The sequence below is a fragment of the Coffea arabica genome, chromosome 7e (genome assembly GCF_036785885.1).
Source record: "Coffea arabica cultivar ET-39 chromosome 7e, Coffea Arabica ET-39 HiFi, whole genome shotgun sequence".
In the NCBI taxonomy this organism is placed as follows: domain Eukaryota; kingdom Viridiplantae; phylum Streptophyta; class Magnoliopsida; order Gentianales; family Rubiaceae; genus Coffea; species Coffea arabica.
The window spans coordinates 43,794,903-43,866,991 of NC_092323.1; the positions used below are offsets into that span (position 1 = coordinate 43,794,903).

The 72,089-nt window shown below is 35.0% G+C and overlaps 4 protein-coding genes and 1 long non-coding RNA gene across 5 annotated transcripts; 3 read left to right on the top strand and 2 right to left on the bottom strand.

Moving 5' to 3' along the window:
• Nucleotides 1-12,624: 12,624 nt before the first annotated feature.
• LOC113702276 (large ribosomal subunit protein eL39x) lies at nt 12,625-13,100 on the bottom strand. Its single transcript, XM_027223399.2, has one exon. It carries the CDS (start codon nt 13,010-13,012, stop codon nt 12,857-12,859), a length of 156 nt encoding a protein of 51 aa, XP_027079200.1. The 5' UTR covers nt 13,013-13,100; the 3' UTR covers nt 12,625-12,856.
• Nucleotides 13,101-19,986: 6,886 nt separating this feature from the next.
• Nucleotides 19,987-29,341, top strand: LOC140011385 (uncharacterized). Its single transcript, XM_072060174.1, has 10 exons — nt 19,987-21,551; nt 21,832-25,620; nt 27,352-27,423; nt 27,698-27,769; nt 27,869-27,940; nt 28,401-28,472; nt 28,763-28,834; nt 28,910-28,981; nt 29,092-29,166; nt 29,266-29,341. Exons 1-10 carry the CDS (start codon nt 19,987-19,989, stop codon nt 29,339-29,341), a joined length of 5,937 nt encoding a protein of 1,978 aa, XP_071916275.1.
• A 4,750-nt stretch (nt 29,342-34,091) lies between these two features.
• On the top strand, nt 34,092-34,896 carry LOC113701105 (uncharacterized). The gene is made up of 3 exons (XR_003450816.2): nt 34,092-34,205; nt 34,289-34,341; nt 34,830-34,896. It is a non-coding gene; the product is annotated as an uncharacterized lncRNA (long non-coding RNA).
• Nucleotides 34,897-35,069: 173 nt separating this feature from the next.
• On the top strand, nt 35,070-36,388 carry LOC113701104 (probable LRR receptor-like serine/threonine-protein kinase At1g53440). Its single transcript, XM_027221605.2, has 6 exons — nt 35,070-35,200; nt 35,282-35,471; nt 35,590-35,724; nt 35,837-35,958; nt 36,059-36,289; nt 36,362-36,388. Exons 1-6 carry the CDS (start codon nt 35,111-35,113, stop codon nt 36,386-36,388), a joined length of 795 nt encoding a protein of 264 aa, XP_027077406.2. The 5' UTR covers nt 35,070-35,110.
• Nucleotides 36,389-64,671: 28,283 nt separating this feature from the next.
• Nucleotides 64,672-65,253, bottom strand: LOC140011386 (uncharacterized). Its single transcript, XM_072060175.1, has 2 exons — nt 64,964-65,253; nt 64,672-64,885 (listed from the first exon to the last, which is right to left on the bottom strand). The coding sequence occupies exons 1-2, from the start codon at nt 65,251-65,253 to the stop codon at nt 64,672-64,674; spliced, it is 504 nt and encodes a 167-aa protein (XP_071916276.1).
• Nucleotides 65,254-72,089: the final 6,836 nt, after the last annotated feature.

Here is a 72,089-nt window from a genome sequence, read left to right on the forward strand (position 1 = left end):
TACTAAAACTATCAATTCAAAGAAGTAAGTGTAATTCATCAAACTTGAGGGGAGATCAATGAAATTGTCAGAAACCTTTCTGAAATTATCCCTTTGCTTAATGGATAGCGTAGAATATGTGGAACATTCAAGAAATAAGTTGAATTGGACAACTTTTCAACGATTAAAGAAAAAGCAACATCAATGATTAAGTATAGTGCATGTCATCGTCATAGCCCTTTCCTTTTGGAAAGAGAGTTGGTTAAGTTTGGATGTGATCTTTTGATGCAAATTCTTCATCACAATAAGAGCTTTGGATTTTGATGACAAAGCAATTTGGCACCACGCCATCAGTATTAATTTTCTACGTTAATTAGGTAAAAGATAGTGTGTCACTTTAAATGTGTTAAACGTGATGCTGTTGATGGTTCAAATATATTTAATTTGAATTTGTATCAACGAGATTATTTGTGAGACAGAACTTTGAATGATTTATATAATATTTTTAATGCTTTAATACGTTAGTACTTTAGAGTTTATGTTTGTTGTGTTAATATGTACACTATATGCTACAATTGAAATTGACAATTGCAAAAGCTTCAGATTTGCAACTGTGAATGTAAAGTAGCTTTTTGTTCATTTTTTCTTGAACTAACTCGAGATCGTGTATGCAGCTATAAATTTGAGGTGAAAATACTCCAATTATGGTTTTATTTTGTTTCCTCATAAATTCGGTGTGATCAATGCCCAAAGCAATAATTTTTTTGGTGATTTAATCTCCAGTCACTACCAAATATCAAGATGTATCTTGCGATCGTAAGTTACTTATGATCATACTTTTTCAAAATACCTATCAACATTGCTATCGTATCGACAATAGAATTTGAACATGCTACATTTTGTAAGAAAGTGATTGGTTCTTGCTAGTTGAGTCAGCATGTGTTCCCATACCCCTAACAACTCTATATATAAGACTGCGAGGGTAGAAATAAACCCCGAAGAACACTTTAGAGCCAAGCCATATGAATGCCCATTGAAGAAGTGCTAGAAGAAACATGTTCAAGGTTTTAGCTTCTTTACTGCTGTTCCTGGTGTTCTACTGCAGAACAACCTTGGGAGAATTGAGCAGTAATTGTCCTCAGAGATCGTGTAATGGATCAATCGCAGCTGGCCCTTCTCCAACTCCTTCATCGGGGTCACCACAACTCCCCCAAGAAGAGGGTAATGATTGGAAGAGTACTACACAAAGTTCTCGGAATTTGTTAATTGACAAATGTTCTTTTTTACTTTTTCAAAGTCAATTAATTAATTATAATGCATGTGTAAGAATTCAAAATTAAGTAAACTTAAGTAGAATGTCCTTCACCTGAAAAGAAAAATAGTTGAATGCTCTTTTCCTAAAAAATTAAGCAAATTTTAAGTTTAATACTAAAGATAACAGCTTTTTGTTGTATAAATGAGCGTTAACTGAATTAAGCATGCGCCTTGCAAGAAGAGTTAACTTCATTTTGGCCCTAAAAATTAACAAAAAAAATTTCAGTTCAGTCCCTCATAATGAAAATTTAAAATTTGACTCCAAACAAGAAATTTGTTCACGTCAATCCAAGAATGAAAATTTGTTTAAATTTCATCATTTTATCGAAAATATGATAAGTGAAATTACTAATTTGAGTTCCCTACAAATTTTATTTTCCCAGCTAAATTTGGAGGGCAAAATTGAAATTATTTTCACTTTTAAGTGATGTATTGAAATCTGTTAGTAATTTTGTTACTTTTTTATACACGCTAAATATATGGCATATGGAAATTTGCTTCCTGCTGGTGCGCATAGCATTCAATATATAATAAAAAGCGCTTTTCCCTTTGATTATAATTATTTCAATTCTGGTATCATCTTTTCTTTTATGCTTATTATAAGAAACAATTGCTTATTCCACTCTTTCTTAAAAACGTTACAAAGTGTCCATTTGATTAGTTCACTCTTTTGCCAGTGGATGCTGTAAACGCTCTGCTTGACCTTGCGCCTACAAGTCAGAGGTTAGTGAATCACATTTCGGCCACTGACTGCAATTCAACAACGTTTAGGTCCTTTATAGAATGCAGCTGCAACAACAGTACGAATACGTGCTGGGTGACTACAATGTATGTTTTCTCTTACTTGTATCTATTTTACTCTTTCATCTGAGCTTTGACATTTCATAACAAATATTATAGGGTTTTCGGAAAATTTTCTTTTAGCAAGGCAACGCTGTAGTTTTTTTCTTTCTTTTTTTTTTTTCATTCATAGACATTTGACTAAAATAAAATAAAAGTTACAGGAAAATTACCACCGCCCACAGTCCCCGCCCTATCAACCCTGTCCAACCCCGCAAAAAATCCCTAAAGCTCTCCCATGAGATCTTTCTCCCTTATTCACGACCAGATCGACCAGATACCTCGATCTGGTCTTGACTAGATCGAGGAGGGTAGGGGAGGGCCAGGGGGTGGGGGGAAGGGGAGGGGAGGAGGAAGAGGGAAGGAGAAGAGGGGAGGAAGAAGAGGGAGGGAGCGGTGGTGGTTGTGAGTGGCAGTATTAATTTTTCAAAACTATTCTAAAAATATTTTAATTTTAAAAGGTATATCAAAATATATTCCAAAAACATCATATAAAACATGTATAGTAAAAGTTTTTCGTATACACTGCTATAGTAAAATATTTCAAAAATATCTCAAAAGTAGTTAATCCAAACGGAATTGTGCTTCACAACATGAGTACCTTTACTATAATATTGCTGAGGCTAGTTACGTAATGTCAACACTAAAGATTTGGGTAAAAATATATTTTTTCCTTCAAAAAAATTTCTGTAATTTTCTTGAGGAATGAAATTTGGGTTGGAAGGAAACTATTAGAGAAGAGTGTTAAAGTTTATTTTTGTATCTAAGATAGGGACTTTTAAAAAAAGTCCTCTTCTCTTAGTGGTTATAAATACGATAGGCTTAAATAAATTCAAAGATGCTAAGGTGCCATTGACGAGCACGGAGTATACATATAATAATTAACTCATTTCACAGTCAAGTTTTACCGTTATAACATCCTAAACTAAAGGAAGATTGTCAATTACTGGCACTACTAAGCACCTCTATTATTTAGACGACCAACAAATTAAAGCAAATAAAAATATGTTAAACTTGTGCAAGAAAATAGAAAATGAAAGTTTCTTAGGTTATGATATCCCTAACTACTCATGCAAGTGCTATTTTTGGGTCATTGAGTACTACTATCTTGGTTAGTTACGGTGTAATTTTCTAATATATGTGAAACCTACTCTAATAGTGGATCAACTATACTTGTAATTAAGACATACCTACTCTCGTGATTATGAAATTAGCTACAAGTTTATTTTATGTAATTACTAAAACCACAAAGGTGCATCTCTACTCTTGTGAGTATACTCCCTAGGTTTAGCACTTCTTAAACTAGTGTTAAATCTCAATTTTCATTGAAGAAACAATACCTTTAGATAATCACAAATAATGTTACCAAGTTAATCATGATTTAAGGAACAAAAGTGCCAAATAACTTGCTCAAAATAAAGGCATCAAATAGCCAAAAAAATAAGCACTAAACAATCATAGAAAGTTTAATTAAAACCCAAGGCATAAACTTTAGAAAAACATAATAAACATAAAATCCAAACTTGTATAATAACTAAACAATAAAATCAAATACAAAAGATAAAGAGTTTGGAAAGAAATGTAACCTTTGTCACATGAGTTCATCTCCTTCGTCTTCGTCTCCTTTTTCATCTTTGCCTAGCTAATAAACAAGAAGCATAAACTAACTAGTTAAATTATCCTATATTATACTAAGGTAACACTCAAAAATGTAAGAGCTACATTTTAGTTGTATTTCTTACCCTCTCCAAACTCTTTTGATTCTTGCAACTCCATGGCTATTTATAGATGAATTTAGTCAAGAAATGAGGCTTCAAACATCACTTTTACAGTTGTAAAATAGTTGTCACACATCCATTTATACCAATGAATTATTGGAGGAAAAAACAAGTTGTGCAAGTGAAGAGCCATAATTTCTGACCAGAATCTGGCCAAATATCCGTTCAGAAACTGGCCGGATTGTTTGGCTGAATTTCTCCCCTGCTTTGCTTCTCAATTTATGTTCAGTCTTCCATGTTGTTCTAATTTTGCATCAATTTCAACTAAACCTTTCTTGATGATAGAAGCTGAATTAACTCTTGACCAAAACATAACACTTGTATCCCTTTGAGTTAGCTTTCCAATGCATCAAAAATCACCTCATTTGAATTTGTGTAGGCTACAAAATGACTGAAATACCCTTAACTGCTCAATGCCATGTTGCAGTTTTGACCATAGAAGTTGGCTACTGTAATTCGGCTTTTCGATCTAGAAAACCTTTAAACTGGATTTAGATATCTTCATAGGAATTGTAGATCTATCTCTTATCTTTAAAATGGTTCAAGAATCATCTCAATCTGATCATTGTATCTCTAGTTATAGCCAAAATACAAAAATATGTCAAAGCTGTCAACTTTCCTTTTTCATCCAAATAATGTCTATTTCCAAGTCCTCTAAAAATTATGAATAAAATACAAGTAAAAAGGGACATAAACCTCATTTAAACACTTAAGAGCATTTTAAACTAATTATAGCCAAAATAATTAATTTCCTTCTTATAGCATTGCAAAAGTGACTGAAAATAATATAAAATGTAATTTTCATGTAGCTCAAAATAGTCACTTATCAGCCATCAAGAAAGACGTTTGGAGAAGCCCTAGGCCCTAATTTGAAAACGGCTTTAGGTTAAGCACCAAATTATGAGAATTAGTTTTAGTATGCTATTTTGAATCTTTGGGTCGTTGAGCCTTTTCTAATATTTTGGCTTCTCTTGTGATCTTGAGTATAGATAAATCTTATATATACTGATAGTGTATAAAACTATCACCATTCGATCCATTACATATGCGTAAAAATTTCAAATTTTGCATAGTTGCTATTAATCTAATCTAACAATATATCTACTATTAGTATAGGAAAGATTAATCCTTTAATTATTTGTGCTTTTGGCCTTATGAACACTTTCTCCTAAATTAATTGATTGTTACTATCTCGACTAGTTATTGCTTAATTTCTTAATGGGAAAATTTACCCCTGTTTATATATATATAAAATGGGAAAAGTTAGTCATTGGCATGTTATAACCATGAGTGCAAGATAAAAAATTATAACTTGTATCATTAGTGTTGATAGCCTATATTAGAACTTGTACAAGATATGGAATTAAGATAGAAAAGTGTTAATATTACCTCTCGCAAACTTCTTTTTGACTTGTCAATCTTCATAAAGTAATTTATTGACAATTATTTCATAAAGTAACATGTAACGTACTCCCACACTAGTTCGACCAAAGAAAGACATAATCACGATAACAACACATGATAAGGTTGCAAGATAGTATCCTTCTTATTAGTTGTAGTTATTTCATTTTGATCTTTGTAATCAGTGAGATTCTAATAAATAATGTATCAACTACTGATTTGCAGTGATCTCCATAATTTCAAGTTAAGGGGTCGAATACCTGAGAAAATTGGAAATCTTGCTTATTTGGAATCACTGTAAGCAAGTCTAAATCACTTTCAATCTAGCATTATTTGTTGGTTAATTTATGATTGATTCAATTTTTATTCACCTACTACTTGGTATGCAATTGATAATTGCTATGGCTAATTTACATAGAATTGAAATACTCCTCCATGAACCTATACTAAGTAGTAGACATTTATTTGTTAGTATCAATATTGTGAACCTCTTGTAAGTCGCAACTCTGGATTTTTATGAATTCTTGTTGGTTTTTTTCTTCTTTTTTGCAGAACTAGTATGAGATATTTAGTCATAGAGGAAATCGCATAACAAAGAAATTAACTATCGACAGCTGACCACTAAGCTTGTGCTGACTCATGCATTCGCGTACTATTTAGTGCTAACTAGCTTTAGGCCCAGCGCATTGCACGGGATCACAATTTTTTAAATCAATCTAAAACTTAGGTTATGTTATTAGAGATTACATTCGTAGAAAATCTTTTGGAATCCTTACAATGAAATGTCATTTAAGGAGGCGCAGTTTGAGATCTTAGTATGAATGTATAACTATTAATTTTTGCCTTATGGTTCTAATCTTCTTGAAGCACAAGATGTAGATTCGATTGCAGGTCAAGGTTTCAAACATCTGCACCTACAGTAACCCCATTGGTTCAGTTGAGCCCTCCTCTAGATTGATTAAGATAGATGTATGAATAGTGTAAGAGTTGATGATTAAAAGAATAAAAGTTTTAATCTTCTAAATATTTCTTTTCGAACTAATTAATCTTTAAAATGTATTGCAATACAATGAAGATGAAGGTCTTAAATTGAAAATCACAAAACTACAAATTTTGCAACTTACTTAAACCAATGTTTGATCAAATTGAAAATGTTTAACATTCGATCAATTATTTGTATCTAAGAAGAAAATTAAATTACACAAATTTTTATAAGTTAGTTTAACTAAACTATTTTCTCTACCTAAAATGTCGGCGTTTAGACATTTGAATGAAACTAAGAAGTAACCAATTAGGCAACATCATCAAATCTATTTTGGCATAAAAGCAATTAAAAAACTGAGAAAATAACATATGAATTGCTCATTGGAAGGCTAATAGAGGAAATAGATTGGAGAATAATATAGTAGTTGAGTAAAACCACGTAATGTGCTTTCCACTAGAAGGCTTAAAGAAGAAATGAATTGGAGAACTTCTATTAGCTAACAAAACGAATACGTGTATTAACAAAAAGCACGTTTTTCTACCAGTTTTACCAAAAAACTTCGAAATGAGCAGAAAAATGGAAGGGGGCACACTACTGCATGTTGCATTCTTGAAACTATATTTTTGGTGTCACCTAGCTAAATTTATGTTTCACCTTTGCACTGATGTGAGGGATGGTTTGAATTTTGACTTAAAATCTTGTCGTGCAGTCTATGTTTTGGTAGCTTGTGAGTTATATTTCCATCTCTTGGCCAGTTGGCCTTCTTGAAAGGAATACTTAGAAATCACACAAATATTGGAAGACTGTTCTTAGTATTCAAATGGTATCTAATTTTGGTTGACACGTTTATGGTGCAGTAACTATTGTGTTTGCCTTTTATCCTACAAAGATTGTAATTTTTTTAAAAAAGAAAAGTAAATATTGTGAATGGATGCTATCTTTCCTAAATCTTTTTGCCATTTTAACTGTCATTCTCTTGATGTATTTTTTTTTTTTTTTTGGGTTCTCTTTCATGGAGGAATATTTAAAATTGCTCCAAAATTTTTTTCCGTACTTCTTTAAGGTGTGCAGATGCATATTCACTTTAGATTTGGAGGTTAATATGTATATCTTGATGTGATTTTTCAGAGACCTTTCCGGAAACCTTCTTAACGGACAAATTCCTGAATCTTTTCGAAATTTGTCGAGGATATCTGAAATGTGAGTAGGAGATATCTGACTCATGTGATATTTCAATTTTAGAGATGAGTTTGCAGGTCTAATTTTGATGTTTCAGAGACCTCTCCTCCAATCATCTCAGTGGAACAATTCCTAATTTTTTTCAAAATTTGTCGCAGATATCTGAAATGTAAGTAACTCATTTAAACTTACTGGCTTTTCTTATTTCTTTTTCTCTTTCAACAGTTGCTACTTTGTTAACTGCTCACGAAATGCAATTCTGTTGTCTTGTTTTGTTATGAATGACAGTCGTCTCTACGCCAATTACTTGGGAGGTGCTGTTCCAATTTTCTTTTCTGAGATGAAGAACTTGGCATTCTTGTAAGTCAGCATAGCAGTATTTCGTGTCTATTTCCATAACCGGCTTGTTAGAATTTTACTGCTCTGCATAAAACGAAAGAAATTTCTGAATCAGGATAAAGAAAATCAGATTTATCCACAACCCATGAGTTTCTTTTTTAGGTGGTTCTTCCATTTTATATTTGCTCATGAGCTCATAATCAAGAAGCAGAAATATTGGACAAAATGTCACAAACCGAGAATAGTTGAGATATCAATAAAGCAATTTGATAACAACTCCATTTAAAAATTAAATGACCAACTCGAACTCATATGTAAACTACATAGATAAAGTGCTTTTAGATATTAATTGTTGTAATTAAGAAGAGATATTATATACATGTAAACACTAATAGAAAATTTTATTTTATTTTGTTGTACTATTACAAAAATATATTATGTTGTCAAAGACAAAACTAAATTATTTCATTTAGTTTAAAGCAAGAGCATCGTTTTTTATTATTTTATTTTTGTCCAAAAGAATCCAACAATTGTCATATGGTGATAACCTTTTTTTTTTTAGCAAAAGAATAGCCATTTTGTTGATGTATTAGTAAGCCTTACAAGGGAGCATCACCTCCAATTACATCAGAAAGCGTCACTAGTGAGAACTCACTATACTACTCGATGCAAATATAAATTTACTGAGAACTGCACAGACAGAGCTACTCCTACAACTAACTTTGTAAACATTCAAAGGATAGACCCCATGCAGTGAAACAGCTGAGTGTTGAAATAACTTCCTATTCCTTTCATGCCACAAATGCCAAACTGTTAGAGCCAATGCTAATCTTCTAAGTTTTACAGCAAACAAATCAGATCCAGCATGTTGAAACCACCAATCAATCTCCTGTCTCCAAGGCAAAGAACTTCAATATAACAGACATAGGCTCTGTATCTTGTCCCAAACGCCACTAGAGAAATTGTGTTCAAAGAAAATGTGTTCTGAGGATTCATTTTGTTGATCACAAAGTATACATTCTGGAGGCACCTTAGATATAACCCATTTAATAAGTCGATCCTTAGTCAGCAGCTCTGTTGTATCATCGTCCATTAAGATAAAAGCATATTTAGTTTAGGTACAAAACCTTTTTCCATACTGATGAGTACCCTGCTACTTCTTCCCTTGCTGATATAGTGTTAGCTTTAACAGAAAACTCTCCTGATGCAGAATCATTCCATCTCTCATTATCTTCCCTATGCATCTGCTGCAGTAAGAAGACTGGATTTGCACTTTTAGAATCCTGCACCCGCGAGTTAAAATCTCCTCCCCTTTGGCGAAAGCCAGTACCATTCTCACAAAATCCTTGACCCTGGCCATAGTAGATAGTCTCAAATCTTTAAGGAGTGTAAATATAAAGAAGGGTATGCCAGTTATCAAACCAAAAGGATGAATGATCACCATTACCTACATCAATACTAATCAGAGATTGAGCTATAGATCTAAGCTGCAACAGTTTCCTCCAACACCATGAGCAATCTCCAGAATCTTTATCTCCACAAGATACAACCTTTCAGAATGACAGAGTGAATCTATTGTACCCAGAGAAATTCTTTCCTTTTGCAAATATTCCAAATTAACTTCAAAATGAAATGCTTTTTCCAGTGAGTAATGTTTTGTATCCCCAGTCCACCTTGCTTCTTTGGTATACATGCATCTGACATTTCACCTTGGCAGCATAATCAGTTTTAACTTCTCCAGTCCAAAGAAAAGAGGCTTATAGACCATCAAATTTCTTAATCATGGTTTTCGGGAAAATGAAAACACTCATCGAGTATAGATAAATGGCACTCAGAACAGACTGAATAAGCTGGATCCCGGCCTCATAAGAAAGCTTAATTGCTGCCGTACTGTGGATTTTCTGTTTAATAAACATTGGTTGACAATCCTTGTAGCTGAGTTTAGTAAATTTAGTGGAAAGCCCAAGTATTTGACTAGTAAATCAGCCCTTAGCATTCCAAGTAAATCACAGAATTTAAAAGGATCAATTGGACTCTATATATTATTGCATTTTAATATGGCACTAATTAAAAGAAATAAAATGCTCCAATTGATTACATTTTAATAGTATTGGTAATTAGAATTAAAAATTGCTCATTAAAAACTATTTACCTACCCTTGGACTCCATCTCAAATTATTATACGTATCAAAATTTTTTGATTGAAGTATGAAAATTTTCTCATTAGTCATTAGTTGAGATTGTTAAAAAAAAAAATCAATTTCAAAAAATAAATACTCTCTAGAAAATGGAGAAATAAGGACAAGAAAACTCATATTCATCTGTATATCTTCATACAAATATCGCGAGTAAAATTTACAATTATGTACTTTTTACCAATATCAAGAATTTTTCATGTTACACCCAATGGAAATTCAATATACAAAAAATGATGACACCTTTATAACTGAAATAGCAGTATTAAACTAGAAAAAAGAAATCTAAAATAGCACCATACGTATCACTGTTATCATTAATAGCAACCGATCGAAACAAGAAAAACTGAAAAAAAAATTTTGAAACCTATTTATAAAATGACATAAAATCAATAGCAAATGAATTAAAAAGCTAGAATACAATTCAAATAATACCAAAGACAACATCCATATCACTAATATCCAAGAGAAGACAAACATTGTTATTTACAATAATATGGTAATGCTTCATTTGTATTGGTTTGAGCAAACCAAATCCATCCATCAAGTCAGAAACTATTTCCAATAAAATAAGAATTATAATAACAGTAAATTTGAAATGGAGAATGATAAATTCAAAATGATATCCAAATTTGCTTTTGGTGATGTCCAAAATACCCTTATTTTTCTAATGATTAGATATATTTATTGTATTGCAATATTAGTGAATAATAGAAGCAGTTAAGAAATGAAAAACTTTAAAATTAATTAAATTTCATTTATGGTGACAATTGTAATTAGATAGATTTAGTGCATTCCAATAATTGATAATAATGATAGCGGTTATGGATTAAAAGTTGGCAATTAAAAACTAAAACATATATAAAGTATGAATGTTGGTTTTAGGGAGTTATGGATTAAAAGTATGATAGCGGTTATGGATTAAAAGTTGGCAATTAAAAACTAAAAAATAATGATATCCAAATTTGTTTTTGGTGATGTCCAAAATACCGTTATTTTTCTAATGATTAGACATATTTATTGTATTGCAATATTAGTGAATAATGGAAGCAGTTATGAAATGAAAAATTTTTAAATTAATTAAATTTCATTTATGGTGACAATTGTAATTAGATAGATTTAGTGCATTCCAATAATTGATAATAATGATAACGGTTATGGATTAAAAGTTGGCAATTAAAAACTAAAACATATAAAAAGTATGAATGTTGGTTTTAGGAAGTGCAAGTGTAAGCACTTTTTTATCTTCATTTTTGTTATCCCTAAATTACCCTCATGTCTTTTAATTAGAATTATTACATTTTAATATGGCACTAATTAAAAGAAATAAAACACTCCAATTGATTACATTTTAATAGTGTTGGTAATTAGAATTAAAAATTGCTTATTAAAAACTATTTACCTACCCTTGGACTCCATCTCAAATTATTATACGTATCAAAATTTTTTGATTGAAGTATGAAAAATTTCTCATTAGTCATTAGTTGAGATTGTTAAAAAAGAATCAATTTCAAAAAATAAATACTCTCTAGAAAATGGAGAAACAAAGACAAGAAAACCCTTATTCATCTATATATCTTTATACAAATATCGCGAGTAAATTTTACAATTATGTACTTTTTACCAATATCAAGAATTTTTCATGTTACACCCAATGGAAATTCAATACACAAAAAATGATGACACCTTTATAACTAAAATAGCAGTATTAAATTAGAAAAAAGAAATCTGAAATAGTACCATACGAATCACTGTTATCATTAATAGCAACCGATTGAAACAAGAAAAATTGAAAAAAATTTTGAAACTATTTATAAAATGATGTAAAGTAAATAGCAAATGAATTAAAAATCTAGAATACAATTCAAATAATACCAAAGACAACATCCATATCACTGATATCCAAGAGAAGGCAAACATTATGGATAGTTAATTATCCAAAACAATATTTCGCTTGCATCATAAACACATTTCCCAATCCACATTTTTATATTTCCAACCACCTTTTTATCTCACATACATCACATCACAAAAAATGTTACAGTACTTATTTCAAATAATACTCTATCCAAACAAACCCATTGTTATTTACAATAATATGGTAATGCTTCATTTGTATTGGTTTGAGCAAACCAAATCCATTCATCAAGTCAGAAACTATTTCCAATAATAAAATAAGAATTATAATAAGAGTAAATTTAAAATGGAGAATGATAAATTCGAAATGATATCCAAATTTTTTTTTGGTGATGTCCAAAACACCCTTATTTTTTTTTTTTTTTTTTTTTTAGAACGGTTAAACCCCAATTTAATCCACAAACATGTCATGAACACATCTAATCATTATCTTCTACCTATCAAAGTCCCACCCTGCTGAATGTTGAGCTTCAGAGATCTCAGAAAGAGCACAAACAAATGCCAATTGTAACTGAAAGTCATAGAACACCTTCAGCACATATTACACACCTAATCAACTTAAAAATAGGCCTAGCAGACCAGAAACAATAAAAAAGCCAAAGAAAGCTTAGGATATGCTTTGAACAAAGAAACTCAAAGCATTTGTAGAAACTATAAACCACAAATGAAGGAAACAACAGAACATTTACCGAAAAGGTTCTTCAATCAAATTAAAGTTTCAATTTTGTGACTTCGAATCAAATGAAATTCGTTCGAGACCTACAACGAAACAGTCATAAGGATAATAACAATACCAAAATTGATTAAAACACCACCATCTTTAATTAAGCTACTAATTAAACCAAAAGTTGTTTTTTTTTTTGAGGGGGGAGGGTAAAAAGCTCGAGACAAATACAGGTAACATGATGGTGACGGCGGACGCAGAAAATTTAAAAGCCGAGCTTGGTACGGCGCCAGTGGCGGCGCTTGGCATTGTAGCGGATGGTGTTGTCAGTGCGCATGCGGATCCAATAAGGGATGGGCCTGTTCTGCCTCTGCTTCTTCGCCAGCTTCTTCTTTATCATGAAGGTCTTGTGGGACGGCATCTTCGGTTGCTGGAAGTTGAAGGAGAGCTCCGGCGGGAGGATGGTTTGGCTTCGGAATAGCTGCAGAGAGGCCGAAAGCGAGGCGGCCGAAAAAAACACCCTTATTTTTCTAATGATTAGATATATTTATTGTATTGCAATATTAGTGAATAATGGAAGCGGTTATGAAATGAAAAACTTTAAAATTAATTAAATTTCATTTACGGTGACAATTGTAATTAGATAGATTTAGTGTATTCCAATAATTGATAATAATGATAGCGGTTATGGATTAAAAGTTGGCAATTAAAAACTAAAACACTGCAATATACAAAAACTTAATATTAAAATTATTAATTGGCCACAATTCTCATTCCAATTACATGATCATCAAAAAAATAATACTAAAATAAAAAATATTGTGCTCATATGAAACAAGTAGATTTGTTGCTTTTGTTTCGCATTGTATTGTGCTAAAAACATGAATAAAAGACAAGGAATAAAGAAAATTCCAACTATCTCTATCTATAAATTTTCAATTGTTAGAATATATAAGCCAAAAAAACTTGACATGGTGGATCATCTATACTCCATTATTGATAGAAATAGAATTGACATAATACAAAGAATTCAAATTACATGTATGTTTATTTTCCTAACTTAATTATATTCTTCGTTTATAAAAATTGTGATGATTGTGGTTTATATGCAATAGAATCATGAATATACAATAATTTTGGTAAAACATGATAATTAAATTTGATATGTTAGAGTTCAAGCTATAAATCAAAAAGTGTTTGGTTCATGATTTCAAATTTAATCCTATGGGATACGTCAACTACATTGGAATGTTTTCTGTCTCTTTTCATTTAATAAAATTTTTAAAAGTAACTAGCTTAAAAAATAAATAATATAAAAGTACTATATTATGATGTTAGTGATCAAAATTTCAAAAAAAAATTTAGTATCTAAAGAATAATATATTTTAAGATATTATAATCACGTGCAAAGCACGTGAACTATTACTAGTATATATAAACACACACACTTAAATAAAGACTCAAATAAAAGGACTCAAATATAAAAGGACACAAATAAAGACTTAACTTAGTGGTAAAACTTAGTGGTAAAGTCGTCCAAGGTTTAAATCTCGTCAAAATCATTTGTATACAAAATACAAAGACTCGTATCCTTGAGAAAAAAACTGGCTAAGTTCCCGATTGAACCAATGGGTCAGATGAATTTGATTGGATCAATTCTTTATTCAGTTAAATTAAGGACCCGGCCTGACTACAGTTTACCACGTCTGAGTATTTCAACCGTCGGGCCAAACCAAATTTGATTTTTTTTTTTTAAGAAACGTTAGATAATTTCATTGATATGTTGTAAACTATATAATTGTTGAGCAAAGGCCCAAATTGACTTTACAAGTGCATCTTGGCACTAAGAATGTAGCCACTCTTCATCAAAAGAAATGCTTAATGCATGCATAATGACTAAATCAACCCTTTCCTCCGTTAAGTTGGTGGACAAAATGAATGAGCATTCCGTAAATATTGAGCACAAATTTCTCATGTTCACCAAGTGAGAGTACATTGCCATGTCTTTGGAATTACTGGTTTGGATCATTTTCAGCAACTGTTTTGGTTTAATCTTGATCTGAATCTTCCTCCATTCCTTATCTCTTGCCTTACATAATAATGCTAATTTAACAGCCACTGCTTGGTGCCTGAGTTTGTTACCATCAGTAGCTTCTTTGAGTGCCCACTGATCAATAATTTGTTTGTTATCATCCTCTACTACTATTCCAATCCCCATGTCCCAGCCTCCCATCCTCTAGTGTACTGCAATCATTAGATGAATGGTGTTGGCACCCTCCTTCCTCTGTACCTGTAGTTCAATTGCTTTTGGTGTTTCCAGCATGTTCATTCTTTTCTCTTGATCCTTAGTTTCTTTGTATTCCATCCATTCATTCTATGTCTTCTATACTATCTTCAATGGATGTTGCTGTACATTGTTGAAAATTCTATCGTTTCTTGCTTTCCAAATCTGCCATAGGATATTAGCTGTTAAGGCTATGTGTTCCATACCCTCACTTCTGCACCTGGCTTCTGTCAGTGAGCTCCACCACTTCTTAAAGTCTCCTCTCTGGTCTTCAATTCCATCCCAATGTAATGGAGCTAGATGCCATGTTTCTCCTCTCTAGCCAAACCAAATTTGATAACTATGCTCAAAATTGTAGTATTCCAGTCAAAAAGAACTTTTGAAAGAGGACTCATTAGAAACGTAAATTCTTTGCTATTTCTTTTCATGCCGCTTATAGACTTTTCCCTCAATCTAAGTATAACAATTATTGTTAGGAAATTGGTTTAATTTCTTTTAGGCAGGTTTCTTGTTTTGTATGAAAATAAAATGTTTCTTAATTGATTTTAGTTACTTGAAGTAGTAGCCAAGGAATTTCCTATTTTGTTTAGAATTAGAAGTTATTTCTTATTCTATACAAGTCTAGAAATAAGAATTGATTTCCTATTATTATTGGGACTTTTGACCAAATAATATTCCCTATAAATAAATAGGTTAGCATACTATACAAGGGACACACAGAGACACACAAAAGATGACATGTAACCTTATACGTGGGTGGTGAGAGAGGGTTCTTAGGAAATGAGATATGGTATACAAGGGTTGGATTTGGGTTCAAGTTATATTCTTATATAGGGTTTTGCTCTCATAATAAAAAATGAGTTTCTCTCTGTGAACGTAGACTCAATGGTGGAGTCGAACCACGTTAAATATTATGTGTCATTTATCTTTCATGCCTGTAGCCTGTTTATCATTAAATTGTTGTATATTTGATATCTCAATAATTGTGTGTTCCACGTTTGAATCCTAACAATTATGATACAAAATACTCGAGAAAAATAACAGTAACAGTTCTTGGATATAAAACTCACGTTGTGTCAATGTTTGCAAAACCGATAATGCCACGAATCTTTTCTTATAAAAGTCATAGACAAAAAAAATGAGGAAATATTTTTTTTGCATTTTTCAATCAGTTACAATGATATAATTGTTATACATATAGCTAGGGTTACAACGAGCTAAGATACATTAATCTAAACAAAATTGAAATAGTCACTAATCTAATTTAATCCCCAGTTCATATCTAATTTGAAATTCAAAGATATTTACATACATATCTTTAACCCACTCTAACATTTCTCCTCATGTTGTTGCATATATGTCACATATGCTCAACTTGTTAAGTGAATTTTAGATGTTCATGATTGATACATCCATAGCAAGTATAGTGGCAAACTAATATTCAATTTTCACAAACGAAATCCGTATCGCTTTATCTTCAAAGTTTTGTTTAATAAAGTGTTGATCAACTTCGATGTATTTGGCCCGATCACATTGAACTAAATCCATCCCCTATCAAAAGATCAAGCACATACTTTGGTTAAGATAAAAAGATGCCTTGCCTTGATCTTTTCACCTCAATGCCGAACACATATTTTAAGTTCCCCATACTTTTTAACTTGAATTCAACTGATAATTAGTTCTGGAGTTCAAAATTCTCTTATGCATCATTGCCTATGGTATTCATGTCAACGAACAGACTATTAGAATTATCAGTTTCCCAACCCATGCTTCAAGATTAAGGTAGTTATCTATGTTGCTTTATTGAAAGCCATATCTCTTTATGGCCAAACTAAATCAGCCAAACCAAGTACATGACGATTGTTTTTGTCCATACAAAGTTCTTTGTAACTTGCACACTACATTTGCTTATGGGGAAGTGGTATATCTTGGTGGAATATACACCTTCTATTTAAGACTCTATGTAGGAAAGTATTCTTGGCATCAAACTGATGCAACAACCAATTTGAATTGACTTCAAGAGAAAACAAGATTCTGACAATATTAAATATTACCACTAGTTAGAGAGTCTTCTCATAGTTAATGCCATAAGTTTTTGTATATCCCTCAGCTACAAGCTGAGCCTTAGAAATCACACTTGGAAAGGGTGGACAATTAGCTAGAGCAGCGGGTGCTGTAGCGAAACTGATTGCAAAAGAGGGTAAATCGGCCACATTAAAATTACCTTCTGGGGAGGTCCGTTTGATATCCAATATCGATTGATTGATTCACTGAGGAAACCCATTTGAGAAAACCCATTTGCATCCTGTAGTTTTCTTTTCCTCCAGTAGTGAGATTAGAGTCCATGTTTTATTCTTCTACAATGCTGACATCTCATTGTCTATAGCCTGAACCTGTTTTCGATTTACAAATGTATCTTGCACTCTATTTGGAAATTCTATTGAGGATACATTACGCACAAATGCCTCCACTAGTTCAGACAATCTATGAATCGCTGCAAATTTGGTAATAGAATTCCAATTTGGTGACTTGTCACTTATGTCTATTAGGTAATTACATATTTAACTCGCGTATCCAAATCAGTAGTAGATGAAGGTACAGTGGAAATACTTATTTCAGGGGTATTCTCATAAGAAGAAAGGCCAGACGCTAAGGAATAAGGACTTATATTAGCTGCATCATTTTCTATACCAACCACTATATCAGCATCTTGAGAGGACATATTAACAGTAGCTTCATGATGACCATCAAAAGCATCATAAAACCTAGAAGCCTTGCCACCATTAGTCACGAGTAAATTGGTCATGTCACCATTGGGCATTACCAAATCACGATACTTGGCCATGCCAATCTCAACCAATTTCACTCTTCAATTATCCTGTATCTCCTGAACTGAAGAATTGGGTAGTAATGATAAAAAAATCTCTGCTTTTAGAAAAATACTCCCTCTATCCTAGGAAGTTTGTTACTTTTTGGGCAGTGAACTATATAAGAATATTAGCGAAATAGAAGAAGTAGGCTTTCAAACTTCATATATTAGCCAACATGTTCATAACGGTAGCTTGGAGGGCAAAATGAGAAGATGGACAAAAAAACATTTGTTATTTTTGGTAAGTCACACAAATTTTGGAACAAACTAAAAAGGAATCGATGATAGTTTTAATGGGACGGAGAAAGTACCATATCTTAGTAATAGGATCCTCACACAAATAACCCTTCTAATGCATGGTATATCCTAAGAAGACATATCAAACTGTACAAGAATCCAATTTAGTGCCTTGATTCTTGTGTAGATGAACAAAAGCCACATAATTAAACACTTGTTGTGGAATTAGTAAGATCAATGGTAAGGCAAAATGATTAGAAGGACTTGCAATGGAGTCTGAATGTCTACGACCTTTTAATGGATCCTATTCAGCAAATGTATCATTATGGTGATTGTATCCATCTCATATTGGCACAAAAAATTTACCTCAATCAGTTAAGCATGTGCTATTTCTAGTATATGAAGATTTTTGTTAACAACCCAATTCTACTGTATATTTTGAGTACAAGAAATTTCATGTATAAGGCTAATAGACTTGAAGAAATCTTAAAATGGTCAGTAATCATACTCACCACCATTATCAAAGCATAAAAGCTTTGATTGTAGCTAAATATTATGTTTGACTTATTAGTTGAAATGATTTGAAAACATCAAATACTTCATTTTTATGCTTCAACAAATACAACTAAATCATTCTAGTACAATTATCCACAAAGATAACAAACCAATGAATACCAGTGAATGAAAAATTAGTGAGGTTCCCATACATCACTATGTCATAAAGCAATTGAAGCAAAATTTTTATTTAAATTTATTGGATAAGGACCCCTATAACTCTTGGTTAGGATATAAGTGTCACACTTCAAAAGTACAACATGTGGAGAAGAATATAAATCAACGAAATAGTTGTCTTGTACAACCAAATGATCGGTATCTTAGCCATCGATACTATAACTAGATATCTTGCTCTTCAGAATTTTTTGTGTTCACATCTGATTTGCTCTTCATAGACTAAAATTATCCATATAATATAAATCCTCGCTCTTAGTGGCCGATGATTCTTGATTTGATATGAATATCCTGAAGAAGGAAGAAAACTGTATATATAGTGCTACACAATTAAGACAAACCATGATGGAGCTATATTGATAGGGTGTTAATTGTTGGTTATTTTATTGTTAATTTTCCCCTTTATCCTTGCCAAATATTGTTTTAATTATTAATATTTACTTATATTTGGTATTGGACTCAATTTCAGGAAGTGAAACAGAAAATTACCTAAAAGGAGGGACTTGTATGGAAAAATGCAGACTTCTAAGGGCTTCAACCTTTGGGTCCTTGAATTGGTGGGGACCACAAGCTAGTGCAAGGCATTTAGTCATTTGGGCTTTTCAAAGAAAGCAACGTAGAGAGACTTGGAACAACAAGTACTTTGGAGGCTTTGTCCACATGTGCGGGGACCACGGATAAGAAGCATGAGTCATTTGGACTCTAGAAAAAGAAACGTACAAGACTTTGAATTTGGTGTGGGGACCACTAGAGATAGCATTAGACTTCCTTTTGGCTTTAAAAAGGGAGACAAACGTACTGAGAACTGGAATCAATCAATAGTTTTAGTTTAGCTTTTAGCATAGTTTTAGTTTTCTTTTCTTAGCTTTTTCGCATGGTTGTTCTCCATTAATGGAGGACTAACCTCTCAATTCTAGTCAAGGGGACAACTGAAGACTTGGTTCAACAATTACTGTGAGATCGAATTTATTTTAATTGTTTCCTCCATTTATTGGTATTCAAATGTTTCCTGCTTTTAACTGTTATAGCTCTTGTGTATGATTGATTAGTGCGCAATAATTAATTATTCATATAGGCTATTTTGCTAAATAGAGGTAATTGAATCCGTAATTGTTCGTTATCTCTATCTTAGTAGCAACTGGCGTAATTGGATTTATGTTAGGGGAGCATACGATCTAGTTTAAACAAACCCTCGTAGCGTGTGAACCAGTTGTATGAACTTCTCTCTGCAACTTCTTCATTCTTCGTCTGAATTGTATTAGTGAAGTAAGGATCCATGGCTGCCCTTCAGCCTTCGGCTGAGGGGCAAGGGATGTCTCCTACAGGAAAAAAATCTTTTTCTCAACTCTTTACACAACCGGCGGTATCTAAAATCCAGATCACGCAGGCATCAGTTTACAAGGGAGAAGCTGCTGTTGTTTTTTCAAAAGCAGACGCGGACAGACTTGCGGCACCTTTTCGATGGGCTTTGGTTGGAAAATTCTCTCACGGGCGACCTTCATTGGAAACTACTCGAAAGTTTTTTGCTTCATTAAACCTGAAAGACCAAGTTTCCATTGGATTGATGGATTACAGGCATGTTCTTATTAAATGCACTGCTGAAGCAGACTTTAACAGAATTTGGACGAGAGGAGTTTGGCAATTGAGCAAATATCCAATGCGTGTATTCAGATGGACCAGGGATTTCCATGTGCATAGGGAGTCTTCGTTGGTACCGATTTGGGTAACTCTTCCGACTCTCCCTATTCATTATTTTGATAAACATTCTTTGTTCTCCATATTGTCACCAGTAGGAAGACCCATGTTCTTGGATTCAGCAACGGCTGCTGGAACACGTCCTAGTGTGGCCAGAGTGTGTGTTGAGATCGATATAGCGAAAATCATCGTGTCTAGGGTCTGGGTTGCTGTAGAAGGGGAATCTGGTTTTTGGCAACGTATTGTTCCAGAGAACATGCCAACTTATTGTTCATCTTGCTTCCGTTTGGGTCATTCTCAAGGGGAGTGCAAAAAGAATTTGATTGAGGATGGAATGCGGCATCATCATCAGCAGCAAGGATTAATTTTACAAGGGAATAACGTTCAGTTGTCCCACCCTGAAACGGTCCGTAAAAAAGCTGTTGTGAATGAATCTCAGGATGTGCGAATTACAGATATGATTCATGAAGGTGGAAAACAACAGATTGCAGTAGAGGTAGCTGCTGGTTCTAATATGTTGGCCGAGGAAGGAGATAAAATAGTTCATAATGACGACCAGCTCAATCCACTGTTGGTTGAAGGAGATGAAGGCAGGCAGAAAAAAAATCCTATGAAGGAGGACGCTGGTCCTATTATGCTTGAAGAGGAAGATGACGCATCAGTTCCTAAAGACTCATTCATAAGCAAACCAAGTTCAATTTTTGCTGAAGGCCAAGTTGCTGCTATGGGAGATGAAACCGACAACATTGTTATCCAAGCACTTTCGCAAATGGATGGTTCATCGAATGCACATCATGGGGAACAAACAATAATGAGTGACCAGCTGGATAAGCAACAAGCAAATGAGAAACCAGGGACCCATCTTCCAGCAGACAACTCATTGACATTTGAGCATCATCACATGGCCGAAAGTAATGCATTGGACAATATTTATGTTGACTTGCGTGGGGCTGAGGATGATTTTGTTTCCACAGACAATGCAGTTGCGGGCAATTTGTCTCCAAGATTGGTGGTCCCACCTCAGCAGCAGCTGGAATCATCAAGTGACGCTTTAAATATTGATCAACCACAAAGGGATGACCGTGAGTTCCGACAAATGCGAGGAAAGGGTGTTCGTGCCCGATTTACATCCGACAGACAATTAAGGTCAGAGACATCATCCAAAAACTCATTCCATGCTCTTTCTCATGATTAATGGAATATTTTGGAATATTAGAGGGATTGCAAAGGTTCCTAATCTAAGAAGATTGATTAAACTAGTACGGTTTCATCACGTTCATTTTGTTGTGATATGTGAACCAAAAGTAGATGTGTCAAAAATTGAGTCCATTCGTCTTCGTTTATCATTTGATTTTGTCTTTGTTAATTGCTCGAGTGATATTTGGGTTTTCTATAGTAGTCCTTTTATTTGTTCCACTGTTGGTAGTTCAGACCAGCATATTTCTCTACATGTTCAAAACCCGTTGCTTCCTAGTCCAATTATCATGTCCTTTGTTCATGCAAAGTGTTCGGTGGAGGAGCGTCGAGAATTATGGTGTTCATTGTTAAATGATAAACCTACATTACATCCTTGGTGTATTGGGGGGGACTTTAACGTCATTTTGGCACCTCACGAAAAATGTGGAGGACGTCCATTTGCTATAGCAGAAGGAGCTGATTTCATGTCTTTCATGGAGGAGGCTGGGGTCTTTGATGTAGGGTTTTCAGGATCAAGTTTCACGTGGTCTAATAATCGGAGGAGTAGAGCTCGGATTTCAAAAAGGTTGGACAGATTTTTAGTCAATGGGGCTTGTTTGGATCTCTCTGACGCCATTTTTGTACTCCATTTGACAAGACACCCTTCGGATCATGCTCCGTTGAAGATTTCATTTGCAACTAGGTTGGATAATAAGCCACGCCCTTTCCGTTTTTTGAATGTTTGGACATCCAAACCTGAACTCTTAGAGGTGATTCGCCAAGCTTGGAATCAAAATGTTGATGGATCTCCATTGCGAATCTTATGCTCTAAATTATTGACAACGAGAAGGGCTATTCAATCATGGAACAAGCAATTCTTTGGTAACATCATGGACACTGTGCATGTTGCGGAAATTGCGGTACAACGAGCAGAGGAGATGGTTGATCAAAATGACTCAGACGAATGCCAGATTGAGTTAAATAAGGCTCAAGCGGAGCTCCGTCATGCACTGTCAATTGAAGAGCAGTTTTGGAGGCAAAAGGCTAGAGTCAAATGGCTTAAAGAGGGAGATAGGAATTCACGGTATTTTCATGCGGTGGTAAAGCAAAGACGTGTTCAAGGAATGATACATTGCATCAAAAATTCCAATGGAGTTTGGATGGACAAGGAGGAGGACATAGCAAGTGAAGCAATATCATATTTTAATGATCTTTTCACGGGTCCTTTGGACTCTTTTTCAGATATGTTGCACCTAATTCCTCGTATGATTTCTCCAGAGGACAATGGAAAGCTGGAGTCACTGCCTACGATCGAGGAGGTATATCAAGTAGTAAAATCAATGGATGAGGAAAGTGCTGCTGGCCCGGATGGTTTCACAGGAAAATTTTTTATATTTGCGTGGGAAGTGATCAAACAAGATATTCATAATGCAATACTCAGTTTTTTCTGTGGGGCAGAGTTACCTCGGTTTATCACTTCTACCTCGATCGTACTAATTCCAAAGATGTCAAATCCTCAAGAATTTTCTCATTTCAGACCAATCAGTCTATGTAACTTTTTCAATAAGTTGCTTTCCCGGATCTTGGCGGATAGACTGGCTGGAATGTTGCCAAGAATAATTTCCCCCCAGCAAACAGGCTTTGTGAAGGGTCGTAATATAACGGAAAATTTTCTACTGGCTCAGGAGGTGGTTTCGGGTATTGGAAAAAGGAATAGAGGTGGTAATGTGGCTATGAAGCTAGATATGTCTAAGGCATATGACCGGGTCGCTTGGGGTCATATCATCAATGTCCTGAGAAGTTTTGGATTTGGGGAAATATTTATTGATATGGTATGGCGCTTGCTTTCTAATGTTTGGTTTTCAATTATTATTAATGGGTCTTCACATGGTTTCTTTAAGTCCATGAGAGGACTTCGTCAGGGTGACCCTTTATCACCTGCGCTATTCATTATCGGAGCTGAAGTATTGTCTAGAGGATTGAACAACCTTGCACTGCAATCGGGCTTTTTGAGTTTCAAAGTTCCATATGGTTGTCCAGATATAACTCACTTGGCGTTTGCGGATGATATTCTCATATTTGCAAATGGATCCGCCTTGTCTCTAAGGGCGATCATGCAGGTGTTAGAGGCGTATCAAAGATGTTCGGGACAACTTATTAATGTGCAAAAAAGTTGTTACTTGGTCCATCCAATGTTGTCAACGGCGAGACGGAGGGTGATTCATCGTATCACAAAGTTTTCCTACAAGCCTTTTCCGATATATTATTTAGGGTTTCCGCTCTACTTTGGAAGATGTAAATCATCATATTTTGGAGGAGTGTGCCAGTCTATTATAGGGAGGATTCAATCATGGAAATCAAGGTTACTTTCCTTCGGAGGCAAGATAGTCCTAATCAAGCATGTCTTGGAATCAATGCCAGTGCATCTAATGTCAGCATCTGTGATCCCGGGTAAGGTGTTTAAAATCATTGAAAAAACCTGCTCATCCTTCCTTTGGGGATCATCACTCAACGAATCAAAGTTTCACTGGATAAGATGGTCTCAACTATGTTATCCGGTTGATGAGGGCGGAGTTGGTTTCCGGAGACTACAAGACGTATACACAGCATTTTCTTCCAAGCTATGGTGGAATTTCCGAACAAGATCGTCGCTATGGGAGACATTCATGAAAGCAAAGTACTGCAGAGGTCTTCATCCTTGTCAGGTAGAACTCAAAAATAAGGACTCCTCAATATGGCGGAGGATGGTAAATGTGAGCCGACAAGTGGAGTTTTCTATGTTATGGGTTGCAAAAGAGGGGGCGTGTCATTTTTGGTATGATAACTGGCTAGGATGTGGTGCTTTGTTCTTACAAGTGCCAGTTAACCTAGAGTTGTCATTCCATAATTTCATAAACAATGGTCACTGGGATGTGAACCTTTTATATCACACAATACCAAAGGAGTATGTGTCCTACATATTACAACAACCCATTCCGGAAGAAGGGAGTGAAGTGGAAGTCTTTTGGATGCCTACAACATCTGGAAAATTTTCCATACATTCAGCGTTTCAAGATATTAGGCAGACTCGAAATAAGTCGATGGTTTTTGCTTCGATTTGGCATCCTCGTATCCCTTTCAAAGTTTCATTTTTTATGTTCAGATTGTTGCGAGGAAGGATACCGATACCAGATAGGCTATGTGAACTTGGTTTTCATTTACCGTCCAAGTGTTTCTGTTGTCCTTCGGCATCCGAGGAGTCTATTGAGCATTTATTCTCCAACGGCCACACAGCGTCGGTAGTTTGGAGTTATTTTGGAGGATTATGTGGATTAAGCCCAGGAACTTCTTTGCGCTCTCGTATAGTAGGGTGGTGGTTGAGGTCGTATGATTCTGAGTTACGGCGGATTATGGGCCGAATTATTCCTACTATTATTTGTTGGCAAATTTGGAAGGCAAGAAATAAAGCAATGTTTGAAGGTGCTCAAATGCGATCATCTGCAATTTGCCAAGCAATTTTCTTGGAAATTCAGTCCATGGTAGGGATTCATTTCAAACAAGCAATCCGATCACAGTCCTTCCGACAACTGTATGATTTGCCGAATTTTACTGTTGGAAGGGTTGCCTTCAAAGTTATTCGCTGGGAGTCAAAGGAGTCAGGGCGGTTTATACTAAATACAGATGGTTGTTCTAAGGGTAATCCAGGACTGGGTGGAGGTGGTGGTGTTCTAAGGGATTCAACGGGATTACCACTCTTTGGTTTCTCGGCCTATTTTGGACAAACTACAAGTCTCCATGCAGAAGTTCGGGCACTTCTCATTGGTCTTCAAACGTGTATACAAAGGGGATTTGGGAATATATGTATACAATCGGACTCATTGGCCTTAGTTCGAATTATTCTTCGTCAAATTCAGTGTCCATGGCAGATTACAAGGGAGGTCAGACAGATTCGGCATTTTTTGGAGGACGCAACTTGTTTATCACATTGTTATCGGGAGGCTAACACAGTTGCTGATGCGTTGTCCAATGAGGGGGTATCTCATCCACAACAACAAGTCAGGTTATATGACACCTTTTCTACGTTCCCAAGACTGGCTCGTGGGGCAATACGTCTAGACAGAATAGGAATACCTTCAATTCGGAAAATTAAACATATGTAGAAGGAAATTTCTGTATGTTGTTTATCCATATATGAATAAAAACACGTTTTAAAAAAAAAAAAAAAAAAAAAACCCTCGTAGCGTGTTTGTTAGTTAGGATTGGGGCTTTCTAATTATTAATGCAATCTAGAAATTAAATCCTACGGTCGTACCTAGGGTTGTTTTTGGGTTAGAGAAATAGTTAACGGTCGTACCTTAACTATCGAAAAATTAAGGAAAGGTTGGTTGTTTATCGCGTGCATAACAACTATAACTAATCTATTAATAAATGTGGAATTATCTGTGAATCAATGATCAGTTGCATGAACCATTTCTGAAGTGTACCCTTGGCTAGAGTTTCTCTTAGTTATTTCTTTTAATTAATTATTTTCTGCAGTTAATTTATTTAGTTAGCATTTAATCCAAGAACCCCCCATACTTTGGACTCTAGAAGAAACGAATTATCCCCAGTCCCTGTGGAGTCGACCCTACTCACCGCTATATACAAAATCTGTATTTTTCTCGAGTAGGTATTTATTATTGCACAGGTTCGGCACCTGTCAATTTTTGGCGCCGTTGCCGGGGATCGAACCCGGGTCGTCCGCGTGACAGGCGGAAATACTCACCACTATACTACAACGAGATACCCTATGCCTAGAAAAGTTAACCAAAAATTGAAAAAGTTAAGCAATTATTGATATTCACCAAAGAGATGTTCCTGATACCCTATGCCTATATGTAGCGACTTATTTGAGGAAAATAAAACTAACAAGGTATCAGGAAAAGAAAGGAATTACAACAGAACAACATTTCCAACCCTTCTAATTGGATATGTGACACCATTGGAGAGATCATAGACTGTCTCAACTGAATAACATAGGAAAAATCATTGGAATTACAGGGCATGTGATTTTTTTTAGCAATATTTTTTTATATATTTATATATTTATTATTTTTGGAGAGGGCATGTGATTAATAATCCCTAAATTGATAATCGATTTGCTATCATGTTGATTAGAGCTACGATTACCTTTAATTATTAATTACAAATTGTTGGGGTTGTATTAGCAAAGTTGGTAGAAGGCACTAAGCAATGTGGCCAGCCATGAGAGATGCCACCGGATTGATAGTTGCTATGTCCACTCTACTAAAGTTTCTAGTTTGGTTAGCAGCATTCGACCAATCAGCTTGTCAAGTCCATCTTTTATGCACCTTCTACCAATCTGGATATTCATGCAACTTGAACCAAGTATCATATGTATATCTTTTCTCTCCTGTAATGAGTACGACCATTTCCATCGATTTGCACCTTAGTTTGAGATGCAATAACCGGTCGCTTATTAGTCCCTTTGAAAGCTATGACACTGCTGATTGTGTTGTCTTCCCTTGTTAACATCATCGATTCTCTAGTATTTTCACGTCGAACATAGGCATATGTTTTGTTCTATTTATTTTTTTTTAACTCCAAGACAAAATGTTGTTGCCAAGCTTTCCCATTGCTGTGTAGTGTTAATGCTTTCCTTCACTCATATTCTGCAAAGGGAAAAACAATGGCTATATTGTGGTGTGCAACTGTGTTGCAAGTACAGCGTAGAGTCCTTTTTCTACATCTTGTGTGCTAATTGTTTTAATTTATCAATTTGGAGCTGCAGAGATTTAAGGGATAATTTTTTCAATGGGCCAATTCCACGTGAATTTGGTACCTCTCCAGCCCTTGAGTATCTGTGAGTATCTTGTTTTTCATTCAATAACCAAGTAATTTTTGTTTATGTAAAAATATAAGGAAAATGCTATACTATACGACGTATGACTTGCATGAAACTTCTTTGATATTAGAGATTTCTATATTTGTATCTATCGCTTTGTCATGTCATGATTTTCAATCCATTTTTATAGGTGGACTCAAAATATAATCCTGAGTCCTGACCTAGTGCTTAAAAAAAATAATCGTGACCTAGCAAGATATATATCATGTAATTTTTCTTTTTGTACTTCCAGGTACCTGGATGATAACTTTTTATGTGAGGGTATCCCTGATGAATTAGGCAACATCTCAAGTCTCATAGAACTGTATGACCTTACAGCTTTATCTTTAATTTTTTTTTGGTTTGTAAACTATTTGGGGTGATTGGCTTTTCTAAAGTCTTTTCATATCATGATATTTTATAGGTCTGTCACTAATAATCAACTTTCGGGTCAGCTTCCACAACAATTGGGAAACCTCAGTAATCTTGACAGCCTGTAAGATTTATATATGTGGTTTCACAGTATAATCTCCATATTATGTTACTTCAGCATGTCAGTGGAAATTATTTGAAAGAGATTAGCGGTGGCAGATGATTTTCTTGTGCTAATTGTACTTCTTCAGTCTAAATTGGAGATTTTGGGGACTGGATTTATCCTCTTGGTCGAAAGTCCGGGCAACGTTTGTTTGAAACATTTTAGGATCATTTTGGCAAAAACTGGAAAAAAAAAATTTTAAGGACTGGATTTATTTACATCCAAACTTTGGGAACTTCTAATATAATGTTCGAACTTTGAGAACCGAACTGGTGCAATTCTTCCTTATTGCAACTTTGATGTCTACTTTGGTCCCTCTTCAACAACAATTTAGGGATCAAAGTTAATGTAGTGCTTCCTTTCGTTTGTTTGATTGTCTAAGAATTGTCCGATTCTTATTCCGGAAACTCTATATTTTCAGGTACCTAGAGAACAATTTATTCAGTGGTAAATTGCCTCCAAGTTTGGAATCACTGAAAAATTTAGTCATATTGTAAGTTTGTTCTTACGTCATATGCATGTAGATATATCTCACGTGTAAATTCTATACGATTCAACAACTTTTCTAGAACATATGCAGGTTTTTTTGTATGCAAGTAGGATTCTTATATTATGTTAGACTTTTGGTTTTACATCTTTTGTTACACCTTATATTAGGGAGACTGTAGAACAGGATATGTAACACCAAACAATAACGGATAAAAATTGCCATGCAACCATATATATATATATATGTATGTATGTATATATCTATATTGTTTCACCATGAAGTTTCTTCTGTAGCATTATTCAAGGAAATGACTTCAGTGGAAGGATTCCGGACTTCATCTCAAAGTGGCAAAATCTCCAAGAATTGTAAGCCGAAGTAGCTAACAAAGCTAAGCTAAAACTAGGTTTATGTGCAATATCTGTAATCTTTTACTGTTGTAGGGATCTACGGGGAAATAATTTTGAGGCGCCTATACCAGATGCAGTATCAAATATGACAAATCTGATAAAGCTGTAATTCTTTACCCTGCTAAACTTTTTCATTCATTTTTGAATAGTTAATCTAAAAGAAACATTGACATTTATCAGCCTTGTACTTTTTCCTTTTCTTGGATTTTATGCAGTGCCATGAATGACATTGTTGGAGCAGACGGACATTCGTTTCCCAGAATACCAAATTATGGTTCATTGCAGTCGTTGTAAGTTATCTAGTATCCACCAATTTGTCCTGGCGTAATTCATTTGCTCATGATTTCTCTATTACTTTCCTTATTTCGTGAAAATCTAATTCTTTCCAGGACATTGAGGAAATGTTCACTCACTGGTCCAATTCCTGATCATATCTGGAAGTTGAAATCCTTGACTTACCTGTAAGACCCCAAACCATAATTAATTTATTTTGGCTCTCAATTAAGCCCTTTGAACAAAAAGAAGCTTGGTCTGGTTCACCAGGCAGTGAAAACTGAATAGGTCTTCGGTTCACTTGAGAGAGAGTAAGGGTCTGTTTGATAACATAAAAAAGTGTTGAATGTAAATTTTTTCAGACATTCAGATGTTTTGAGTATTTGATAAATGAAAATCCATTTGCTGAACTTGTTAAGTAGTGCTGAACTTTGTGTGTATTTTTTTCAACACAAAAATCCTTACTGAATGCTTAATGCTGATAAGAATCAATAGAATTACTTCAATTATTTTATCTTATCTACCAAATCTACCCTTGTTTGTTAATTATGTTCAAAATTCTTATCTAATTAAACAATCTAATATTCTCTATCTAATGATTTTCTATTTCTTTTTTTTTTCTTTTGGAATGATTTTCACATCTTCTTTATACTCCTCATATAATATATTTCATCTTTTATATTAATTTGATTTAAAAATATATATTATCATTTCCATACCTAACAATTTTAGCTAATTAAATCATAGGTTATGAAAAAAATATAAGGGTAAATTTGTCAAATTTAACTTATTAAGCATTCAGTTATAAATATTTATCAAACAGTATAACTAGGGTTAGTATTAAAATTCAGACATTCATATATTTCTTTTCAGTACTTAAAATTCAGCAAATTAATTGTTTCAGTATTCAGATTTCAGAATTCAGATTCAATTTTATCAAACGGAACCTAAGACTGTTCGACAAAAGTAGTTGTTTCATGTATTTTATCTTTTAGTATTCCAGCTAAGTGAGGCGGGAACCAATACCCCCCCCCCCCCAAAACAAAAAAAAAATTCAGAAATCATTTTAAAAGTTCTCAAATAAAATTAACAATTTTGACACATATCCTTGCAGAAATCAGACTTTTCCTTTCCAAGGTTTTAGAAATCTATTTACATTTTCTTGAAACATAAATATAAGACTTTGCCCTTGAAGGTTTACAATTACATCCTGTCTAACATAAGACTCTGCAATCCCCTGCCACCCCATGCACCCAACCAATCGCCCAAACCCTTTACAAAAGTATAGGAAGACATCCTTGAGTATATATACATCTTTACCAATCTCGTCGTCCAATCTCAATTTGTGGTTCACCCAGTGGTCTGAAGCTAGGACTTAGTGAATGATATAAGAGACATCAGAGAGAGAGATGATTTTTGTGCATTCAATCCTTGTGATATGTTTTTTAGGTATATGCCATTAGCAAAATCTTTTGGTGTGCATTCAAATTTCTGACTAAATGGTCAAATTCTGCTCATTGATATTTCTGAATATCAATTTTTCTTTCTATAGGATGAATTATGAGAATGATTCAATTGCCGCAGACTTACCTGAGACTTTGAAAGCCATTAAGAAATCAACCCTATGTTCATATTTTTGTAGGACAAGTCCACTATGGACGGACTTGACAAGCACGTAGGAAAATATTTCACATTCATTATGACTCGTTTCCATCGATGTAGAATATTGCCAGTTAAATATTTGTGGAACTTTACATTCTTCCCATCCTCTTGCCCCTTTCTTTTGAAACAACAGGACACATGAATGCAGGTTGTAGTTTCCTTATTTCCAACATCAATATTATGCTAGTTCTAAATTTGCCGTTTGCCTTCTATACATATCAAAGATAAATGGCTTGCATTTTTATACTTTACTTCGTGTTTTACTGTTGTAGGGACTTGAGTTTCAACAGTTTGGTTGGAGGAATTCCACCGGATGTGGATTTGCCAATCATACAGCACATGTATGGATCTTTTTCTCTAAGTTCTTTATTAATTTATCTATTTTTTATATACCAAGAAGCCCATATTCTTCCTATTTCACTCCCTCGTTAATTGCAATCTCCGCATATCTTTCATTCAACACATATATACATTTTTTTTTAACATAGTTATTGTAGCATGTGTTTATTAGGGCTTTCTAGCATATCTTTATCTGTTCAAGCTTAATGACTTCATTATGCTTCTTTAATATTAAGAACTGAATTATTTCTTTTCCTAGCATGAATTATTCATTGGATCAACTAGTCTCAATTTCAACCATAAGGGGAAAAAGCTCTTAATTTGTTGGTTAAGTTTTCTTACTTTCTACTGTCTGGCACTCATATATATGTAAATTTGTCATAACATTACGCTTACCAGCATCTATCCATGGTGCAAGCCTCTCTAGGTTACGCGTTTTCAAAATTTACTATCAATCTACCTACGTTTTACTTCTTCTGCTCTGCTTATCTTTTCAAATTACCTATCTATATCGTTTTGCCAATTAATAGAATCAAAAGTAAGCAAACTATTGTGAATTCGTTTTCTTCGGTTTTAATTCCTATAGTGCTGTTTCTGTGTAGGATTTAGTTACATGCTGATGATGGTAGAATTATGTCGCTACACGGTATATGACAATTTCCTCCAGGACTTAAAAAGCCGCAATACAATTTTCCTATTGCAATATAAAAAAATTCTTCCAAAAACAATTTTGAATAATTTTAGTTGTGATCTTAAAAAAGAGAAAAATGAAAAGTAGTTAACCCATGTCTGATGTCTCATATTTATAATTTTAATGAATTAGCATATCTTTAACATAAGTACCTTCAATGAATATGCACCTCTTAATTAGTAGGGGTTTCTTCATAAATGAGCACTCTTTTAATCAGTGGCATCTTCTTAGAATTAACAAGTACAACAACTATTGATTGTTAAATTAATTATTTGAAAATTAATAAATATTAATTTGATGCTTTGAAGGCCCAAGTGGCCATAGGACCTCAATGAATTTGATGCTTAATATTTAATCCAACATCGAGTAAAATATATGGACAATTGTTGATGCCAAAACTGGCCCAACTATTAACGGCAAAAGTTAGCCAATTCGTTTTGCTTGAATATGACCTGTAAAAAATGATAGAGATTTGTTCCTTGTAAAAACTCGATGCTTGAATCAGTACTTGATTAAATGCAAAACAAAACTAACCTCCTCTTTGATGATGTGTTGAGATGGATGTTAATGGGCCATTTATACTTGTGAGCTTGGAACCTTTTCTGAGCCAAAATCTTTCTCAGGGCTGGGGCTCCGATGTCCTATTTCAAGGTTTGTTAGAATAATTTTGGTCCCAACAATAATGATCATAATGATGACAATTTCTAGGATTATTGCAAATGAAATCGATTGCTTATTTATTTATTAACATTCAATAAGATCTATACTATCCTACTCTATAGGAGAGAAGGAATTTAATTGGGTTGTATAAAGAGTTAAAGAAAAAGCAGGACCATTTAGACCAAAAGAGTGGTCTGGCACGCCGTTAAATTTTTTTTAATTGCATAATACGAGATTTGAACTTCTTGACCTACGTATCAAGGAGAGATTTTTAATTCTTTTTGTTAATGAACTTGTATAAGACAAGTTGGTTTTCTAGAAGAAAAGTCAATGGTAGTTGATTCTTGAAAATCTAAGCCGAAAGTGCGTACGGAGTTTTGAGCAAAGGGTCTGGAAGTAGGAAGGTGATTGAGATCATGGTTTTGAGGCCTTATCATTTGAAGTGTACATATATATATATATGTGTGTGTGTGTCTTTGGTGAGTGTTACCTAAGTTTTGATTTATATAAATAAACAATCAAAAAGCTTAACTACATCACTTAACAGCAGCAAAGTAACAATCTGCATAACTTTCTAATTCGACCATGTTATCAAGCCATTAATTCATATCAATTTCCTGGCCACTTCAATTTGCAGAACCTTTTAAGCACGATAGTGTTTCAATGATTACCATAGCATAGTATGGCATACATTTGGATTTCTTAGTTGATTCGTAATTACTGGTTATACTTTCTCAAGTGCAACTAAGCCAGTGAGAAATGAGTAGTAGTATACATTGTGGTTGTTATGGTATCAAACTGGCTCTAATAAATGCATTTCTTGATGGTGTTTGACAGATTTCTTAGAAGAAATAACCTGAATGGGTCTCTCCCTGTGTGGCTGACAGAATTGAAGAGTACACATGTGTATGTACTTGTTTCCTGAAGTCAAATTCTTCTCGGCACTAGACATGAAAGAGGCCACTTTATCTTAAACAGAATGTTAAACAAAAGTTTGTTTATTCTTTTTGTTCCAATAGTCATGGTAAAGGTATATACCATCCTTCTCAGATGGTAGCCAAATACTTTTTATTGAATCATAGAAGCGCATGAGGACCTTAAGCCTTTACTTTCCTGACACATGATTTTATCAAAAAGTTATAACAGCTCTTGAATGTAGTGGAATATATTCATTTTCTTCAATAGTGCTGAAGAATTGCAAAATCGAGCGAAACTAATAAAGCACCAAGTATCTTGAAAAAAGAAAAAAAATTTCATGCTTATTTTCTTTTCACAAATTTTTTAAGTCAGGGAAAACGGATCATTGGAGGAGCATCATGACTGGTGAAATTCTCTACATTTGTATCTTCTGTCAGATTCCATATATTCTTTTGCTTGGAATGAAGTTTCTAAACATGCAGATTTGTTTCACCTCTTTGTAGGTTTCAAGTTAATATAGCAATCTTTAATGTACTCTAGTAGTGATCATCAAACATTTGCAGGGATGTTTCCGAAAATTCTTTCACAAACGTGACAATACCTGAAGATGCCTTTTCTCCAAGAAAGTGAGATAAACTAATCCATTTGAATTTTCTCGTACACTTATCAACACTCACGTACATGTTTATGTAACATTCTTTGCTCACTCTACTTTGTGTTAGTTTTCAGTAGATTTCATTTTTTTTCCAGGAACTTTTTTGCTTGCTGTTCTAAAGTAAACACTGAGTAAGTTGTTGCCTTCTCATTTCATTTCTTTTTTGCTCAAGAAAATTTGACGTAGATAACCTTTCTTGTGTCTTCCTATACAGGGGTATGAATTGGCTTGAAACTAATTATTCTTGTGGCAATAGCTCAAAGAGATGTAAGTTCATCAATTTTTTTTTTCCGAAAGCACAATAAACACTTTCTTGACCTATTTTGATGGTAGCATTTAAATTACAAGCAAAAATGTGGTATTAACAAAGCAAATTCCCACCCTGTTGGCCTTTTGTCAAAGCACTATTAATACTTCTAGTGGTGTCCTCGGCAAGAAACTAAGGAATGCAACTAATGAAACTGTCAATTTAAAGAATGCATTGATCTTTCCTACACATTGACAGTTTAGCATTTCTTAACCTCTTCTTGCATGCATAAATGTTCATTCATGACTGCAATGAGTTGATTAAATGTTTAAGCTAAACTTACAAGTGTTTGGTCTAGGATGGTATGACATCAAACATGAACTTAATTGATCATAAACAAACAGACATAATGTCTCTAATGGTTTACAACACTACTTGAGCTTGCTGAGTGCACATGGGATTTTAATTGATCATTAAAATGTCAGTAATAACCATGATATTTCTACAGATGAACATTTGTACATCAACTGTGGAGGAAATGCAACAACAATAAATGGAAGCAACTATGAAGCTGATCTTGATCCACATGGAGAATCAAGGTTCTATCTGAGCAGTAATGGAGCCTGGGGATTCAGTAGTATCGGAATCGTTGAGTTTGCAAAAGACCAGAAGTACACACTAAACAAGCCGTGCAATATTTCCCTAGTTGATGCGCCTTTATACAAGGATGCGCGCGTATCTTCAATTTCATTGAAGTATTATGCATTTTGTTTAAAGAACAACCATTACATGGTGAGACTTCACTTTGCTGAAATAGGCTTGGATACGCCTAAAAATCCTAGGATCAAGAGAAGTAGAGTTTTTGATGTAGAAATCCAGGTAAATAGTCTATTCAAAGTACAAAAGAACTGAAAGTTTACAAACCAGAGATTTTACTAACCAAGATTAATTGTACTACAGGGCAAGAAAAAAGAGAAAAATTTCAATATCGAAGCTGTTGCAGGGGGTGTGAATTTGAACGCAACCCTGGAATATAATGACGTTCATGTTCGTGACAACCGATTGGAGATTCACTTGTATTGGTCCGGAAAAGGTTCACCTTTCGCACGTTACCGTGGTCCCCTAATATCAGCTATTTCCATATCTCCCGGTATTTGTTATTTTCTTCTTTGTATATCGTACACTTTTTTTTTCTTCGTCTTTTGCTTTCCAGGATGTGCAATGTCTTGCTTTTCTGACTGATCTTTTGGTATTTTTTACTGGAATAGTTCCTAAAAGGCATCTGAAACTTTCTTCTGCAATCATCGTTGGAATTGTTGTATCTTCAATACTTGCTGTTATATTAATCTTAGCTCTCTTCTGGAAGTTCGGCTGGCTTGGTGGAAAAAATAATAAGAATGTCGGTAGGTTTATCATTGTGGCACAAAGCTGAAATTTAGTAGAATAAACTATAATTCTATGAGCACATCATTTGGCTCAAAAGCTATTTCCTTTCTATTGTTATGCTTGAGACAGAACAAAAAGGTATCGAGCTATTCCCTGGAGGGGTTTTGAACTTCCAACAAATAAAAGCAGGTACTAATAGTTTTGATCCTAAGAACAAGATAGGCCAAGGAGGTTTCGGGGATGTCTACAAGGTACGGTATATGCATCAAAATGATCTTAAATAGTCAGCTTTCAATCACTTTATCATTGATATAATGTCTCGGTTTTTTTCCCGGTGGTCTGTTTATTCAGGGTGTGCTACGAAATGGGACTATAGTAGCTGTAAAAAAGCTTTCAGCAAAGTCCAAACAAGGAGCCAAGGAATTTATAAATGAAATTGGTACTAGTTATGCTTTGCAACACCCAAATCTCATAAGGCTATTGGGATGTTGTGCTGAACAAAGCGAACTTCTAATTGTCTATGAGTACATGGAAAATAATTCTCTTGAGCAGGCATTATTTGGTAAACAAGACATTTTCTTTGTACATGCAACACGTTTAAAATCTCTGTAAAATTGCAGCATATGAAGTCTCTTAACTCGCTGGCATCTGCAGGTTCCGCAGAAGTCAAATCTAGACTAAATTGGCTGATAAGAGTTAAAATTTGCCGTGATGTTGCGAAGGGGTTGGCTTATATCCATGAAGAATCTAGACTTCGAATTGTTCACAGAGACATAAAACCGACAAACATACTTCTTGACAAGGATTTTACTGCCAAGATAACAGATTTTGGATTTGCCAAGCACAGCAAAGAGGAGAATCCTCATGCGATTACACGCATAGCAGGAACAAAGCACGGCAAAGAGGAGAATCCTCATGCTATTACACGCATAGCAGGAACAAAGTAATCCAACAAGTTCTCCAGTACAATCTGAGATAAGAAATTATTTCTGCATTTTTAAATTCTTGTGATGATTGCCTCTTAACATGAAAGACATCTGCAGGGGGTACATGTCACCTGAGTATTTACAAGGCTTCTTGTCAACGAAAGCAGATGTCTACAGCTTTGGCCTTGTCACACTAGAAATTGTTAGCGGGAAGCAAATTTCAACTTTTAGGGCAAAGGATCAGAATATTTACCTTCTGGATATAGTAAGGCAGCTGCAAAATACAAATCAACATAGACACATACAATTAAATTGATTTTTTTCCACCTTGTATTGATAGCTATTGCTTGGGCTTGTCTACACTTTTCAGGCTTATGATTACCAACACCAAGGAAATCTTATAGCTCTTGTTGATCCAAGCCTAGGATCTGATTACACCCACAACGAAGCGCTAAAAGTGTTGGATTTAGCAATGGAGTGCGTGAACCCAACTCCCAAGCTTAGGCCATCAATGTCTAAAGTTGTGAAAGTTCTTGAAGGAATTGTAAAAGATGTAGAAGCAAAATGGAAAACAAAGACTTCCTCTACTGGAAACACTTCTTTGGGGGATGATTCTTCAATGGCCAACCCCGATTTTGCTTTCTCTCATTCTACTCAATCAGCTGGGAGTACATCCCAAGAAGGTGCTTCAGATATAATCATTTGTCCTTCAACAAGCAAAGAAATTGACGACTCCAGCAACTCGGACGATTAACATGCCAAGGCTGGAAATTAACCAGGAATCACTACCATGGTAGTCTTCCCTTGAGCATTGATAATCCTAATTTTTGTGAATGACAGCATTCATCATGCATTATTGCATTGAAGTGTCTCTGCAGTTAGCAGGTTATAGTATTTAAGCTGCTAAACAAGCCTTCATAAAAGATATTGGCTCATCTATGCGTGGAAATGATGCAAATTATTGTATGCTATCTCAAGTATAGCCAATATTAATGCAAATTCATGTCTATTGGAAGTAATTTGCAGTTTTTTCAAGTAGTTATGGTGATTAAAGAACATGATTACCAGAAACTAGCCTCCTTCGCATAAGACTTCACACAGCTACTGAGCAAGTTGCATAAATTTCAGCATTTCAACACTTCATTTAGATGGGAACAAATGTTAAGCTACATTATCTCATGCGCTAAACGTCTTCTTCTTCTTCTTCTTTTTTTAGTTCTTCCTTTTTTAACTATAAAAAACAAAGACCAAATTTTCTTTCGTTCATCTTAGAGATATAGGATATGTGGCATTATGTTAAGTTGGTATAGATGGCTAACGAAAAGAATTGAAAGCTGGACATTTTGCCGCTTGGAGGGGGTTTCAGCATAGGAGCGACGTCCCTGAAATTAGATGGATTTGAATTTTGTTGGTAAGCCTTTTCTCACATGCTATCCAGAGAGTGCATAACTTGGTATATGGTACTTTCCTCCTACTAGCCTCTGCCAAAATACAATTTTGTTGAAGACACCTTATTTTAGCTTAAAGTGTAGGTAGGAGTTCTTGACCTCAGAAGCGCTTACTTTTATTCCATCTCCCATATCATTCAACTCATCCTTCCCCCAATTTGGAACCTCTACGGGAAATTTGGCCTTTTGTAACAACATTCTCAGTGACAACAGAGAAACTTGTCATAATTGAGAAAATTCAATGACGACTTTTGATGTCGTCATAGTTGCACGGGGGTACACTTGTCAACAGTGACAACACGAGATAAGTCGACATAATATGGATGACGCACAGCTAGCCAGTGTGGCGGGAGAGCACCATTGTGACAACTGGAAAATAGGTTGTCACTGAAATAGGTCCTATAATGACAACTCAAAATGTCATCACAACATAGTTGCCGGTTCAAAAGTAGTAACAATAACTACTCGTTACTGTCCAAAGTGTTTGTTCCTAATTCACTTTCACTACTTCTACTATGTCACTCTAATTTTTTCAATATGACCCATATGTTATAAATAAATTTTATTAATTCTACTTTGACAGCGTAACTTTTACAATTGAACCCCGTATGTGGTAATTAATCTAATTAATTTTACCATGACACCTTATATTTTTCAATTTAGGTTCGCATTGTGACGATTTGTCACTGAAATAGTGTGACGCCCCCACTTCTCCCAAGGGCGAACCCAAAGGTATCAGCGGGACGCCTGCCCAACTTTCGCCAGGATTCGGTACAATCCATAATTCAAAACTAGAAATACTTCAAATAACTTCAATATATAAATTTAAAGTACTCCAAAACACTTCATACTTACAATAGTCAGCTCTCAAGCTTAATACAACTCAAAAGAATATTTACTACAGCCATCTGCTGTAGTACAATTTAAAGTTTTCAAAAGAAAACAATCTAGTACTATTCACGAGTACCCTTGGTCTTGAATCTTGTTAAGGAAAACAAAAACGTGGAATGAGCTACACAGCCCAGTGAGGTTCCAAGACACTCTAGCAGTTCTAATAAATCAATTAATTTGAGCATACCACATACATGGTTCAAGGTTGCATATTGGGCACCTTAACATGAGATAGTCATCATTGTACGAGTACTTTGAGCATAACATAAGCATGGTTCAAGATTGCACCTTTGCACATTAGCATGATACAGTTATCATTGTACGAGTAATTTAAGCATATCACAGGTATAGCTCAGGGTCGCACGTTGGCACATTAGCATGAAACAGTTATCATTATGTAAAATAAACACACATTGAAGGATAAGGTGTTCCAGTGGAACCATTTCGGTCAACTGCACCTTATAACTTCAGAATCCCCTCGATTTGTCTGGCCATCACCTTATCCCTCTAATGGTAGTACTCGAGTATACCGAAATGGTGGCCCAGGGTTCCAACCTACCCGACCGAGTCCAGTCCTGACTCGAGTAGGTTAGTAACCAAGGGCAAAGCCCAGTTCAATTTAGAGCTTACAACATGCACAAGTAATCAAATAAATCGGTAAACGGTAATGTCGCGCCCCATTTTTGGCAATGGAAAAATAAATAAAGGGATGTTTATAAAAGATGTGATCTTATTTAAAAATAAATGACAGGGGGACCTAGAATGGGACTTTAAAAAATGCGACAATTTGGGTCCAAAAATTTAGTCTAAAAAGGTTTTGAAGAAAAATTAGGAGACGCCACTTGGTATCGAGTTTGGGTGTACCAAGTCACCCAAAAAGTGTGTTTAAATAAAATAAAACCCTTTTCGACAACTCCAGATCTTTGAAAAACAAGAGAAAATGGATTCGGGAATCACGGTTGAAGAAAGGGAAGGCAAAGGTTCGATTAATTCAAACCTAAGGCACCCTTTCAACCTAGATTAAGCTAGTTGCGAGATTTAGTCAAAAATTTTCTAATCTAATCCTTAATCTTTTCACATTTGGATGTTTCCTATATGGATGCAAATCTAAAAATAAAAATATTGCAAGGGACAAAATGTTCATTCAAGGGTTTAATTGAACCAATCGCATTGATTGCGAAGATCAAAATAATTCCTTGAATGTGTCACGAGTATGCAAATGATGAAATTAAAAGGAAAGAAATTAAATTAAATTATATACATAGATATAAGTGATCAAAGAAAAAGGGAATGCAACATAAAGGGTACGGGAAGCAAAAACTCGCGACAATAATTTTCTTATACAGGAATTAATGGGATATTTAAACTAAAAATTTATATTCACCCATTTCCCATGTTTGAAAAATAATTCTCATAATATGCACAAGCAAATGAGCTAACTTATTATACAATGTCCTAAATGAAATGCAATTCTAAATGACATGATTAACAATATAGAGGATAGGGGATAATATAATAGGAAATATCATGCAAATGGGAAAAGATCCTAAAAATGAAAATATGCGTGAAAATGTAATGAATATCACACAAAAATGAGTCTAACGCAAGAATGATTCAAGGGTCTAGCATTGGACTAACCCGTTTCTAAAAGTCCTTACTAGCGTTGGACTAGCAAGTAAACGGAGGGAGAAGCCACAACTAGCGTTGGACTAGTGTGGTGACGTCATGCATTAACAATTCATAGCGAAACAAATAAAACATAAATTAAAACAAATAAACACATAAGAGCACGTAGCACATAACACGTAAACATAATATCTAGATGCCAAAATCCTAAGAAAAGCGGATAAAACACATAGCACATAAGCCACATAAACACGCAACCTATCTATTACATCGGGGAGCGCCTAACTACAATCTAGAAGGAAAAATATAATGAAACAAAACTAATTATCCTATCTATTACATTTTGAGGTATTTAAATGCCTCTCGAATCATTATAAAAATTAACTAAAACATATATAAGAAAATTTTGAATGAATATTTAAATCAAATAAATAAAGCATATAAAGATATATAAACACATAGGAACACATAGGAACACATAAGAGCACGTAATTGACATTGGAATAATAAAAATAGGGGTACATCCCGTTTGAAGTGGTGACTAAATGGAGTCAAATTGTCCTATTTATACTCACAGTGAACAAAAGAATCATGGCACCACTTTAATTGAAAATAATAATAATGTTAAAATACTAAATTCACATTAACATATCAAACGCAAAGAAATTTAAGAACATCTAAAATTTGCAAGTTAAATATACTCAAAGTAACATAATTAGCTATTAGAGAAAAGAAACAATCACAACAAAAAGAGTCAAAATTCACTAGGGACTGAATTGCAAAAATTAAAAAAACTTTTGGGGACAAATATTATATTTTTCCAAAGTTCAGAGGTCAAAAGTAATAAAAGATAAAATTCAGGGACCAAAGTGCAATTAATTTAAGGACATAGATGAAAGGAATTTAAAATGTTCTAGGCCGTAGTAAAATTACTCCAAAGATCAGAAGCTAAAGTGCAAAAATCGGTTTCTGATCTTCTTAAGAAAACAGGCCACTGGGCCATCATTTTATTTATTTGGGCCGAACACTCCCTAAGCCCAGCCGAAAGTCCAAGCCAAAGACACAGGCCAGCCTGCCTTTTAATCCCTTAAGCCCAACCGATACCCAAAAGAAATAAACCAAAATCCATTTTCAAAACCCAACCAAAAATAACCACAAACCCACAAAACTTAGCCCAATCCATTTTCTTCTTCTTTTCCTTTCTTTTCTTTCCTTTTTTTCTTCCTTGCCCAATCGTTTCTTCTTCCTTCTTCCTCGGCCAACTGAGGAGGACCTCTCCGGTCACCAAAATTTCTCAAAATACACCTCTCCACTTCATTTTTCGCGTAGATCCCATTTTTGAAGTTACTTTTTACAAAAAACGACCCGAAAGTGGCCAAAATGCTAAAAAACAGCCCAGCTTTTATTTTTTTTAAAACCTTTAAACCTCCACCAAAAATCATAAAAATTATGCCAAAACCCTCCTTATAGCTTCTACATTACAACTATGATTTTAATTTGACAAGAAAACAACATAAAAAGGCTAGAATAAAGCAAAACAGCCCCCTAAAATTCTTTTTTCCATTTTGGCATTTTCACAAGCACTTGACATGCATATACAAAATCATTCTTCTTTTCCTAGTTTTGTTCATGACATCCAAAAATTCAGCAACCCAACAACCCATAAAACCAGCAAAATGAAACAACAAACAAAGCAAACACACATACATTCAATCTAATTAATTAAAAAAATAGAAAAGCATGGAAAAAAAAAGGAAAAGGAAATACCTCAATGGAATTTGTATTCTCTTGGCTGAAGTTTTGATGCAATTCCCAGCTCCAATTGTTCTGTTGCTGCCTTTTTCTTCTTCTCCTGTCTTTTCTTTTTCTTTTTTTCGATGCCAAGAGAAAAAGCCAGTGGAGACTGAGGACTTGTGTAGCAAATTTGGAGAACTCCCTTCTTTTCCTCGTCTGATGCCTTTGGAGAAAACTGAGAGGGAGTCTTTTTCTGCTAGTTTTGTCTTGGAGGAAAAAGAGAGGACCGAGAGCTTTTCCTTGAGCCCAAAAGTGGAGTTTTGTTCTTCTCTTTTTTTTTTTTTTTTGGCTTTTCTTCTTTTCGGTTGAGACCAGAGAGAGAGCCGAGAGCCTCCCTTTTTTTCTTCTGTGTTTTTTTTTCTTCCTGTTTCCCGTGGGAGAGAGCCGACAGAGGGAGTCTTTTTTTTCTTTTTTTTGAGCCCCCAAAAGTGCCGTTCCTTTTTTGTCAGTCCCCCGAGAATAAGGAGGGAACCAAGGGATTTTTGTCAAATGAGTTTTGATTGGTTTTTTTTTTCTTTTTTTTTAAATCATGGCTTCTCTCTCTCTCTCTCTTTTTTTTTTTAGATAAATCTATAAAAATGAGACAAAAATATACTTAAAAGTTGCAAGAAAATAAATTGCTCATCAAATAGAAAATATTCGAGAAAACACAAAATTTGACAAAAATTTGGTGTCTACAGCTTGCCCCTCTTTGTCTAGAGTTTCAAAGAAACTCAAGACAAAGACGTAGACACCAAATTGCTTACCTGTCTCTTCTAGCTGTACCTGAGATAAAATAAACAAACCAACACTTGGCTAAAATTATTGGACAAAATGATGCAATAACATTGCAGCAAATGTGACCGAACCCATGTAGAGTTGCCTACGTATCCCACTATGGGAATCAGGTCAAACGTAGTTCCAATGCAAGTGAACAACACTGAAACAAGTGCATTGACCAACTGTGGTCTTTGCAAAGTCGAAAAAGTCTGAACTCTCAGAACTTCTAAACATGAAACACAAAATGAATGAGAAAGCACAATTATTAGTCAAAACAGTCAAGAAAAGTAACTTGTCATAACTAGAAAAAGATGCGCGGAGGGACGCGGTTACGCTTCAACAGAAAATTAAATTTGTCTTTTAGAAAAAGATGCGCGGAGGGACGCGATTATGCTCCAACAGGAAATTAAATTGTCAAGAAGGGGAGATAGAAGGGTGCGCGGTGGACGCTGAAACTCACCAACATGAATTTAAATTGTCAAGAAGGGGAGGTAGAAGGGTGCGCGGTGGACGCTGAGATTCACCAACAGGAAATTAAATTTGTCAAGAAGGGGGATAGAAGGGTGCGCGGTGGACGCTGAGATTCACCAACAGGAAATTAAATTTGTCAAGAAGGGGGATAGAAGGGTGCGCGGTGGACGCTGAGACTCACCAACAGGAATTTAAATTGTCAAGAAGGGGAGGTAGAAGGGTGTGCGGTGGACGCTGAGACTCACCAACAGGAAATTAAATTTGATGCGCGGAGGGACGCGATTACGCTCCAACAGAAAATTAAATTTGTCAAGAATGGGAGGTAGAAGGGTGCGCGGTGGACGCTGAGACTCACCAACAGGAAATTAAATTGATGCGCGGAGGGACGCGATTACGCTCCAACAGAAAAATTAAATTGATACGCGGAGGGACGCGATTACACTCCAACAGAAAATTAAATTTGTCAAGAAGGGGGATAGAAGGGTGCGCGGTGGACGCTGAGACTCACCAACAGGAATTTAAATTGTCAAGAAGGGGAGGTAGAAGGTGCGCGGTGGACGCTGAGACTCACCAACAGGAAATTAAATTGATGCGCGGAGGGACGCGATTACGCTCCAACAGAAAATTAAATTTGTCAAGAATGGGAGGTAGAAGGGTGCGCGGTGGACGCTGAGACTCACCAACAGGAAATTAAATTGATGCGCGGAGGGACGCGACTACGCTCCAACAGAAAAATTAAATTGATACGCGGAGGGACGCGATTACGCTCCAACAGAAAATTAAATTTGTCAAGAAGGGGAGATAGAAGGGTGCGCGGTGGACGCTGAGACTCACCAACAGGAATTTAAATTGTCAAGAAGGGGAGGTAGAAGGGTGCGCGGTGGATGCTGAGACTCACCAACAGGAAATTAATTTGATGCGCGGAGGGACGCGATTACGCTCCAACAGAAAATTAAATTTTTCAAGAATGGGGGGTAGAAGGGTGCGCGGTGGACGCTGAGACTCACCAACAGGAAATTAAATTTGATCTTCTGACTTTTTTGATATATTTTTTTTAATTGAATTTATTTTTTTTAATTGAATTTATTTTTTTTAATTGAATTTATTTTTATTTTTTTCAATTTTTTTTTTAAATAACAGATTGGTGGGATAGACCCGGGTTCAATGAAATACTGAAAGAAATGAAAACGCAAGTCCAATACTATCAAACTGAAAGATTAAAATGCATGTTGCTCAAGTTGGTGGATTTGCAATCTTTTTTTCTCTTTTTTTTTTCTTTTTCAAACATTAGAAGGAATGAAAGAAACACACTTTTTTTTTTTTTTTTGAAAAAAATCAAAAGTGACGAATTTTAAAACTTGAAGAATACCAATAACAACTCTCCCTTCAAGAGATTTGAGAGGTACATACATATGTCACTATCTTCTCGACTTTTAAAAAACTCTTTTTTTTTTTCACAAAGCCGATTTAGAATGTATTACCAAAATTGGAGCTCACTCCTTTTGATATTTGCCCCAGTGTAAATCATGTTTAACGAAGACCACATTTTTCATGCTTTTGAAAAAGCAAAAAGAGTGATCATATGATACCAATACCATGTGATTCCTTGTGCTCCTTTTGGCCCTGAGAACCATGCAAGCATGATCTTTCGATGTCAAAATTGCTCCTCAAGAGTTGTGCTGCAACTTGTTTTGAATCTTCTCAATTTTCCAGCATCAGTCAGCCATACCTCACTTTGTACCACAAATCAACTTTTCTAATGACCAGATTTGAATGAATGGCCAGTATCTCAAGTGTCAGCAACCCGCTTTTCGTCCATGATTCTCTTGTGCTCCAAAATCTCACCTTGATGACCTTAACCTTTCGGATTTTCACAAAGGTCACACCTTTTTATTTTATTTTGTTTTCATTTTCTTCTCTTTTTTCTTTTTCATCCTTCTTTTTTTTTTCAATCCCTTTTTTCTTTTTTTTTTTCATTCTTTTGAAGACATCCTTTCAGGTTTTCACCTAATGAACAAATCTTGTTAACGACCTTTATCAACTCAGAAATGTATTTAAAGAAAGGATGGCATCAGCGCGACAACCCTTCCCATGTAAAAATGGTGAAGGTGTATTGACATCAATTGCCATTTGATTAAGTGATTTTTATTAGAAATACCACTAAAGCGGAGGTCGAGACTTTATAATTTTTATGATGGGGTCATGTGGGGTGTAGAAAAAGTGTTAAAGCTTCAAAGCAAAATCTTCAAAGAGGTTTCAAAAACCCTAAGACCGCATTCTATCAATATTTGCCCCAGTATAAGGGTATTAAAACCGAAAAAATTGCCCCAGTTTGGCTTTTGACTTCTTTTTTTCTTTTTTTCATGACAAATAGGAGATAAAAATTTACCCCAGTATGGGGTTTGCAATCTTTAGGAGGGCTATCAAATGAATGATTAAATTATTTTGGAGGTTCAAAGGAGAAAACTAGGGATAAGATGTTCAAAGAGAAAAGAAGAAGGCTCGCCTTTGATCCGCCATATATGGTATTTCAAAAAGAAAAATCACATAATCAGATAAAGAATTTATTACACATGTCTGAATTGATTGGCAGAGGAAAGACCTGCCCATCCAGTTCTGTAAGAATGGACGTTCCTCCGGATAGCACTCTTTGAACAATAAATGGCCCTTGCCAAGTCGGAGCAAACTTCCCTTTAACCTCCTATTGAATCGGAAGAATTTACTTGAAAACTTTATCCCTCACTTCAAATAAGCGAGATTTGTCTTTCTTGTCATAACTAACGAACCATCCTTTGTTGATAGCATTGTCCATGACAAACATTCAACCTCTTATTCATCAATCAGAGACAGCAACTCATTGTGCTCCTTAATCCATTTGATTTCTTCTGCCTGAGCCTTTGTTAAAATGTGCAAGGACGGGATCTCGGTTTTGGCATGTATTACCACTTCCATTTCAGCATAAGAGAACAAGGTGTTGCCCCAACTTAGAAATGTAATCTCCAATGAAATGCTCCCAGAGTTCAATTGCAAAATTTGCAAAATCGAAGGAAAAACTCTCTTTTTTTTTTTTTCAATCCCCCCCTTTTTTTTATTATTCTCTCTTTTTTCGTTTTTCCATTTTTTCCTCCCTTTTTTATTATTCTCTTCTTCTTCTTTTTTTTCATTCCCCCTTTCTTTTCTTTTCTCTTTTCTTTTTCTTTTTTTTTCTTTTTCTTTATTCCCCCCTTTTTCTTTTCTCTTTTTTTTTCATTTTCCCTTTCTTTTCTTTTCTCTTTTATTTTATTCCCCCCTCGTTTTCTCTTTTTTTTTTTCTCTCTTTTCATTCCCCCTTTTTCTTTTCTCTTTTTTTTTTCAAGTTGGCTGCTGAAGTATGTACTCCTTTTGAGCAAATAGCCGATCCTCCACTTTGTAATGTAGCATCATTGCTCCATTTTTATTCGTGATTAATCTCCAAATTTGCAAGTTTTGAATTGCACTTTCTTCCTCAATCTCAACCATAAACACCTGCACAAGGGGGATTTTTCAAAGCACTTGAATTTTTCAATTTTTTTTTGTTTTTTTTTTGAGCAATGATGTAACAATTAAGATTCATGCAATGTATTGACTTATCAATATTTTAAAAAATATATACTTGATCTTGGACATACCCTACAAATGTATTATAAAATTTTGCCTCAATTTGAACTTATTTGGTGAAATCTCACAGATATTACAAAAAAATTTGCCCCGATTTGGGCTTATTTTAGTTGCAAAATAATCACATACAATGTGAATAGAAACTACATTTTTCAAATGAAGAATTTAAATATCATATCCAAACTCATGTAGAAGATTCCATGATAAATCCCTCAAAATAAGACCAAATTGAAAAAGATCTCTTCCTTGTTTTGGGATTGGTGTTGAGGGAAAAGGATCACTTTTCTTATGAGCTCATCTTTTAGGACTAATCAAATGGATATTATTCAGGATTTTGAGATGGCTCAGGGGAATGGTATGTCAGGATCTATCTTTTTTTTTTTTGTGCCCAAATTGTATCCAACACATTCAATATCACATCTTGGTGAAAGCAAATAACTTATCACTCTTATTTTTTGAGAAAACTCAGTCAACATATAAGCTGTATAGGCTTGTAATATATGGGTAGAAACGATAGCTAAACATATGAAAACAGGTTATGGCCTTATGATCATGAGTGATTGGTAGATTCCTTAGAGACAATATTTTCACTTCAAATTGTCATGAAAAATAAGTCAACAATGGACTTTATGAGCTTGTAATGTGGCTTGACAACGATAGCTAAAAAAATAAAATTTTCAAGGACAATGCACTTAAGATCGCACTTCTTCCCAAAATTTGCCCCAGTTTTGGATTTAAAATCCGGGACCCCATTTTGACTTTCTTTTTTTTTTTTATCAATCACTAGAGGGAATTCAACATTGGATGTCTTCGCATTTTTCTTTTTTTTTCACTTTCATCATTTTTCATTTTTTCACATTTTTCTTTTCTCTCTTTTCCTTTTCTTTTTTAATAAATTTTTTTTTTTACCAATACTGATATCCCAATGTCAATGATAAAATTGAAAACTCCCTAATTTGGAGTGTAGATGGCCCCTCTTTCTTTTTTATATTGAAGACCAAATATCAATGTTAGAGTCAAATTCCCCCAACTTGTAGCATTTTCACCCTTCTTCTTCTATTTTTCTTTTTGAAATCTCCTTCCCCAGTGTGGGGGTGCAATCATAAGTGCTTTTGAAACGAACCACCAACTTAGGCTCAAATGAGGATGCAAAGGATAAGAGTGTTTAGATGGTAGAAACGATAGCCAAAGCATCATTCTTATTTCTCATGACAACCAAAGTAAAGAATAACCCGTTGGAAAAACCCATTTCCATTTGACATTCGAAAATTTTTCTGTGGAGGGTCATGATCATTGAGGCTTTTATTTGAAACAAAACTCTATTTTTTGAAGTCTCAAATGGGGAAATAAATGATAGAATCTGTATAGATAGAGAGACGAAAGCCTAAAGTATCATTCCAAATTTTTAAAACAAAATAAGAAGTAATGTGCTTTTTTGCTTTCACTTAGATGTGGATTGAATCTGGTTAGACACACCGGACATTTTCACAGAAAAAATTATCTCACTTTGAAACTAGTCAGCCAATGCGACTGATCTTGGAGGTTCAATAAAAGTGGACAAAAAATGAAAATGAAAAGTGTTGGGGTTGATCTTTTATGACAAGCTATCAAATTTGAATGACCCCTTTTATTTCCGACTATCCTCATTGAATAGTTTAGGCCACAAATCTAGTGTATGCAAAGAATTTTGGGAATTTGACATGCACTCATGAATTTCGAACAAGAGGTCGAAAAATTTCAATTTAACCTTATTCCTTAAAATCTATCATGAAATCTCTCAATGAGCAAATAAAGAATGAATATATACAAAACAATAATTGTCTAAATAAAAACTTTATTATTCAAATGTTTGAATTTTTTTTTGTCAAATATAATACATGTGAGCAAATAAAAATCTCTAAAGAATACATTTTCAAATATATACACGCTTTCTCTTTCTATCTTTTGAGACACAATATATTAGAAACAATGAATCAAAAGATTTTTGAGATACTTTACACTAGCGTTTTCAAATGGATTTTTCATTCATTTTTTTCATCATCATTTTTTTTTTACACTGTAGGATCTGCTCAAGAATTAAGTAACACTTGTAATTTTCAAAATTTATCAGACCAAAAATATTATCAGATATAGGAAAAATATTTTTACCTTGTTGAAACAACTTTTATAAATGCAGGGGAGGGGGAAAAAATAAAAGCAAAATACCCAGAGTTAGTAAGCAAAACTGCAAAATCGGTATGCATGTCCTATGGAGGAACCCTTTTATGCCAAGGGTTGGCCTAGTATGAAAAATGCAATCCTCTGGGGTAGGCACCATACAATACCTGATGGATCCGATCGACTTATTGAGATTCAATGAAAAGACAATTTTGAAAAAACTGGATAATTGGAGTGACAAAAGACAATTTGTCCTAACAAAATGAGGACAAAGTCCGAATGGATTGATTGCTTTGATTGACACATAAAATGATATCAAAATCAATTTAGTGTGTAAAACTTACTTTTGAAAGGATTGAAATGTCTCGACTAGTTTCTTTAGTGAACCATAGATCGAAACTTTAAAAGAGAATAAATAGGTTAAATGAATCAAATGAAATTGATGGTTAGTTCAAAAATTGACTGGATTATCCTGAAAGTGAATAAAACTGATCCAATGGATTGGATGAAATTGAGAATTTATTCAAAAAAAATATAATTGACTAAATGAATAATGAATTGGATGGAATTGATGATTTATTCAAAATTGATTGTATTGTCCTAAAAATGAATAAATTGGTCAAATGGATTGGATAGAATTGACAGTTTATTCAAAAATCGACTGGATCACTAGCCAAATGAACAGAATGAAATTGATGATTTATCCAAAATGAAATTGAATGAAAATGAAATTAAAAAATGAGCAAAATTGTAAGGATCGAATGATCTATGAAAAAATCGATTCAATCATCTTAGATGTAAAAATGGAATGAATGAAATTGATGATTTATCAAAATCGATGGAATTGTCTGCCCATTAGTAGTTTCAAAAAATTCATTGTGATTTATCAAGATTTGGCCTTAACATACTTATCATCTCAACAATGAGGAATTTGTGAATTTCTTCAACTTAATGTCCTTTACGCAAGGGATTTTTACCAATTCTAATAAAATGGCCAAAAAGTGATTATTAAAGGCTCATATTCTAATGTGTAAAAACTGTTCCGTCATTCTCAATGTAGTCACACGGAAATGATCGAATCCTACCTTACCTTGTGCACTACCCCTTTGGATGGTACAAAAAATATAAACGTGCAAGTCTCATTGGATTACATATCTGAGACACAAGGCGGCTTATTCCTAACGCGGGATCCCCTATGCGGCATTCCCTCTAAAGTTGATGTATGATGCCAGTTTATTAAAGCGGTTAAATATGCAATGAAATAATTGACATATGATCTAAAAGTGCCCCACTTAAATACCGGGGTAAGCCTAAAATGAAATGTATTCATGCTGCAAATGCGAAGCATTGAATTTAAACGTGTCACATCAAATAGGGTAGGCTCCTAGAGAGTACCATGTCAGGACTCTTATTTTCTAGGGCTTATGAATCCAATGGAGACAAAAACCAAGAAAAGTTAGTTCAATCAGATAAATACATATAACACATTGTAGCAAAGCAATACACAGAGATAAAACAATAAAAGGAAAAGAGAGATTGGATCCCTCCCCTCGTGAATAGTGTCCCTAATAGGGTAAGACAGACTCTACCCTAGGTAAACTATCATGGATGCATGAGGTATTGGCTCACTAATGCATCTAGACTTGATAGGTTTTAGATCCTCGAGCCTTCAGACTTGGAAACCAAAGGTCATCAATCCCAAGGTTCTTTGTTGGTGGCTCGAGCGATTCCCCAGACACTGCTACGCACACGTCGTGTCACGGCCACATGTCTGAGTGAATCTATCAAAAATCCTCAATTTTCGACTAAAAGCTGAAAGCTATCAACCCAAAGCTTAAAATGGAAGATTGGGTTACCCCTCGGATCATGCTACGCACACGTCGTGTCGCGATCACACGTCCAAGTGGGTCGCCTAATCCTAATAGGGAAGAGTAGCGTGACAAGCCACTAAAAGAAAAATAAATGAAGGATAAAAAATAAAACGAATGCACGTATGCCAGTGCTCGGTTTGGAGGGGAAGGATCGAGAACCAATGCGAGACTCTAGGGTAAAATTCCCTACCCCAAATGCAAATCACGATACGAATAAGTAAATAAATAAACCATTCATCACATACACGTAAGACGAGGAACGATTACGAGTGTGAAATGCAAAACATCTTAAAAAAGAAAAATGCAACCTAAAGCATCCAAATATGATAAATAAAAGGGCTACAAAGAGAAAATACAACTAAACCAAGTGCTTGGACTCTCTAACGTCCCCAGTGGAGTCGCCAAGTTGTCGCGCCCCATTTTTCGCGATGGAAAAATAAATAAAGGGATGTTTATAAAAGATGTGATCTTACTTAAAAATAAATGACAGGGGGACCTAGAATGGGACTTTAAAAAATGCGACAATTTGGGTCCAAAAATTTAGTCTAAAAAGGTTTTGAAGAAAAATTAGGAGTCGCCACTTGGTATCGAGTTTGGGTGTACCAAGTCACCCAAAAAGTGTGTTTAAATAAAATAAAACCCTTTTCGACAACTCCAGGTCTTTGAAAAACAAGAGAAAATGGATTCGGGAATCACGGTTGAAGAAAGGGAAGGCAAAGGTTCGATTAACTCAAACCTAAGGCACCCTTTCAACCTAGATTAAGCTAGTTGCGAGATTTAGTCAAAATTTTTCTAATCTAATCCTTAATCTTATCACATTTGGATGTTTCCTATATGGATGCAAATCTAAAAATAAAAATATTGCAAGGGACAAAATGTTCATTCAAGGGTTTAATTGAACCAATCGCATTGATTGCGAAGATCAAAATAATTCCTTGAATGTGTCACGAGTATGCAAATGATGAAATTAAAAGGAAAGAAATTAAATTAAATTATATACATAGATATAAGTGATCAAAGAAAAAGGGAATGCAACATAAAGGGTACGGGAAGCAAAAACTCGTGACAATAATTTTCTTATACTGGAATTAATGGGATATTTAAACTAAAAAGCTATATTCACCCATTTCTCATGTTTGAAAAATAATTCTCCTAATATGCACAAGCAAATGAGCTAACTTATTATACAATGTCCTAAATGAAATGCAATTCTAAATGACATGATTAACAATATAGAAGATAGGGGATAATATAATAGGAAATATCATGCAAATGGGAAAAGATCCTAAAAATGAAAATATGCATGAAAATGTAATGAATATCACACAAAAATGAGTCTAACGCAAGAATGATTCAAGGGTCTAGCATTGGACTAGCCCGTTTCTAAAAGTCCTTACTAGCGTTGGACTAGCAAGTAAACGGAGGGAGAAGCCACAACTAGCGTTGGACTAGTGTGGTGACGTCATGCATTAACAATTCATAGCGAAACAAATAAAACATAAATTAAAACAAATAAATACATAAGAGCACGTAGCACATAACACGTAAACATAATATTTAGATGCCAAAATCCTAAGAAAAGCGGATAAAACACATAGCACATAAGCCACATAAACACGCAACCTATCTATTACATCGGGGAACGCCTAACTACAATCTAGAAGGGAAAAATATAATGAAACAAAACTAATTATCCTATCTATTACATTTTGAGGTATTTAAATGCCTCTCGAATCATTATAAAAATTAACTAAAACATATATAAGAAAATTTTGAATGAATATTTAAATCAAATAAATAAAGCATATAAAGATATATAAACACATAGGAACACATAAGAGCACGTAATTGACATTGGAATAATAAAAATAGGGGTACCTCCCGTTTGAAGTGGTGACTAAATGGAGTCAAATTGTCCTATTTATACTCACAGTGAAGAAAAGAATCATGGCACCACTTTAATTGAAAATAATAATAATGTTAAAATACTAAATTCACATTAACATATCAAACGCAAAGAAATTTAAGAACATCTAAAATTTGCAAGTTAAATATACTCACAGTAACATAATTAGCTATTAGAGAAAATAAACAATCACAACAAAAAGAGTCAAAATTCACTAGGGACTGAATTAAAAAATTTAAAAAACTTTTGGGCACAAATATTATATTTTTCCAAAGTTCAAAGGTCAAAAGTAAATAAAAGATAAAATTCAGGGACCAAAGTGCAATTAATTTAAGGACCTAGATGAAAGGAATTTAAAATGTTCTAGGCCGTAGTAAAATTACTCCAAAGATCAGGAGCTAAAGTGCAAAAATCGGTTTCTGATCTTCTTAAGAAAACACCACTGGGCCATCATTTTATTTATTTGGACCGAACACTACCTAAGCCCAGCCGAAAGTCCAAGCTAAACACACAGGCCAGCCTGCCTTTTAATCCCTTAAGCCCAACCAAAACCCAAAAGAAATAAACCAAAATCCATTTTCAAAACCCAACCAAAAATAACCACAAACCCACAAAACTTAGCCCAATCCATTTTCTTCTTCTTTTCCTTTCTTTTCTTTCCTTCTTTTCTTCCTTCCCCAATCGTTTCTTCTTCCTTCTTCCTCGGCCAACTTAGGAAGCTTCAGCTGGCGGCCACGGCGGCGGTCGCCGGCGACCTCTCCGGTCACCAAAATTTCTCAAAATACACCTCTCCACTCCATTTTTCGCGTAGATCCCATTTTTGAAGTTACTTTTTACAAAAAACGACCCGAAAGTGGCCAAAATGCTAAAAAACAGCCCAGCTTTTATTTTTTTAAACCTTTAAACCTCCACCAAAAATCATAAAAATTATGCCAAAACCCTCCTTATAGCTTCTACATTACAACTATGATTTTAATTTGACAAGAAAACAACATAAAAAGGCTAGAATAAAGCAAAACAGCCCCCTAAAATTCTTTTTTCCATTTTGGCATTTTCACAAGCACTTGACATGCATATACAAAATCATTCTTCTTTTCCTAGTTTTGTTCATGACATCCAAAAATTCAGCAACCCAACAACCCATAAAACCCGCAAAATGAAACAACAAACAAAGCAAACACACATACATTCAATCTAATTAATTAAAAAAATAGAAAAGCATGGAAAAAAAAAGGAAAAGGAAATACCTCAATGGAATTTGTATTCTCTTGGCTGAAGTTTTGATGCAATTCCCAGCTCCAATTGTCCCGTTGCTGCCTTTTTCTTCTTCTCCTGTCTTTTCTTTTTCTTCTTTTCGATGCCAAGAGAAAAAGCCAGTGGAGACTGAGGACTTGTGTAGCAAATTTGGAGAACTCCCTTCTTTTCCTCGTCTGATGCCTTTGGAGAAAACTGAGAGGGAGTCTTTTTCTGCTAGTTTTGTCTTGGAGGAAAAAGAGAGGACCGAGAGCTTTTCCTTGAGCCCAAAAGTGGAGTTTTATTCTTCTCTTTTTTTTTTTTTTGGCTTTTCTTCTTTTCGGTTGAGACCAGAGAGAGAGCCGAGAGCCTCCCTTTTTTTCTTCTGTGTTTTTTTTTTCTTCCTGTTTCCCGTGGGAGAGAGCCGAGAGAGGGAGTCTTTTTTTTCTTTTTTTTGAGCCCCCAAAAGTGCCGTTCCTTTTTTGTCAGTCCCTCGAGAATAAGGAGGGAACCTAGGGATTTTTGTCAAATGAGTTTTAATTGGTTTTTTTTTTAAATCATGGCTTCTCTCTCTCTCTCTCTTTTTTTTTTTTTTAGATAAATCTATAAAAATGAGACAAAAATATACTTAAAAGTTGCAAGAAAATAAATTGCTCATCAAATAGAAAATATTCGAGAAAACACAAAATTTGACAAAAATTTGGTGTCTACAGGTAAAAATTTATCATTTTAGTAGGTCGAGTGAGATAAAGTACACACTCGCCTTAACATGGTGGATAATTTCATATGAGCAATTATTAGTAACATTTAACACATAAACACGTAAGCAATATACGATAATTTCATATGAACATATAATTTACGGTAATCAAGTAATCAAGTAGTCAGGTAATCAAGTAAGCAGGTAATCACGTAGGTAGGTAATCAAGTAGGTTGGTAAACGGTAAATAATTATGGTTAACGGTTAACGGTTAACAGTTTACAGTAAGTAATTACGGTTAATTGGCAGATATTTGCCATTTTAATAGGCCGCCATTGGCCATTTCCCATTTTTACCACTTAAGAGTCGAGAAGATTCACTCCAATCGACTTATGCAGCCATAGCATAATTAATCATTGCAACATTTCACCTAAATATGCATTTCAAGTATTTCATGTCGAGTAATTCAAATATACTTTACTTAAATATGCATGAGTATGGTAAATACTTGACATGTAGCATTTAACACTTAATGATCATGAAATAAGCATGTCATAGACTTATTCAAATTACGTAATCCTATATGGGATACTCACCTAGTCAAAACAAGTGAGTAAGCGCCCAAACAAGTGTTTAGGCGTTCGCTCCGAGTCCCTCTTGAAGGTCCCCTTGAGCGCTTGAGCAAGTAATAAGTAACTTTACTTAAAATCATGCATTTACTCAGAAGGATGCACACTCAATTAGACTAAATCAAAGTCTTAAAAGAAAGCTTCAATTCTCTCTACTCGAGGTTCGAGAGTGGATTTTTAAAGTTCGAAGAGAGTCTAACATCGTTCATGAAATCGAGTTCAAAACGTTCAATCTATATCGAGAAAAGAAGTCAAGGTTCCAAAATTACATTTTCTAAGAAATTGGCAAAATTCAGCTTTGGATGTCAAACTTAGAAAAATCATATCTTGCACTCAATAGGTCCAAAAATGGAAAACTTAGTACCGTTGGAAACTAGTTCCGAAGTACTAAAAGTTCCTAAAAGACACTTTTCTAACATTCAAAATAGAAGACACTCAAATTTTAGCTTAAAGTGGCTGACTTGGACTCCCAAGACAGATTCAGGTTGGTTTTTGGTAAACTTTGAAAATTCGGCAAAATTCACACAATACGAACTAGCCTCCAAAATTTGGAATTCAATTAGAGTTGCAATCAAAGTTTAAAACAAAACAAACGGAACAAGAATTGAAGTTTTAAGTGCCAAGATATAGCAGCCCAAAGTTGACCAAAAATTCCTCCTTGATCAAGAATTTCCAGATTTGAAACATGAACTTTGGGGCTTCAGTTGGACATTGAAATAGACTCAGAATGGCACAAAATTTGGTAGTATTACTCTACAATCTAAGGGCTATTCCTCTATCAAATTTCATATAAAAATTCGTTCGAGAAGTCGGTTAACAAAGCCACTAAAATTCCAAGAATTTCCAAGGTAATTCTGCCTTATACTTCAATTTTCTTTTTTTTTCAAGCTTTGTTCCACACAATCAACTTCAATTAATTCAAATATTGAAACCAATGTTCCATAAACATCCAATAAGAAATTTAGAAGTATTTGGCATCAAGGTTTTCGAAATATAACTTCTCAAATCAGATTTGACCATTTGGCCAAGAGAAAAGGAAAATTTTCCAGATTCGAAGAGCAATTTTGGGACATCATTTGTATATTGAAATGGTCTTAGATTGACACCAAAATTGGTACAATTCAACTTCCATATGAGGACTACTCCTCTACCAAATTTCATTTGAAAATTCACACGGGAAGATAGTGAACTAAACTACCAAATTTCAAGAAAATCCCAAGACCAATCTGTCATTTGCTTCCTTCTTCCTTTTCAAACATTTTGCCCAATGAAAACGATTCAAATCTGGCCCATTTATGAAACAAAGGTCTAAGAAATATCCAAAATACATTTGGTAGGTGATTAACACCAAGAATTTCAAGATCACAAGTCCCAATTCAAAAAGAGTCATTCAACTAGCCAAAAAGAGGGTTTTCAACCACTGAATCAGTTTTGAACTTTGGCCACAACTCACTCAATTCAACTTGAAATTAAGCATGGTTGGTGGCGTTGAAAACTAGATTCATAAAGATAAAATTTCTTAGAAGAAATCATTTTCAAAATCTGTCCACAGCTAGCTCATATTTGAGCATCACTTCGTTGCTCGAAACAGATCTCCCAGTGTAGACGTGAAACAGGATAGTCATGTTCAAACAATTGGTATGGACTATTTAGGTCAAACCAGGACATGAATTTTATGCTGTTGGAAAACTGGGAATGTCTAATTTGCAGTGCCACAAACGGCACTTGATTTCGACATCGTAGCAAAAAGTTATAGCCGTTTGAAGAACACTGCCATAGCAGTTACGGGAAAATTTCCAGTTTTGCTAGACTTTCGAAATCACCACATTTGGCCAACCAAATCACGAAATTTTTTTGATGAAACTTTGTACACAACCTATATTACGCATATACATTAGAAACAAGTCATTATAACCACAAAAAAAATGCTTTAAGGGCCACGGCATGTACAGGGGCAAAAATGGAAAAATTATCCCCTTCACTTCCTTTGAGCTTTCCTTCAACAATACAACCTATTTCCACTAGATTAAATACTAATCCAACATTAATAACTCAAAACACAACAAATCAGTCCATCAAGCTATAGTGGTAGTTTATAGAGCCCACACACCAATTTTTCAACATAAATAAAGCTACCCATGAGAATCCAAGAGCTTATGGGTGCAATATAACTTCCACAAACTAAGATTTTGGTAGTTGATCGTTGTTTACCTCTCTTGATGAACAAAACAGAAATTTTCGGCCTCTTGAAGCTCAACAAAACCGTGGAAAGTAAGCTCTTCTTAGCTTGAGGTGCTCTCCAAGTGATTTACAAGTTGTACCTAAAATTTGGGATGATTTGGGTGAGGATTTTGTGAAGAAATGGTGAAGAATTTTGGAGAGCTTTGGGTTGTTTTCCTTCCCTTGGTGGCTGGCTGGAATGAGAGCAAGAGAGAGAGTGTTTTGATCAAAATGAAGCTTCCAAGAGAAGCTTTAATGTGTGGCTACGATTCGTTCAAAAGTCAACCCTCTCCCGCACGCGCACACGCGCGTTTCGTGCTCGATTCCTCTCGAGTTTGTTTCACTTAAGTACTAAACCTTTAATGTACTTCCAATCATATTATTATTATTCACTCTTAATAGTCCAAAAATAAAAGTTTAAAGTCCCTCAATTAAATCGCGCGCGCAAAACGCGTACCCCCGATTTGTGCGCGGTGAAGCGGAATTTTCAAGAAATTCTTATAACGATAGTATCACTAACTACTAATTGAATACTTAAGTATAAAAATACCTATTTTAAGACTAATGTACGAGCCTCCAATTTTTCAAGCTCATAGTATTCTCGAATCGATTATTAACTCCAATCGCGTATTCACTATTCTCACTTAACGGCTTTCAAAAATTAAATTTCGAAACGAGTCATTTTAAAAATATAAGTGAGTCATAGTTCTATGAAATTGGGTCTAAAAAGTTTGAAATAAAATATTCGAGGCAAACGGACAATTAAATATTTAAATAAGCTAGTAATAGGAGTTTAAAATAGGTAAATTTTTGTGAGTCCTCACAAATGGACTCCACAGTGACAACTTATAATATCATCACAATAGGGTTGCTGGTTCAGAATTAGTGACAACAATTAGTCGTCACTATCTAAAGTACTAGTTCCTAACACGCTTTTATTAATTCTACTATGCCACTATGTGGCAATCCCACCTTTCCCTAGGGCGTACCCTAAGGTATCTTCAGTCCGTCTGCCCAACTCTCGTCAGGACTCATTAACAAACTTCACTCACCAAACTCACATGTCCAAACTTATCACAAGATACACTAAATATAACTAATACCTGTAGTTGTCAGTCGAAGCAACTTAAAATACAAAAGAGAGTTTAAGTTTACAAATAACATTCAAAATAATAATATAGTACTCTAATCACTTAGTCTAACTAAAACAAAAGCGAAGTGCTAATCCCTAAATCACGAACAAATCCTATTAATGGAAATAAAAGGAAAGGCATGAGCTTACGCCCAGTGAGATATAAGAAAGTGATGCAATCTAAGAAAGCAATTATTTCACATTTTCAAGTCAGCGGGAGACATAAACAAGAAGTAACATCTACACACATTAATAAAAAAATTGATGTGTCGATCATTAAGGATATTGAACACACTGGCGAACCATTCAATCAATCATTTAGTCAAGTAGTTGACACTTCGTCAAATTTCCTGTCCTTGTAGAATCACCACTTCACACCACTCTATCCACCTTTTGCCCCCTACTGGGCCCGCACACTACAAATTTTCAGGGATTGGTATTATTCGAGTATACCCAGTATAGTATGGATCCAACACACATGTACTACCCAAGGTTCGCTAATCGAGTTGACCAAGCCCTTGTCGGCTCGACCTCAAATAACTAGCCATTGGGATTTTTTTTCCTTTCGGGGCCCTCACATATCGTTAATATCATATCATATTCACTTATAGCAATAACAGTTCAGTAGGGTCGAATACGATAAAGTACACACTCGCTTATTCATAAACAATTTCAAAAATGACAGTTCATAGCCATATCATATTTCTCAAACTCATTGACATATCAAGCATATATATAGTGCTACCATACACTTAGAATACTTACCAAATAGTACTTAAGCATCCACAGAAAGATTGTCTGCATGTTTAGTTTGCAACCCTGACAGACAAATACAACATATAAGTAAACCTTTAGTGTTCACCAATTCAATTCACTTAAGCATGAAAACTTTGTTTTCAAATTGGTCAACTTTAGTGTCCTAAACACTTCAATCTATTTAGGCTTACAAATCAACAATTCAGGTAAAAAAAAAGGGTACAACTTTCCATTAGAGCAAAAGCATTTCAAAAGTTTGGACAAGGCTTTCCAATCCTACAATAGTTTTCTAGCAAGCAAATCATAGCAAAAGTCCAATTTTTCAATTAATTACAATCGTAGTTTTTGTCCCAAAATCATCTCACAAATAAGGATCAAAGTTTAATAAGGTTTCTTGAACTAAACCAACCAAAACTTCATTAAAACAAGGATCCAAAGTCAAATTAGTCCATAAAGCTGTCAACCACTAAACTTTGGAGGAAATCTTATTTTCCTCCCTTAAAACTTCAAAATTTTGATCCAAAATCATTATACATACCAAGATCAAAGTCCAATAAAACCCTTTGAGCTAAATTCCACCCAAAAAGAGCTTTTTTTTTATTTTTTTAACATACTTTAACCAACATATATAGAATCAAGTAGCATCAAATTTCCTAAAATTTTTCCAGCACGAGTGTACAAACAAGCCACAAATTCAAGGAAGGTAAAGTTGAAAATTTGCCCATGGTAATTGTCCATCTAAACAGAAATTCCAGCATATATATGCTCTAATTTTCACCAACAATTTACCATAAATCATACTCAAATCCTCAAGGGTTTCATCAATCATTAACCCTAGGATCTCAAGAGACAAGAATTCACCAAATTTTAGCCAAATATATCAAGATCTAAGCATACCAAGATCATTTAAGCATCTAGTACCAAATTTTCATAAAACTTTCAAATCCACTATGGTTTTCCATGAATACCATAAATCTACCAAGATCTTGTTCAAAATTGCTTGAAAAGCAAAAGAATAAAGTGAAGTAGCCACTTACCTCTTCAAAGCCCCAAACTTTAGCATGATTAACCTAAGAAGATGGCAAGATCCACTCCCTAGGAGGCTTTTCTCTCAAGATATTCCAAAAGTTCAAGTAAATTGGTGAAAGGAAAGCTTGGATCTTCAAGAATTTCAAGAAGATTGGGGTTTCTCTCTCCCCTCTCTCCCTCTCTCTAAATATCGGCCAACAAGAAAAGAAAAATGAGGTGGCTTTTGGTTGCTTTTTGAGCTAATGTAATGGCCACAAGACAAGGTTTTCAAGTCTACTAGGAATAGTGTCTTAAATAGTGTTTTTCACTTAGGTTTCCTGCTATCAACCCTTAGCTTTTCTAACCTTTTTTTAACTCCCAAAATCTTTGTTCACTTCACTAATATCTCAACTTATATTCTCTTTGTGACGACCCCACCTCCCCCTAAGGCGAACCAAAGGGGTTTGGCGGACCGCCTGCCCAACTTTCGTCGGGGCTTACTCACTTATCGCTTCAAGAGCATGTAAAGATGTGCCAATCAAACTAAACATAACTTAACATATATACAATCATTAACACAGAAATACAATCCTCAAGGTTAAGTACAAAAAGTCCAGGATCCAACCAACTACTAATACTATTACTATTACACAACAAAAGTTCTAGTCAAAACTGTAGTCTTCCTCTAATCACTCATCCTTGCTCTTAAACCTTGTAAGGAAACCAAATGTAACGGAATATAGGGATGAGCTAAAACTCAGTGAGGTTCCCATACACATAACCAAGCAATTAAAACAAGGACATTATTCATTTACTAATAATCAATCGAGAACACATTCACAATATAAAAATAATAAAAACACACTCATTAAAAGGATACATGCTCACGTAGAGCCTTTCGTTCCATCATTCATTCATTCAGTCAGGCATTCTCCTTCCTTCAATCATTCATTTCTTCCCTTATAACTTCAATAATTCAATTCATTCATTTCATTTCCCACCACTAGCCAATTCACTGGCCAGTTCTCCACCAAACTTCGTGGTCATACTCGAGTATACCAAAACACTGTCCCAGGGTCACCAGCCGTCCGACTGAGTCTACTTTTGGTTCGAGTCGACTGGCAACGAAGGGAAAGGGTCCAGTTCAACCAAAAGACTTATATTCATGCACAAGTAGCATTCAATCATTTAATCATTAAAATTTCACGTTCACTTAAGTCGAGTGCGATAAAGTACACACTCGCCCATTGAAAATTCATTTAAGAATCATTGAAAAATATTTAACATTTAAGCAAACACTCACAAATATTCACATAGTCACTTCTTGCATAAACATGCAAGGAATACTCACCCTAAAGAAGCCACGTTTTATCAAAATTTCGTTCAGGGCCGGCACCTTGGCCACTCTCGAAATCTGCAGTCAAATATGGTCCACAAAGAACCAATCATACACGAATGCAAGCTACATAACTTATATTTCTATATCAAAGGAAAAAGGCATGAAAAGTATTGTAAGTCATATAGGCAAGGTGCACGCATCATTTGTAAAAAAAATGATAAAAAACGGTTAAATTTAAAGCCAATATGGGCAACTAAAAACCATGTTTTGAATACTTGTTTAGAATATTAGAAATCAGGTTTAGAACACTTGAGAAGTACATGTTAAGTCGGACCAAGGAAACGGAAAAGAAAAGAAAGGCAACAAGAAACAATGAAGATGGCAGCTTTGCCATCCTTTGGTGTTTTGATCACAACTGAAGCCACAGTTATCGGATTGAGGCAAATTTTATGGTGTTTCGAATCTAAAATAGAGACCTACATTTCCAATGAAGACATCAGCACCCAGGTCTCGCATTGTCAGCACATGAAAAACAGGTCAGGAAAATTAGAGTTTTTGTGCAGTCAGGAGTGCTCTGGCGAAATCATAAGCAGTCCAATTGATCTGAAATTTTACAGGTAGAAATTTAAGTCAAATCCCTATAACTTTCATGTTTTGTCCAAAAGCTGATTCAGTTTAAAACATGGAGAAATTTGCAGCCCGAGTTGATTCCAAAAACAGGGCAAAGCTGAAAGTCACCACCAAATGTTGGAAATTCAACTTTTAACTCTATAAAGTTACAAACATGCTCTTAATCACTTCACAAATGAAATTTCCAATCTCAATAACAACGTTTACTAGTTAAACAACATAATCATCGCTGGAAAATATAAAACTCTAACTGAAAATTCGACTACACCATCAAGACTAGGAAATCAACCATAGCAAGTCAAGATTAAAAGCTCCTATATCAAATTTAGCAAGATTAAATAAAAGAAAAGGAAGTTGAAGCCTTATACCTTCCAATACTTGTTGCTAAGTGAAGAACCAACCACTTTCTCCCAAGATTTCCACCACTCCTAGCTTCCTAACCACCAAGAGGTAAGTTTAATCGGTTTGGTTTGTGTGATTTCAACTCAACAAGGAAGAATCAAGGTTGGAGTTAAAGTTGGTTTTCTCTCTTTTTCTTTCTTTCTTGCTCACGGCCACATGAAGAAATGAGGAAGACAAGGATCCAAAATGGAAGATAAGAAGAAAGAAGTTGTCTTGGTCAACCATCCCTAACTTCCAACACTTGGCACCATAAGATGTTTTCTTTTTTTTCTCTTTCCTCTTCTTTCCTTAGTCAAGAATTTTGGCTGCTTTGAGGGGATATTTAGGGCTGATTAGCTCAAATAAAAATAAGGAAATTAGGACAAGAAAGTAGTGGTCAAGTAGAGTACTTGATCGGTAGCAAACGGTGCACGTCGGTTCAAGTCTATTTTCCTTAACTCTCGCGTACTTATGTTTTAACTTGTGATTCACTAACTTATTATTAGCACTTCTAATCAAACACTTTCTCTTATATAAAGCTCAGTCTTAACCACCAAATTAGTACACACACCTCACCAATAAATCACACTACCAAAATAGGCGAAAACCCTAGTTTACCCTAACTTCCGCTATTCTTTTAGAAAAATCATAACTTGAGTTATACTATCAAAAATTCATACAACTTGGCCTATTAAATATTAGACTTCAAATACTATTAATCTTTAGAAGACACCTCAAAGATATTCAATTCATAAGTTGGGCCAAATTAAGCCGTAAACGACTATAACATTCCTATTTTTACTTGTGCAGGGCAGAATTTTCAATCAACTTTGCCGATTTTCTGGTATTTATAGAAATTGAATCAAACTCTAATTTTTATATCGTAGGAAGCCCAATGAGTCTAGTTTCAAACACAACAAACGAAACTCAATTCCGACTTTCCTATACGAAGTTATAGCCAATTTCCCAAATTTGTGCAGAGCCTCTTGCAAAAATTTCTAGATTTTCTAACAACTTGAGATTATGAAAATTTTCCTAACAAAATTCACTCTCTTGGCTCAATTTCAACCATTAAAGCAACCAAGAATCAAAGTTAAGTGAGTTCACATAAGGGTTATAAAGACAAATAAAATTTCGAGGTCTCACACTCCTAGGGTTTTGGCCAAATTCACTAATAAGTCACGAAATCAATAATTTTCAAGAAATTAATCGCTCAAAAGTTAAAATAACAAGGAAGAGAAACTCACTTATCAATTAACAAGTAAATCACTAAATGAATGCAAATTTTATAAAAATATAAGTTAAATAGGAATGCAATTAGTTGGGAAGTGAGAAAATAATTTTTCTGGGTCATCATATCCTCTCTCCCTTAAAAGAATTTTGTCCCCGAAATTCTCAAGTGGTCTAGCGAACAAATCTGCATAGTTCTTCCACATTTCCTCCTCCATCTCCTAAGCCATTTCTTCCATTCCATGGTTTCTCCACAAGACTTTCACCAAAGAGATTTTCTTCCTTCTTAACTCTTTCACTTTCCGATCCAAAAGTTGTACTGGTTGTTCCTTATAAGTCAATGACTCGTCAATCTCTAAATCTTTAGGTTGGAGCACATGAGTTGGATCTGGGTAGTACTTCTTAAGTAAGGAGACATGGAAAACATCATGAATTCTAAAAAAACTTAAAAGCAACTCTAAGCAATATGCTACACTTCCCGCTCATTGTAAAATCTTAAATGGTCCCATATACCTCGGCTTGAGTTTCTTCCCTTTTCCTGTCATGATTCTAGCTTTCAATATTGTAATCTTAAGGAAAGCCCTATCCCCATCTTCAAATTCTAAGTCTTTTCTTCGATTATCTATGTAGCTTTTCTGCTGACTCTGAGCTGCTTGAATCCTTTGACGTATAATTTTTACTTTCTCATAAGCATCTTCAATCCACGGTAATGTTGTTGGATCCACGATTTTTCTTTCCCCTACTTCTTCCCAAAAAATTGGGGAACGACATTTCCTCCCATAAAGAGCCTCATATGGAGCCATTTGAATAGTCGAATGATAACTATAATTATAGGCACTCTACCAAGTTTAGGTATTGTCCCAAACTTTCTCCAAAATCCAAAACACAAGTCCTCAACATATCCTCAAGGGTCTGAATAGTCTTTTCCGATTGCCCATCGGCCTGAGGGTGGTAAGTAGTATTAAAATTCAACTTAGTTCCCAAAACTTCTTATACCTTTTGCCAGAACTGAGATACAAATTTGAGATCTCTATCTGACACTATACTTACTGGCACCCCATGTAACCTCACAATCTCATCCAAGTAGAGTTTAGCTAATTTCTCCAAAGGATATTTCATGTTAATTAGCAAGAAATGAGCAGTCTTAGCTAAATGATCGACTATCACCCAAATTGCATCATAACCCTTTTGAGTCCTCGATAACCCCAATGCGAAATCTATAGTAATATGCTCTCATTTCCACTCAGGTATTTCTAACAACTGCAGTAATCTTGAGGGTTTCTAGTGTTCTTCTTTCACCTGCTAACAAACAAAACAGGTATTAATGAACCGTGCTATTTCCCTCTTCATATTATCCCACCAATACAATTGCTTCATGTCTCTGTACATTTTATTACTTCCAATATGTATTGAATACTTTGAGTGTTGAGTTTCCTCTAAAATTTCTCTTTTATTCCGTCAATTTTTGACACCACTACTCGATTTCTATACCTTAAAACTCCGTCGGATCCCAAGCAAAATTCTAGAAGTTCTCCTCTTTGTACTTTTTAACTCCATTTATATACCACTAGGTCTCTCTTTTGAGCTTCCTTAATGCGTTCCAATAAAGTAGACGTCACAACTATATTCCCACAAATCACCTTTTGATACTCAATTTGAAGATCCTATTCACTAATCCTTTCTAATAAATGCCATTCCAAGATCATAAGCCCAACTATCTGAACTTTTCGTCTGAGTGCACCTACTACTACATTAGCCTTTTTCGGATGATAATTAATAGTACAATTATAGTTTTCCAAAAATTCCATCCACTGATGTTGCCTCAAATTCAACTCTTTTTGGAAAAACAAATACTTAAGACTTTTATGGCCAGTATACACCTCAAAGGTCACTCTATATAAATAATGCCTCCACTTCTTGAGGGCGAAAATCACCGTGGCTAACTCAAAATTATGAGCCGGATAAATTTGCTCATGAGGTTTCAATTTCCTAGAGATATAATCTATTACCTTTTCTTTTTGCATCAATACACCTCCTAACCTTTCTTTCGATGCATCAATATATATTGTGAAACCATCTTTCTCACTTGGCAAAATCAAAATCAGTCCACTAGTCAACTGCTTCTTCAATTTATGAAAATTGATCTCACATTTAGCAACCCAAATAAACTTGGTGTTTTTCTAGGTTAACTCAGACAATGGCCTGGCAATCTTGAAAAATCTGGGATAAATTGACGGTAGTAACCTACTAAACCTAAGAAACTACAAAGCTCAATGGAATTTTCTGGTTGCTTCTACTTAGATACTGCCTCCACGTTCGCTGCATCCAAAGTTATTCCATCCTTAGAAATTATATGCCCAAGGAAAGATACCTTATCCAACCAAAACTCGCATTTGCTAAACTTGGCATATAACTGATGTTCTCTTAGGGTTTGCAAGCACTATCCTCAAATGGTATTCATGGTCTTCCTTTGTTTTCGATTATACCAAAGTATCATCAATAAAGATCACTACAAAATAATGAAGATAAGGTTTAAAAATCGGATGCATCAAATCCATAAAAGTTGCTAGGATATTAGTCAATCCAAAAGGCATCACTACAAATTCAAAATGCCCGTATCTAGAATTAAAACCAGTCTTGGGTAAATCCTCTTCTTTAATCTCTAGTTGATAGTATCCTTGTCTAAGATCCAACTTAGAAAATACCACCGCTCCTTATAATTGATCAAACAATTTATCTATGTGAGGCAAAGGATATTCATTCTTAATAGTAATATCATTCAACACTCAATAATCGATGCACAGTCTCAAACTCCCATATTTCTTCTTAATAAATAAAACTAAAGTTCCCCAAGGCGAATCACTCTCACGTATAAATCCTTGCTCTATTAAATATTGTAATTGTAACTTCAATTCTTTCAACTCAACTGATGCCATCCTATAAGGAGTTTTAGAAAGAGGTGCAGTCCCTGGTAGCAAGTCGATCTTAAACTCTATATCTCTCTCAGGTGGTAATGAGACCAACTCCTTAGGAAAAATGTCAGGAAAATCTTTCACTCTTGGTACATCTTCCAACTTTACTTGTTCCCCTGGGGTATTAATTAGGAAGGCTAGGTACCCTCGAGCTCATTTACTTAGCAATTTCTTAACTCGAATCCCTGAAAATAGAGCTGACGAGGCTAACTTTCCTCTCACGTCCAACCTTAGTATTGCTTTCCCCGAAATGCATAATTTCACGATTTTCATCTTACAATCTAATTGAGTATGATATTGAACTAACCAATCCATCCCAAAAATGACATCATATCCCTTAATCGATAAACTTTTTAGCTTAGGCTACAACTTACGCTACCCAACCCAAATCTTGCAATTTCTTACACCTAGTTAGAAGTCAAGCATTGATCTCCCATGGGTGTTCCAACTTTCAAATCATAAGGCAATTTTGTGATGGCCCAACCTCCCCCTAGGGCGTACCCCAGGGTTTAGCGGACCGCCTGCCCAACTCTCGCCAGGACTCACTCACTCATAGCTCAAGAAAAAAAAAACTAATAACGTACATCCATAGAAAATAAATACACATCAACTTCAACTTAATATATACATTGATGCTCAAATCCAGGTACGAAACTTCTACATACCAAAGTACTTCAAAGTGTTTACATTTCGAGTACAATCAACCCTAGTCGGGTACTAGCATGAGTACAATTACAAAATTCAGAACAATTAGACTACGCTAGTCTGTGCAAGTCACAAGCCTCGCTCGTACCCCCTGTAAGGAAAACAAATGGCATGGAATGAGCTAAAAGCCCAGTGACGTTCCAAATAGCAAATTGGTCATCAAATAAAATAAAAATAGCATGATAGTGAAATAGCGAGCATGCCAAGTTTATGAAAGTGAGCAATAACACGTCTAATAGCAAATGTCAAAATGAGTTTGTTTTCCAAAAAAAAATAATAACACTTCGAATAACCATCAAAGTATAAAGATACAGATAGTTCTCAGGAGCCAAATTCCCATTGCATCATCAGGAGTTTGATCACGTAATAGTTGACACTCCGTCAACTTTCAAGTAAAGGAACCAATCCAGCAGAGTACCACTTACACTACTCTCCGTCCACCATTCAAACCCCCTACTGGACCCAAAATCCTCAATAAACACTGGTGGTAATACTCGAGTATACCGATTAGTCAAGGAGATATCACTCCACTCGACAAAACAAAAGACTCAGGGTTCGTTACCCAATCGACCAAGCCCTTGTTGGCTCGACTCGAGTAATTCGCCACAGGGTTTTTGGAATTCCAGGAAGTGTGCACCATATACACAAATATATCAAATCCATTGCAACAATAAACAAGTATATCTCATATTAGAGCAAGTACGATAAAGTACACTCTTACCCGAGCAAACAAATGACATGTCATTTAATCATATTGATCACGTATTAGAAACAAGTGTCCAGTCCAATCAAGTATTTGGAAGCACTCACCAAAAGTAGTGCCTCTAGTGATCGTGTCTGGGTTGTACTCCGGGTTTGGAGTCCAAATCTGCGATAAAACTTTGTTTAAAAACTTTAAAAATCGACTAAGATTCGAAACGTAGACGTTTCGTTCAATAAGAATCAAGAAATGGAAATTCACTTGGAGAATATTCGTGAAACACTCTCCCGTTTTTCAAACTATATAACTTTGTAACATTTATACTTGAAAATGCCATTTGAATTGAAAGTACAAGAAAAACGTATTCCTAGTAGTCATGATTGTATTTCTCAAGGGTACAAATTCGGCCAAATCCTCACTGATGTATCTCGATAAAAGAAGACACAAATATCCTGGATAGTTAAAGTAGTATCGCTCTTAACCCTTACTCAAGTTGCAAGTATGTCTGCCTAGCCCTTGAACGTAAATTTGGGCAGCACACCCCTTTGTACTTTCCTATTTTCAGCCAGTTATGGCTTCATTCTTTTCCTCAATCAAACCCAAATTACACACAAAATAATCTCATTTCAATAGCCGTTCAATAGTTTCAAGGTCATACAAGTACAAAATCAAGCTAACGACATGTGCGGAAATGAAGTTTAGCAAAAGATAGATTTGACGTTGTTTTGCGTAACGGACACAACCGATACTATGCTTATTGGATTGGGGTGCAATTTATACCATTTCGAAGCTAAGGCAGAGAGCTACAACTTTTATGAGGATCACCTAGTCCAGTTCGTAATGTATCTAGGTCAAAATTTTGATTTACTAAACCAGAAGCGCACAAACAGGTCAGTTAACCGTGCTATGTTTAAACAACAATAACTCAGGCTACCGAAGTCCAAACGAAGTGATTCTAGGGGCATTGGAAAGCTAAAACATAGCACTACAATTTTTGTGTTTTGGCTAAATGCTAATTCAGTACACATCAGGGTGAAAAGACACGGTTAGTGTTGTGAAATATCAAAACTGTCCGTTGGACTAAACCTATGAGAGTCAGGGGTATTTTTATCTTTTCACGGGTTATGTTGCTCCGATTGAGATGAAATTTTGCAAGAAACTATAAAACATCATTCTATACAACTTTCATGTTTTATTCTAAACCTAATTCAGCCTCTAACATAATGAACTGGAAATGGCAGAACTGAAGCTACAATTTCCAGAAATCTGAAATTTTGTTATATTCAAGCTATAATTCACATTTTTACCTTAAAACTACCACTGCTTTCTCCTTTACATGATTATGTACCATATATATACATCATCTAACACCTAACCCACAAGAAATATAAGTGAATCAATCAAAACTCTAATTCAAAATTCATCACTCCAACCATCAAAACCAGTTGAAACAAGCATCACAAGCACAATTCTAACATTAATACCCAACTTAATCATGATTAATGGAGAAAGAAAGGTTGATAAGCCATTATACCTCAAGACAAGAGCTTGCAAAAAGGATCCTCCACTTCTCCTTGAAATTTTTTTTTCCTCAAGCTTCCCAAGCTTCCAAACTAGTGATTAATCGATTTAGTTTTTCTTTTTCTCACTTAAAAAGGTTGGATTCAAGGTTGGAAATGGAAAACTCTCTTCACTCTCCTTCCTCTCGGCCAAACCAGAAAAAAATTGATGAAGAATGAGCTCAAATGAAAGATAAGAAGGCAAGACAAAAGGGTTTGGTCAAAGGGCCATAGATGGCCAACAAGTGGCACCACTAAAATCCATCCAATTTTGTTTTCTTTTCCTTGCATTTTGCGTCAATAATTTCGGCTATAAGGGCTGAGGATGAGGGAGATATTTTGCAACAATATCAAGGATATGTGGTGGTAGGGAAGTGGTAGTCAAGTGGTGTGCTCAATTGGTAGTGAACAGTACCCGTCGGTTCGAGCCGTTTTTCCTTAAATCGCGTATACTAGGGTTTTAACTTATAATTCACTAATTTATTATTATCACCTCTAATCCCACACTTAATATCATCTAAAACTCACTTTTAATCATCAAATTTGAGCCACACTCCGTACCGGATGGTCGCACTACGGATAAGCATAAAACCCTAATTCGCGCTAATTTGAAAACGAAAAGTGAAACCCTACTTCCTAGGTTCATTTGCACTTATTGTAAGGTGATTGGGTAGTAAGGCTATTATAAAATAATAATTTCCAAATAAAAAGGGAATTTTTAAGAAAAATATAAAGAAATTTATGGGTCCTCACACTCTCTCCCTCTTAAAAGAATTTCGTCCTCGAAATTCATACATGCACTCCTAAATAACGTAGGGTATTTTCTTGTATATCCATTTCTAGCTCTCAGGTCTAACTGTAGCCAAAATTTAGCTTAACAATAGAAATTACGAATCATACCTTCTACTATCTCCGATGGTTCAAGTACTGCCTGTTGGTCCAAGACATACACTCTAGCTGGCACTCTTGGCTTAGTCCCTCCTACATTTGTTTGTTCAGGGTTTAGGTGTGATCTACGGGGACAAGTTGCAAGTTGGTGCTCGGTACTACCACACCATTAACATTTTCCTGCCTTTCGCCAACAATCATTCTCCGTATGATTGGTCTTCCCACAGTACCCACAAGATACTCGAGGGGCTGAGGTCTGACCTCCTTGTGTGGCACCTCTTGCTTGCTCTCTGCCACGTGAGGCTCCTCTTGGAGTAATTTCCTCAGATGTCCCTAAAATTTTCTCACCACCATCTCCTCGACCCATTTTAGAGGGTGGCATATCTAAATCACCTTGTCCTTGCCTTTGACTTCCACCAGGTGCACCTCTTCTTTTTGCATGAAAAACTCTCACTTGTGCCCTAGCAATTTCTATTCTTTGGGCCTTCTCCAAAACCTCCGTAAGCGTATTAATCTGGGCCGCCACCAAGGCCTCTTGTATCTTCACATTGAACCCTTGCACAAACCTCCGGACTCTTCTTTGCTCCGTAGTAATTCGGAAGCAAATTTGGATAGTTTCGTAAACTGGATTTCATACTCAGACACACTTAAGATTCCCTATCGGAGCTTAATAAAATCGTCCTCTCTCTTCTCCTGGACGATAAGTGGGAGGTATTTCTCATTAAACTCTCGCACAAAGTTCACCCAAGTCCATGCAGTCCCCTCTCTTTCCCATTTAGCCCTAATTACATTCTACCAAGCTCTGGCCGGACCCT

Coding starts and splice junctions, on each gene's coding strand:
- LOC113701104 (XM_027221605.2), top strand. CDS start 35,111: ATGGTGAGACTTCACTTTGCTGAAATAGGCTTGGATACGCCTAAAAAT. Junction 35,725..35,836: donor AAAAAATAATAAGAATGTCG/GTAGGTTTATCA, acceptor TGCTTGAGACAG/AACAAAAAGGTATCGAGCTA. Junction 35,959..36,058: donor GTTTCGGGGATGTCTACAAG/GTACGGTATATG, acceptor CTGTTTATTCAG/GGTGTGCTACGAAATGGGAC.
- LOC140011385 (XM_072060174.1), top strand. CDS start 19,987: ATGGCTGCCCTTCAGCCTTCGGCTGAGGGGCAAGGGATGTCTCCTACA. Junction 27,941..28,400: donor CTCAGTAATCTTGACAGCCT/GTAAGATTTATA, acceptor CTATATTTTCAG/GTACCTAGAGAACAATTTAT. Junction 28,835..28,909: donor TGGCAAAATCTCCAAGAATT/GTAAGCCGAAGT, acceptor TTACTGTTGTAG/GGATCTACGGGGAAATAATT.
- LOC140011386 (XM_072060175.1), bottom strand. CDS start 65,253: ATGGCTCCATATGAGGCTCTTTATGGGAGGAAATGTCGTTCCCCAATT. Junction 64,886..64,963: donor GGGAAGAAACTCAAGCCGAG/GTATATGGGACC, acceptor AAGTTTTTTTAG/AATTCATGATGTTTTCCATG.
- LOC113702276 (XM_027223399.2), bottom strand. CDS start 13,012: ATGCCGTCCCACAAGACCTTCATGATAAAGAAGAAGCTGGCGAAGAAG.